A 72089-nucleotide genomic window follows, 5' to 3' on the forward strand; every position below is an offset into this window, starting at 1 on the left:
CTGACTTGTCATGTGACATTACAGTTAATAAACTATCTGAGTCTGACTCATGATGTGACATTACAGTTAATAAACTATCTATCTGACTCATGATGTGACATTACAGTTAATAAACTATCTGTCTGACTCATGATGTGACATTACAGTTAATAAACTATCTGAGTCTGACTTGTCATGTGACATTACAGTTAATAAATTATCTGTCTGACTCATGATGTGACATTACAGTTAATAAACTATCTGAGTCTGACTTGTCATGTGACATTACAGTTAATAAACTATCTATCTGACTCATGATGTGACATTACAGTTAATAAACTATCTGAGTCTGACTTGTCATGTGACATTACAGTTAATAAACTATCTGAGTCTGACTCATGATGTGACATTACAGTTAATAAACTATCTATCTGACTCATGATGTGACATTACAGTTAATAAACTATCTATCTGACTCATGATGTGACATTACAGTTAATAAACTATCTGAGTCTGACTCATCATGTGACATTACAGTTAATAAACTATCTGAGTCTGACTTGTCATGTGACATTACAGTTAATAAACTATCTGAGTCTGACTCATGATGTGACATTACAGTTAATAAACTATCTATCTGACTCATGATGTGACATTACAGTTAATAAACTGTCTGAGTCTGACTTGGCATGTGACATTACAGTTAATAAACTATCTGAGTCTGACTTGTCATGTGACATTACAGTTAATAAACTGTCTATCTGACTTGTCATGTGACATTACAGTTAATAAACTATCTATCTGACTCATGATGTGACATTACAGTTAATAAACTATCTATCTGACTCATGATGTGACATTACAGTTAATAAACTATCTGAGTCTGACTCATGATGTGACATTACAGTTAATAAACTATCTGAGTCTGACTTGTCATGTGACATTACAGTTAATAAACTATCTGAGTCTGACTCATGATGTGACATTACAGTTAATAAACTATCTATCTGACTCATGATGTGACATTACAGTTAATAAACTGTCTGAGTCTGACTTGTCATGTGACATTACAGTTAATAATCTATCTGAGTCTGACTTGTCATGTGACATTACAGTTAATAAACTGTCTATCTGACTTGTCATGTGACATTACAGTTAATAAACTATCTATCTGACTCATGATGTGACATTACAGTTAATAAATTATCTCTATGACTCATCATGTGACATTACAGTTAATAAACTATCTGAGTCTGACTCATGATGTGACATTACAGTTAATAAACTATCTGAGTCTGACTCATGATGTGACATTACAGTTAATAAACTATCTGAGTCTGACTCATGATGTGACATTACAGTTAATAAACTATCTGTCTGACTCATGATGTGACATTACAGTTAATAAACTATCTGAGTCTGACTTGTCATGTGACATTACAGTTAATAAACTATCTATCTGACTCATGATGTGACATTACAGTTAATAAACTATCTATCTGACTCATGATGTGACATTACAGTTAATAAACTATCTATCTGACTCATGATGTGACATTACAGTTAATAAACTATCTGAGTCTGACTCATCATGTGACATTACAGTTAATAAACTATCTGAGTCTGACTTGTCATGTGACATTACAGTTAATAAACTATCTGAGTCTGACTCATGATGTGACATTACAGTTAATAAACTATCTGAGTCTGACTCATGATGTGACATTACAGTTAATAAACTATCTGAGTCTGACTTGTCATGTGACATTACAGTTAATAAACTATCTGAGTCTGACTTGTCATGTGACATTACAGTTAATAAACTATCTATCTGACTCATGATGTGACATTACAGTTAATAAACTATCTATCTGACTCATGATGTGACATTACAGTTAATAAACTATCTGAGTCTGACTCATGATGTGACATTACAGTTAATAAACTGTCTGAGTCTGACTCATGATGTGACATTACAGTTAATAAACTATCTGAGTCTGACTTGTCATGTGACATTACAGTTAATAAACTATCTGAGTCTGACTTGTCATGTGACATTACAGTTAATAAATTATCTGTCTGACTCATGATGTGACATTACAGTTAATAAATTATCTCTATGACTCATCATGTGACATTACAGTTAATAAACTATCTGAGTCTGACTCATGATGTGACATTACAGTTAATAAACTATCTGAGTCTGACTCATGATGTGACATTACAGTTAATAAACTATCTGAGTCTGACTCATGATGTGACATTACAGTTAATAAACTGTCTGAGTCTGACTCATCATGTGACATTACAGTTAATAAACTGTCTATCTGACTTGTCATGTGACATTTCCTCAACAGGTTGATAGTTATACTGTGATTTACTAGCCAATAATATAACAAGTTTCCAACTTCATTATGTTCCATTTTGATACGGAACGACACCAAAACCTCCTTCGTGTAGAAAATAATGAACAGGAGGGTTCTATAGATACGTGATAAAACGTGTGTTTGACATGAGGTCTCTGAAACACACAAAGGAAGTTTTCACCACAGTACAGATACAGTGGCGTTCAAGACAGTCAAGGCCACGCTGTAAGGACGCATGGCGTCACAGCTGGAGCCAGGTGGTAGAGACAGGATAGGGTCTAGAGAGATGTTTTGTTAAATTCTCTTCATACAGTTTAGTGTGAGTTTAGCGTCAGTGATTTCCTAATGGCAGAGAGAGGTTGGAAGAGGAGAGACCCGAGTGACGAAAGATCAGCTCAGACAATCAAGGAAGGTGCAAGATGAGACTTGGTTATGCATCCCAAATGGCACCCCATTCCCTATTTAGTGCACTGCTTTACTTATAGTAGTACACAATATTCGGGAATAGGGTGCCATTTGGGACGCGGTTGGGGATGACAGAGAGAGGAGCCTGTCTGTTACACCCTGTCCTACCGTTTGTCTGAGTGACTGAGAAAAGAGTTGCCTGTTTGATAACATCACAGATGTGCTTACGCTCCAACAGAACTCATACAGGCCTATAGAGGCTGGGAATCTTAATTAGCTCATTTGTTCGTGTTTATTGTAGAGGCTTAGTCCTGCATAAATAGAAAACACAGAACGAAATACTCTTACACTATAGCTAGTCTGGCTACAGCTTTAGCTCATATTGAGAATGAGAACTGACTACAGCAACACCAGGCAGTTGGATGTGTGCCAGACAGCCTTAATCTGTGTCCAAAATGGCACCCAACTTCCAATATAGTGCACTACTGTTGACTAGAGCCCTATGGGGGACGGTCAAAAGTATTACACTATATAGGGAATAGAGCGCTATTTCAGACACAGGCATGGTCTTGTTGGTGTTTGTTGGTGTTTGTAGAGCACATACTCCCTTTGGTGGTGCAGAGGTCTAAGGCACTGCATCTCAATGCAAGAGGCGTCACTGTAGTCCCTGGTTCGAATCCAGGCTGCATTGGGAGTCCCATAGGGTGGCACACAATTGGCCCAGCGTCGTCCGGGTTTGGCCGGGGTAGGCCATCACTGTAAATAATAATTTCTTCTTAACTGACTTGCCTAGTTAAACAAAGGTTAAATTAAAAAAATATATAAAAAAATACTCAACATTGAGCTGTGGCATCAGCATACATTCCTACCATCATACAGCCCCACCAGCCCTACCAGCCCCTAGTACATGGTGTAACAGCCCTAGAACATGGTGTTACAGCCCTAGAACATGGTGTTCCAGCCCTACCAGCCCCTAGTACATGGTGTAACAGCCCTAGAACATGGTGTTACAGCCCTAGAACATGGTGTTCCAGCCCTACCAGCCCCTAGTACATGGTGTTATAGCCCTAGAACATGGTGTTACAGCCCTAGAACATGGTGTTACAGCCCTACTACATGGTGTTCCAGCCCTAGAACATGGTGTTCCAGCCCTACCAGCCCCTAACACATGGTGTTCCAGCCCTAGAACATGGTGTTCCAGCCCTACCAGCTCTAGTACATGGTGTTCCAGCCCTAGAACATGGTGTTCCAGCCCAAGCACATGGTGTTCCAGCCCTAGAACATGGTGTTCCAGCCCTAGAACATGGTGTTACAGCCCTACCAGCGCCTAGCACATGGTTTTACAGCCCTATCAGCCCCTAGTACAATAGTGTTACAGCCCTATCAGCCCCTAGAACATTGTGTTACAGCCCTACCAACCCCTAGCACATGGTGTTACAGCCCTACCAGCCCCTAGTACATGGTGTTACAGCCCTACCTGCCCCTAGTACATGGTGTTCCAGCCCTATCAGCCCCTAGTACATGGTGTTACAGCCCTAGAACATGGTGTTACAGCCCTACCAGCCCCTAGTACATGGTGTTACAGCCCTACCAGCCCCTAGTACATGGTATTACAGCCCTATCAGCCCCTAGTACATGGTGTTACAGCCCTAGAACATGGTGTTACAGCCCTACCAGGCCCTAGTACATGGTGTTACAGCCCTACCAGCCCCTAGTACATGGTGATACAGCCCTACCAGCCCCTAGTACATGGTGTTACAGCCCTACCAGCCCCTAGTACATGGTGTTACAGCCCTACCAGCCCCTAGTACATGGCGTTCCAGCCCTAGAACATGGTGTTACAGCCCTACCAGCCCCTAGCACATGGTGTTACAGCACTAGAACATGGTGTTCCAGCCCTATCAGCCCCTAGAACGTGGTGTTACAGCCCTAGAACATGGTGTTACAGCCCTACCAGCCCCTAGTACATGGTGTTACAGCCCTAGAACATGGTGTTACAGCCCTACCAGCCCCTAGTACATGGTGTTACAGCCCTATAACATGGTGTTACAGCCCTACCAGCCCCTAGTACATGGTATTACAGCCCTATCAGCCCCTAACACATGGTTTTACAGCCCTAGAACATGGTGTTACAGCCCTACCAGACCCTAGTACATGGTGTTACAGCCCTAGAACATGGTGTTACAGCCCTACCAGCCCCTAGAACATTGTGTTACAGCCCTACCAACCCCTAGCACATGGTGTTACAGCCCTACCAGCCCCTAGTACATGGTGTTACAGCCTACCAGCCCCTAGCACATGGTGTTACAGCACTACCAGCCCCTAGTACATGGTGTTACAGCCCTACCAGCCCCTAGCACATGGGGTTACAGCCCCACCAGCCCTACCAGCCCCTAGTACATGGTGTTCCAGCCCTATCAGCCCCTAGTACATGGTGTTACAGCCCTAGAACATGGTGTTACAGCCCTACCAGCCCCTAGTACATGGTGTTACAGCCCTACCAGCCCCTAGTACATGGTATTACAGCCCTATCAGCCCCTAGTACATGGTGTTACAGCCCTAGAACATGGTGTTACAGCCCTACCAGGCCCTAGTACATGGTGTTACAGCCCTACCTGCCCCTAGTACATGGTGTTCCAGCCCTATCAGCCCCTAGTACATGGTGTTACAGCCCTAGAACATGGTGTTACAGCCCTACCAGCCCCTAGTACATGGTGTTACAGCCCTACCAGCCCCTAGTACATGGTATTACAGCCCTATCAGCCCCTAGTACATGGTGTTACAGCCCTAGAACATGGTGTTACAGCCCTACCAGGCCCTAGTACATGGTGTTACAGCCCTACCAGCCCCTAGTACATGGTGATACAGCCCTACCAGCCCCTAGTACATGGTGTTACAGCCCTACCAGCCCCTAGTACATGGTGTTACAGCCCTACCAGCCCCTAGTACATGGCGTTCCAGCCCTAGAACATGGTGTTACAGCCCTACCAGCCCCTAGCACATGGTGTTACAGCACTAGAACATGGTGTTCCAGCCCTATCAGCCCCTAGAACGTGGTGTTACAGCCCTAGAACATGGTGTTACAGCCCTACCAGCCCCTAGTACATGGTGTTACAGCCCTAGAACATGGTGTTACAGCCCTACCAGCCCCTAGTACATGGTGTTACAGCCCTAGAACATGGTGTTACAGCCCTACCAGCCCCTAGTACATGGTATTACAGCCCTATCAGCCCCTAGCACATGGTGTTACAGCCCTAGAACATGGTGTTACAGCCCTACCAGACCCTAGTACATGGTGTTACAGCCCTAGAACATGGTGTTACAGCCCTACCAGCCCCTAGAACATTGTGTTACAGCCCTACCAGCCCCTAGCACATGGTGTTACAGCCCTACCAGCCCCTAGTACATGGTGTTACAGCCTACCAGCCCCTAGCACATGGTGTTACAGCACTACCAGCCCCTAGTACATGGTGTTACAGCCCTACCAGCCCCTAGCACATGGGGTTACAGCCCCACCAGCCCTACCAGCCCCTAGTACATGGTGTTCCAGCCCTATCAGCCCCTAGTACATGGTGTTACAGCCCTAGAACATGGTGTTACAGCCCTACCAGCCCCTAGTACATGGTGTTACAGCCCTACCAGCCCCTAGTACATGGTATTACAGCCCTATCAGCCCCTAGTACATGGTGTTACAGCCCTAGAACATGGTGTTACAGCCCTACCAGGCCCTAGTACATGGTGTTACAGCCCTACCAGCCCCTAGTACATGGTGTTACAGCCCTACCAGCCCCTAGTACATGGTGTTACAGCCCTACCAGCCCCTAGTACATGGTGTTACAGCCCTACCAGCCCCTAGTACATGGCGTTCCAGCCCTAGAACATGGTGTTACAGCCCTACCAGCCCCTAGCACATGGTGTTACAGCCCTAGAACATGGTGTTACAGCCCTATCAGCCCCTAGAACATGGTGTTACAGCCCTAGAACATGGTGTTACAGCCCTACCAGCCCCTAGTACATGGTGTTACAGCCCTAGAACATGGTGTTACAGCCCTACCAGCCCCTAGAACATGGTGTTACAGCCCTACCAGCCCCTAGTACATGGTATTTCAGCCCTATCAGCCCCTAGTACATGGTTTTACAGCCCTAGAACATGGTGTTACAGCCCTACCAGCCCCTAGTACATGGTGTTCCAGCCCTACCAGCCCCTAGTACATGGTGTTACAGCCCTAGCACATGGTGTTATAGCCCTACCAGCCCCTAGTACATGGTGTTACAGCCCTAGAACATGGTGTTACAGCCCTACCAGCCCCTAGTACATGGTGTTACAGCCCTAGAACATGGTGTTACAGCCCTACCAGCCCCTAGAACATGGTGTTACAGCCCTACCAGCCCCTAGTACATGGTATTTCAGCCCTATCAGCCCCTAGTACATGGTTTTACAGCCCTAGAACATGGTGTTACAGCCCTACCAGCCCCTAGTACATGGTGTTCCAGCCCTACCAGCCCCTAGTACATGGTGTTACAGCCCTAGCACATGGTGTTATAGCCCTACCAGCCCCTAGTACATGGTGTTACAGCCCTAGAACATGGTGTTACAGCCCTACCAGCCCCTAGTACATGCTGTTACAGCCCTACCAGCCCCTAGTACATGGTGTTACAGCCCTACCAGCCCCTAGCACATGGTGTTCCAGCCCAAGCACATGGTGTTTCAGCCCTAGAACATGATGTTCCAGCCCTAGCACATGGTGTTACAGCCCTACCAGCACTAATACATGGTGTTCCAGCCCTACCAACCCTAATAAATGGTGTTCCAGCCCTAGAACATGGTGTTCCAGCCCTAACACATGGTGTTCCAGCCCTACCAGCCCAAGAACATGGTATTCCAGCCCTACCAGCCCAAGAACATGGTGTTCCAGCCCTACCAGCCCTAGAACATGGTGTTACAGCTCCACCAGCCCTGGAACATGGTGTTACAGCCCTACCAGCCCCTAGAACATGGTGTTACAGCCCTACCAACCCCTAGTACATGGTGTTACAGCCCTACCAGCCCCTAGAACATGGTGTTACAGCCCTACCAGCCCTAGTACATGGTGTTCCAGCCCTACCAGCCACTAGTACATGGTGTTCCAGCCCTACCAACCCTAGTACATGGCGTTCCAGCCCTACCAACCCTAGTACATGGTATTACAGCCCTAGTACATGGTATTACAGCCCTAGAACATGGTGTTACAGCCCTACCAGCCACTAGTACATGGTGTTCCAGCCCTACCAGCCCTAGAACATGGTGTTCCAGCCCTACCAGCCACTAGTACATGGTGTTCCAGCCCTACCAACCCTAGTACATGGTGTTACAGCCCTACCAGCCCTAGAACATGGTGTTTCAGCCTAAACCAGCCCTAGAACATGGTGTTACAGCCCTAGAACATGGTGTTACAACCCTACCAGCCACTAGAACATGGTGTTTCAGCTTAAACCAGCCCTAGAACATGGTGTTACAGCCCTAGAACATGGTGTTACAACCCTACCAGCCCCTAGAACATGGTGTTTCAGCCTAAACCAGCCCTAGAACATGGTGTTCCAGCTCTACCAACCCTACCAGCCCCTAACACATGGTTTTACAGCCCTACCAGCCCTACCAGCCCTAGTACATGGTGTTCCAGCCCTACCAGCCCTAGTACATGGTGTTCCAGCCCTACCAGCCCTAGTACATGGTATTACAGCCCTACCAGCCCCTAGTACATGGTGTTACAGCCCTACCAGCCCCTAGTACATGGTGTTACAGCCCTACCAGCCCTACCAGCCCCTAGTACATGGTGTTACAGCCCTAGAACATGGTGTTACAGCCCTACCAGCCCCTAACACATGGTGTTACAGCCCTAGAACATGGTGTTACAGCCCTACCAGCCCCTAGTACATGGTGTTACAGCCCTACCAGCCCTACCAGCCCCTAGTACAGAGTTAGAGTTGTCAGAGTTATTTTCTGTCCCACCAGCCTTGTCATCATGCTGTCTCAGGGTTAATAGCTGTCCCACCAGCCCTGTCACTATGCTGTCTCAGGGTTATTAGCTGTCCCACCAGCCCTGTCACCATGCTGTCTCAGGGTCAATAGCTGTCCCGCTAACCCTGTCACCATGCTGTCTCAGGGTTATTAGCTGTCCCACCAGCCTTGTCATCATGCTGTCTCATGGTTATTAGCTGTCCCGCTAACCCTGTCACTATGCTGTCTCAGGGTGATTAGCTGTCCCACCAGCCTTGTCATCATGCTGTCTCATGGTTATTAGCTGTCCCACCAGCCCTGTCACCATGCTGTCTCAGGGTTATTAGCTGTCCCGCCAACCCTGTCACTATGCTGTCTCAGGGTTAATAGCTGTCCCGCTAACCCTGTCACTATGCTGTCTCAGGGTTATTAGCTGTCCCGCTAACCCTGTTACTATGCTGTCTCAGGGTTATTAGCTGTCCCGCTAACCCTGTCACTATGCTGTCTCAGGGTTATTAGCTGTCCCACCAAAATACATTTAAATCAGCGAGTGTGTGGAGGTTGGTGCATGTTGCATACATCCAATGGCTGATTGCAAGAAAGAGCGTAATACATCCGCAAAATATTAACCTGGACAGAAGGTAGAACTTTACAATCATATGCCTATCTGGGATAAACTTTGTCAATGCATATAGTTCACATGAAATTCAGGCTATATAACTGACTAATAAGCATAGGCTGACTGACAAGGCAAAGGCTATAACGACTAGGTATAGGTTACGTGACTGACAAGACATAGGCTATATGACTGACTAGATATAGGCTATGTGATTGACTAGGTATAGGCTATATGACAGACTAGATATAGGCTATATAACAGACTAGATATAGGCTATATGACTGACTAGGCACAGGCTATATGACAGACTAGGCACTACTATAAAGCACAACTATAGTGTTATAGCACCTGAAAATAACACTGAAAGAAATTGAAAAGGTCACTTCAACATTTCATTTCAAACAACTTGTGCAAGACACTGTCCTGCTGGACTTAGCCTTCAACATTGTCTACACAGGGAGGTGAGGCCATGCCGTGGTGTTCACAGAGAGGTGAGGCCATGCCGTGGTGTTCACAGAGAGGTGAGGCTATGCCGTGGTGTTCACAGAGAGGTGAGGCCATGCCGTGGTGTTCACAGAGAGGTGAGGCCATGCCGTGGTGTTCACAGAGAGGTGAGGCCATGCCATGGTGTTCACAGGGAGGTGAGGCCATGCCGTGGTGTTCACAGAGAGGTGAGGCTATGCCGTGGTGTTCACAGAGAGGTGAGGCCATGCCATGGTGTTCACAGAGAGGTGAGGCCATGCCGTGGTGTTCACAGAGAGGTGAGGCTATGCCGTGGTGTTCACAGAGAGGTGAGGCGATGCCATGGTGTTCACAGAGGTGAGGCCATGCCGTGGTGTTCACAGAGAGGTGAGGCCATGCCGTGGTGTTCACAGGGAGGTGAGGCCATGCCGTGGTGTTCACAGAGAGGTGAGGCCATGCCGTGGTGTTCACAGAGAGGTGAGGCTATGCCGTGGTGTTCACAGGGAGGTGAGGCCATGCCGTGGTGTTCACAGGGAGGTGAGGCCATGCCATGGTGTTCACAGAGAGGTGAGGCCATGCCGTGGTGTTCACAGAGAGGTGAGGCTATGCCGTGGTGTTCACAGAGAGGTGAGGCCATGCCGTGGTGTTCACAGGGAGGTGAGGCCATGCCGTGGTGTTCACAGAGAGGTGAGGCCATGCCGTGGTGTTCACAGAGAGGTGAGGCCATGCCGTGGTGTTCACAGAGAGGTGAGGCCATGCCGTGGTGTTCACAGAGAGGTGAGGCCATGCCGTGGTGTTCACAGAGAGGTGAGGCCATGCCGTGGTGTTCACAGAGGTGAGGCCATGCCGTGGTGTTCACAGGGAGGTGAGGAAATAAAGACAACATCTCCATCTTGTGGAGAGAAGCAGATCAACAGTACTGTAGAATAAGCTGGCCCACAGGCAAGTCCACTACTATAGGCTAGAAAGCCAGTGTAGGCATTCAGTGTTGTCTTCAAAATACAGTGCCTCAGGCTAGCAACAAATTAAGCCTATCCCATGGGTTTAGCTGCAATGCTAAATGCTTGTTTTGGAACTTGGATGGCATACTAGTGGATGGCAGTTTTTGCTGATATGTGTGTCTACTTGCTGAAGGTATCACAAAATCTGGCAACCACTGCATTTTCTCTATATTGGGGACAGGCTATGGACTAGATTTGTTCACAAAAGCCTGTATCACAATTTGTTAATCTAAAAATTAAAGACCAATTTCCTGATTGTAGGTATCAAGTGAGTGATTAAATTGATTACCAAAACTAATACATCAGGTAAGTATGCTTCTGACTGTGGGAAGATCTCACTTGCATACTCCTCGCATACTCCTCGCGTCCTCTTTTCTCTCTCCTCGCTTCCTTCTCAAACTCCATTGGATGAGAGAGCCAGAGGTTCCGCCCAATTTGACCTTCTCCTCCAATGGGGTTTGAGAAGGAGGAGATAGATATTGAGATTTTATCATTTGCATTTGAGCCTCCTTTATTTCTATAGGAAATTGGTCTTTAATCTCCTTTATTTCTATAAAGGAGGCGCAAACACAAATAGGAAAATCTCAATATCTGCTCCTCGCGAAGTCTGTCACGAGCCTCGGGAGTGATTTGATAAACACGGAAGTGAGGCTATTTACCGCTCGGTAACGCAGTCATTCTCGATTCGTTTTAGCTGTGCACGGTGTTACTTTATGCGCTTTCTGTTGTTATCTTGAATTAACCGTAATTACTTCTAGTTCAGTTGTAGATTAGTTGAGCACAATGAAAAATTGTATTGTTAATGTGATAATGCTATGCATTGTAATACAGGTGAATTGCGCTTTGGCTTTCGAGAAAACGCGCACAGCATATTCTGCGAAGGTGAGTGAAGTATCTTTACTTTTATTCAAATGTTGTTCATTAACCTACTCTTATCAATTCATTATGTTTAGTACAGTAACATAGACTATTCAATATTCTTGCACAGATCTTTGGGTTCTCATGGGAGAACTGTGGTAAGCCAGACGACCCAGCGGTTCTGAAGACCCTAACCGTGTCCCCGGACCCCATCACAGTTCCAGGGGACCTAAAGGCCAGTGCGTCCGGGAAAACGACGGTCGAGCTGGCCGCTCCCCTCGCTGTGAGTACTAAGCATGCACCAAGAGTCTCCTCCTCAAATGCTAAAATGAGATATTGAATTGCTATTTGATTACTTATAAAGTATACTTATTTGTTAAGGTTTGTTAAAGTTTTTGTAATTAACCAACCATTAGTTTTCTAGCTAGGCATAAGGTATTGGCTGTCTTTAATATGTATATACATATCCACAGGAAGTGAGTGTGCTGCAGAACCCCCTGAAAAATCAGAATAATAACCAAAAAATATTTGAACAAATATATCAATGTTTTTCGAATTTTTATTTTATCTTTTCTTTTTTTTTTTTACAAGTGCAGTGCACTGGGCCTTTACTAGTCCTGTATAAGCTGACATATAGACATCTGTAGTGCTGGACAAAAAAGATAGTTATATAATTAAGAACACCCCACCCCCAAACTACTTCCTGCGGCTATACAGTACATATTTATAAAAATAAAAGTCATTTAGCAGACTAGGCTATAGTTCACAAGAGAAGGGATGGCATTGGCAGTGGTGATGGTAATGTTCTGATCAAGAATGCACTAATGTAATATTGTTGCGTTTCGAAAGTTTTTGCAGATTTCACGTACTGGACATTCTGTTGTTCCCGACTTGTATTGGTTTAGTTGATGCAATGCAGAGAAGACTGACTGACTTGACTGTTCTTCCTGGAAATCAATCACGTAGATCAGTGTCAGATTCTTCCTATCTTTCCTACCCATATTTCTCTCTAACATCGGTGACATCATTGCAAGGGAGGAATAGAACAGTTTCTGCTTTGCTGTAAACAACTTGGGTGCAATGTCCAAGTCAAGAATTGCCTGACATTCGTGTTTTAAAACACCCCGTACTGATCCTATTTTCTCCTCTTAGGTAACTTGACCAAGCCTGGCGGTACGTCTGTAAAATAGTTTTATTGACATATACTTCGTTTTTCATAACATCCCAGTTAACGTGGTATATGGTCTGATATACCACGGCTGTCAGCCAATCAGCATTTAGGGCTCGAACCAACCAGGTTATAACAGCATTTTTGTCCATAGGTAAACGTAACATTGTGATGGTCTACCTTGTGGATAGGCGTACTGTTACTGTAGCCTACTGTGTTGATCCAGACATCCCAGTTAACTGGTCCTGCTAACAGTCAAAATTTTGGACACGCTGACTCATTCAAGGGTTTTTCTTTATTTTTTACTATTTCTACATTGTAGAATAATAGTGAAGACATCAAAACTATGAAATAACACATGGAATCATTTAGTAACCAAAAAAAGTGTTAAACAAATCAAAATATATTTGAGATTCTTCAAAGTAGCCACCCTTTGCGTGGATGAGAGCTTTGCACACTCTTGGAATTCTCTCAACCAGCTTCATGTGGTAGTCACCTGGAAAGCTTTTCCAACAGTCTTGGAGTTCCCACATATGCTGAGTACTTGTTAGCTGCTTTTCCTTCATCCTAAGGTCTAGCTCATCCCAAACCACCTGAATTGGGTTGAGGTCAGGTGATTGTGGAGGCCAAGTCATCTGATGCAGTACTCCATCACTCTCCTTCTTGATCAAATAGCCCTTACACAGCCTGGAAGTGTGTTTTGGGTCATTGCCCTGTTGAAAAACAAATTATAGTCCCACTAAGCACAAACCAGATGGGATGGCGTATCGCTGCAGAATGCTGGTTAAGTGTGCCTTGAATTCTAAATAAATCACTGACCGTGTCACCAGCAAAGCACCCCCACACCATCACACCTCCATGCTTCACAGTGGGAACCACACACCTACTCTGCGTCTCACAAAGCCACGGCGGTTGGAGCCAAAAAATTCACATTTGGACTCATCAGACGAAAGGACAGATTTCCACTGGTCTAATGTCGATTGCTCGTGTTTCTTGACCCATCAAGTCTCTTCTTATTGGTGTCCTTTAGTAGTAGTTTCTTTGCAGCAATTCAACCATGAAGGCCTGATTCACGCCATCTCCTCTGGCTGCAATCTGAGGTGCAGTTAATTGCTGATTTCTGAGGCTGGTAACTAATGAGCTTATCCTCTGCAGCAGAGGTAACTCTGGGTCTTCCTTTCCTGTGGCGATCCTCATGAGAGCCAGTTTCATCATAGCGCTTGATGGTTTTTGCGACTGCACTTGATGAAGCATTCAAAGTTCTTGAGATGTTCCATATTGACTGATCTTCATGTCTTAAGTAATGATGGACTGTCATTTCTCTTTGCTTATTTGAGCTGTTCTTGACATAATATGGACTTGGTCTTTTACCAAATAGGCCTATCTTCTGTATACCACCCCAACCTTGTCACAACACAACTGATTGGCTCAAATGCATTAAGATGGAAAGACATTCCACAAATTAACTTTTAACAAGGCACACCTGTTAATTGAAATGCATTCCAGGTGACTACCTCATGAAGCTGGTTGAGAGAATGCCAAAAGTATGCAAAGCTGTCATCAAGGCAAAGGGAGGCTACTTGGAAGAATCTCAAATATAAAATATATTTTGATTTGTTTAACACTTTTTTGGTTACTCGATGACTCCATATGTTTTATTTCATAGTTGTGATGTCTTCACTATTATTCTATTCCCTTGAATGAGTAGGTGTGTCTAAACTTTTGACTGGTACTGTATTTCTCTCTTAGGTGAACGTGACACTGGAGAAGGAGGTGGCAGGGTTCTGGGTCAAGGTGCCGTGTGTGGAAGAGATCGGGAGCTGCCACTATGCAGACGGCTGTGACCTGCTCAACCAGCTGATACCGCCAGGACAGGACTGTCCTGAACCTCTACACACCTACGGCATCCCCTGCCACTGTCCCTTTAAAGCTGTGAGTCTATACTGTAGTTCATCCCCTGCCACTGTCCCTTTAAAGCTGTGAGTCTATACTGTAGTTCATCCCCTGCCACTGTCCCTTTAAAGCTGTGAGTCTATACTGTAGTTCATCCCCTGCCACTGTCCCTTTAAAGCTGTGAGTCTATACTGTAGTTCATCCCCTGCCACTGTCCCTTTAAAGCTGTGAGTCTATACTGTAGTTCATCCCCTGCCACTGTCCCTTTAAAGCTGTGAGTCTATACTGTAGTTCATCCCCTGCCACTGACCCTTTAAAGCTGTGAGTCTATACTGTAGTTCATCCCCTGCCACTGTCCCTTTAAAGCTGTGAGTCTATACTGTAGTTCATCCCCTGCCACTGTCCCTTTAAAGCTGTGAGTCTATACTGTAGTTCATCCCCTGCCACTGTCCCTTTAAAGCTGTGAGACTATACTGTAGTTCATCCCCTGCCACTGTCCCTTTAAAGCTGTGAGTCTATACTGTAGTTCATCCCCTGCCACTGACCCTTTAAAGCTGTGAGTCTATACTGTAGTTCATCCCCTGCCACTGACCCTTTAAAGCTGTGAGACTATAGTTTATGGTCGTGTTCATTAGGGCACAATCATTTGAAACTGTTTTGCAATGACAAATGATCATGGCCGTTTCTTATTGGACAAGTCCTGTTAGTCCCTCTATTAGCCTGTCTGTCCATTTTCTTCCGTTTGTTGCCTTTTGAACCCACCCCCTAGAAAGAACCTGTTCCTCCAGTGGTTAATGGCTACTTCCCTCTTTCATATTCTGTTCAGTGCAATGTAGTGAATGTCCGTTGATAGCACTGAATGATTGGTAACAGAGTGATGTTTGTTGAACAGCAGCTAGCCAAACAACAAAGTGTAAAAAATAAAAACGTTCTCTGAATGTTTTGAACATGTGCACTTAACATTCTGTTGCTCAGTACTCGTTCTGTTTTTCTCAAAGATAATTTTTTCTGTTTACTCAATTCATGTCTATTGGGCTCAAATGACCTATTTTCTGTCTCCTAAGGGTGCATACCTTTTCTATACAGTAAAACATGCTTCACTCAAAGGCTGTGTCCCAAATAACACCCTATCCCTAAATATACAGTACTTTGACCAAGGTGCACTACCCTTGAAAAGAGCCCTATGGGCCTTGGTCATAAGTAGTGCACTATCTAGGGAATAGGATGCCATTCGGGACATAGTGAAAGTGTATTGGTTAAAACCTCTATTTCCTGTCTGTTCTAAGGGGATGTACACGCTACCAGAGTCAGACTTCTACCTCCCTGACATTGAGCTGCCCTATTGGCTGACCAACGGACACTACAGAGTACAGGGAGAGCTGGGAGCTATGGGAAAAGAACTGGGCTGCCTCAAAATCACCTTTGCTGTCCACTCTAATAACTAAACAAAGGATAAAACACCTTCTCTTTCCACTCTAATAACTAAACAATGAATAAATCACCTTCTCTTTCCACTCTAATTAAATGGTGGATACAGGGAACATAATGTGCCATTCAGTGAGCTGCAGTACTGAACCTTTTGCCTTCTTTATTCTGAAGGGAACTTCTGCTCTTATCTCTTCTCATCTCATCAAACTGCCAAATGAGAACGGGGCCTGTATAGACAAAGTCTCTCGGAGTAGGAGTACTGATCAGTTTTACCTTTACAATCGTAATGAATAGGAGGGTGGACCTGATCCTAGATCAGCACTCTGAGATACTTTGCGGATACTGGCCCTGTACCAAACAAGCAGTAACTGAGCTGCTACTGTAGTTTAGGACACGATTCAGTCGAATTTTCAGGTCAAACAGTGATTTGCATGGCTACGTACTGGCTTCCTACTGTACTGCTATGAACCTGTTTTGATTCTTTTTCAGAATGTTTTACACTGTCTTTTTTTATACAGAATGAATTTTAGTAGATTCCTTGTCAAGGGTGAATGGCCGTGGGTAGGCTTCTATTGCTCATTGGCTTCTACCCTAGGTAAGGTGCTGGTCACATGACTAGGAGTTTTTATTGTGCCATAGTCATTTCTGGCTGACTCTTACTGTGTCATTCGTTTTTGGTTCTATGGATCGTAATGCTACTTCCTGTTGCTAGTGGTGACTTGTGATTTTTAGAACCCCAGGGAATATGTTGTTCTTCCTGTTGATTTGTGTATTGATCAGTTTTTTTCTGAAGGTGTTTTATTGTTGACATATTCAAAGTGCCTAAGTAGACCTGCTGGAATTGAGGTCTACGAATCAAGTGCGACTGTGTGATGTTTGAAAGGGAAATGGGATTAATACAGGCAATCAATCAACCTCCTTATAATACCAATAGCCTAATCCTATTCTATAACCAGTTAAAGTGTTTTTAAATCAAAATTCAAATGAAATGGTAATCAAGTATCAAAGTTTTTAGGAATCAACATGAAAAATTGTACCTTGATTATTTCGAAATAACATGCTTACTATAACAAATCAGCATTGCTGGCCAATATTTCACTGTAAAACCCTTTTTAAAATAAAAGAATATCCCATGTGTTGGTAAGTCGTTGTTTTCTGAAATGCATGACTGTATTGTGATTGAACTTCTGCAGTTGCACAGGATGGACACAGGATGGAACTAGTGGTTAAATGTTGATAACATCACATTGAGACTTATTCCTGGCTTCAGTCTACCAACTTCTTTGGTAGTTTCTTGAAAAGATGCCATGCAAATGATGTGAAGTACTGTAATTTGATTACTTACTTTAACATTGTGGTGCAAGTTTGGGCTCCCGAGTGGCACAGCGGTCTAAGGCACTGCATCTCCGTGCTAGAGGCGTCACTACAGACCCTGGTTCGATTCCAGGCTGTATCACAACCGGACGTGATTGGGAGTCCCATAGGGCGACGCACAACTGGCCCAGCGTTGTTAGGGTTTGGCCGGGGTAGGCTGTCATTGTAAATAAGAATTTGTTCTTAACTGACTTGCCTAGTTAAATAAAGGTTCAATTAAAATGAATGGAGGGGGGATGTTATGGATATCTTAGTACTAATCTGTCTGATGTGTCGACGAGCTGGTCTGCAGATGGATACACTGTCCTCCTAGTACAATGCTGCTCGTCCAGAGTCCAGATTACTCTTCTTCTCAAATTGACAACATTCTCCTCATTCCTGATTGTCCAAGGTGTACTTCAATTCACTTTACACTAACAGATGTCCAGGTGCTCTGTAGTGTCCTTCTCTCAGCCCGGCTAATCTCAGTAGGGCTTGTTATATCCACTAGGCCTCAGCCCGGCTAATCTCAGTAGGGCTTGTTATATCCACTCACTCCTTTAGGCCTCAGCCAGGCTATTCAACAGGGCTTGTTATATCCACTCACTCCTTTAGGCCTCAGCCAGGCTATATCAACAGGGCTTGTTATATCCACTCACTCCTTTAGGCCTCAGCCAGGCTATCTCAACAGGGCTTGTTATATCCACTCACTCCTTTAGGCCTCAGCCAGGCTATATCAACAGGGCTTGTTATATCCACTCACTCCTTTAGGCCTCAGCCAGGCTATCTCAACAGGGCTTGCTGTAGCTCTAAGTGGTCCTGGAGAGATACTGGCTGTGTAGGCTTTGGTTACAGCGCCGAAATCACACATCTGATTCAACTAAAGATCTAGACTGAAGATCATGATCAGTTGATTATGTGATAGCTGTGTTAGTGATGGGCAGGAACAAACGCCTGCACACCCCAGTAACTCTCCTCCAGGACTGGAGCTAGCTGGGGAACCCTGGAACACCCTGTCATATAGCCTGAAAGTGTGTTCTCTACTCTCTCTGCTCTCAACCCTCCTGCTGCAGATTGATCCAGGGCCAAGATACAGTAGAGTACAATCATTTACCCCCCTAGCTAACAATCAGATTTTACAGGCCTGTTATTGAACTGTAAAACAGTGTGTCTCTCAATCACCTCTACCTGGTGCTGGAAGATAAAGGTTGTTATGTAAATGCAGCGGTGGATAGATTGCTGGTGTTGGTGTTACATTTCTGAGGTGGGACATGGCAAGTGGAGGTGATGTATTGTGTCTGATGTTGAGGGAGACAGACTGAGTCTCTCTCTCTCTGCATCCCTCTTTCTCTCTCCCTTTCTCCACCCCACCCCACACTCTATCTCGCTATCTCTGTACTTCTCTCACTCTCTCTGTTCCTCTCTTTCTCAAAACATGTCTCAGAGTAGATGTCTCAGTTAAGAAGCCCAGTCTGTCTTGTATAGCTAGCAACTGATGACAGTAATAATACTAATGATTCCTGTTTGGACTGAAGTAGTGTTTCACCTTATAACTCAGATAGGAAATAGAAAGCAAGATTTGACACCTTCTGTTTGCTTCTGCAAACTGTTTGTTAGTGTTGTGTATTCTTAGACATTTAACAGGTTTATGATTTCCTGTCAGCCCTGCATGTATATTCTCTTTACTGTATGTACCCTCCCCTCATGTCTATAAACTTCCTGTATGTACCGGAGATATAAGGCACTGTGTACAGTATGTTACTATCCTCTGTTGTGGCTACAGGAAATATAAAGCACTGTGTACAGTATCCTACTGTCCTCTGTTGTGGCTACAGGGAAATATAAAGCACTGTGTACAGTATGTTACTGTCCTCTGTTGTGGCTACAGGGAGATACAAAGCACTGTGTACAGTATGTTACTGTCCTCTGTTGTGGCTACAGGGAAATATAAAGCACTGTGTACAGTATCCTACTGTCCTCTGTTGTGGCTACAGGGAAATATAAAGCACTGTGTACAGTATGCTACTGTCCTCTGTTGTGGCTACAGGGAAATATAAAGCACTGTGTACAGTATGTTAATGTCCTCTGTTGTGGCTACAGGGAAATATAAAGCACTGTGTACAGTATGTTACTGTCCTCTGTTGTGGCTACAGGGAAATATAAAGCACTGTGTACAGTATGTTACTGTCCTCTGTTGTGGCTACAGGGAAATATAAAGCACTGTGTTACCCTTCCAGAGAGTTCTCACTCAGTCTCAGAGGACAATGGGTGCGTCCCAAATGGCACCCTATTCCCCAATAGCCCCTGGTCAAAAGTAGTGCACTATTTAGGGAATAGGGTGCCATTTGGGACGCAATGTTGTTGAGAATGTTATCTGTTGGCCAGCAGGGTGGACAGCTACCCTCCTGATGTATGGTCCTCTTACCCTGCTGATGTATGGTCCTCCTACCCTGCTGATATCTGGTCCTCCTACCCTGCTGATGTCTGGTCCTCCTACCCTCCTGATGTCTGGTCCTCCTACCCTGCTGATGTCTGGTCCTCCTACACTGCTGATGTCTGTTCTACCTACCCCGCTAATGTCTGGTCTTCCTGATGTCTGGTCCTCCTACCCTCCTGATGTCTGGTCCTCCTACCCTCCTGATGTCTGGTCTACCTACCCTGTTGCCCTGCGTCCCGTGCCTCAGCTTTATGAGGGTTTATTATATCCAAGACCTTAATGCCTTGACAATCACACTCTGTTTATTCTAGGGCTGGGGCATGCTTTTCCCTTTATGTCCCGACAATCACACTCTGTTTATTCTAGGGCTGGGGCATGCTTTTCCCTTTATGTCCCGACAATCACACTCTGTTTATTCTAGGGATGGGGCATGCTTTTCCCTTTATGTCCCGACAATCACACTCTGTTTATTCTAGGGCTGGGGCATGCTTTTCCCTTTATGTCCTGACAATCACACTCTGTTTATTCTAGGGCTGGGGCATGCTTTTCCCTTTATGTCCTGACAATCACACTCTGTTTATTCCAGGGCTGGGGCATGCTTTTCCCTTTATGTCCCGACAATCACACTGTTTATTCCAGGGCTGGGGCATGCTTTTCCCTTTATGTCCCGACAATCACACTCTGTTTATTCTAGGGCTGGGGCATGCTTTTCCCTTTATGTCCTGACAATCACACTCTGTTTATTCTAGGGCTGGGGCATGCTTTTCCCTTTATGTCCCGACAATCACACTCTGTTTACTCCTGGGCTGGGGCATGCTTTTCCCTTTATGTCCCGACAATCACACTCTGTTTATTCTAGGGCTGGGGCATGCTTTTCCCTTTAAGTCCCGACAATCACACTCTGTTTATTCTAGGGCTGGGGCATGCTTTTCCCTTTATGTCCCGACAATCACACTGTTTATTCCAGGGCTGGGGCATGCTTTTCCCTTTATGTCCCGACAATCACACTCTGTTTATTCTAGGGCTGGGGCATGCTTTTCCCTTTATGTCCCGACAATCACACTGTTTATTCCAGGGCTGGGGCATGCTTTTCCCTTTATGTCCCGACAATCACACTCTGTTTATTCTAGGGCTGGGGCATGCTTTTCCCTTTATGTCCCGACAATCACACTCTGTTTATTCTAGGGCTGGGGCATGCTTTTCCCTTTATGTCCCGACAATCACACTCTGTTTATTCTAGGGCTGGGGCATGCTTTTCCAAATACCAAGTCCTATAATCATACTCTATACTGCTGATCACTTTGAAGAGAATGTCTATTAGTCTACAGTAGACTACTTCAAAAAGACTACTTCAAAAATCAAAATATTAGAATTTTAAACCCTAATAACTGTTCATACATGGTGGATAATGGAGTTTCACATATCAAATCAAACTTTATTAGTCACATGCGCTGAATACAACAAGTGTAGACGTTACCGTGAAATGCTTACTTATAAGCCCTTAACCAACAGTGCAGTTCAAGTGTATCATATAAACTCTTACACAAAGGAGAAAATGTATTTTGTGAGTCGGTGTGAAACTTAAGTATACAGCATGCATAAACCGTTATTGGCTCTTCCGTTCAAAACCCTGTTCACACATACTATGGACTAGATCGTCTTAGTCTACTGTTCATTCGATAATTGGTAGTCTAGCCCATAATACACATCGTCTTCAAAGTGATCAGCACTGTAGCATAGGATTATAGGATTGCTTTTAAAAATTGCATGACCCTATAATCTTATCTTTCCTTTCCACCATCACTTTGAGAGAGTCAAAATGTCCTATCCTAGTGACTAGTAACGAAAAGGAAGGATGTGGTCTCCCTCTTTCCAGTGTTCCAGTGTACATCGAGGCCCTCTTTCTCAGATGAATAATTAGGCCTACCAACGACAATGACCCTTCCAGATTATCCCTGTGTTTAGTCAGATTGTGTTGAATAAATGTTAGAATGACAATGACATATTGTTTATCCTGTAGAAAGCATTGCAAACTGGACATTGCATCCGACAGCTTGTCACTCTGATTACAACCAACTGAATTACATGGCCCTGTACACACTTACGTTGTGCAACTGATCTGCAACACATTTGGCACAATGGTTGTGATAAAACAGAGTTTTTTTTCTGCACTAAAATAATCACACAAGCACTGTGGAGACACCACACAATGGTTGTGTAAACGTTTTTAGGTAGACAAACTCTCTGTTGTATCACAAAAAATATCAGCTGTGTCACAACCATTGTTACAAATGTGTTGCAGATCAGTTGTATAACCGGAGTGTGCACTGGGCCTATAGGTCCAGTGGTAACTGAGACACTGCAGCTGCTACTGCTATGGAAAGTTTCACTGTTCACACACAGTTCTCAATGAACAACTACTCGATATTTTCATGTGGGATTAGAGCTCACTAACCTATATATAAATAGACAGGGTTTTGACCCCCAAAAAATGAAAGTGTTTGGGATTCCACGGATGATCTGACCTTTAGTACTGTAGAGGTACCACATCTATGGTCTGGCCTTTAGTACTGTAGAGGTACCACATCTATGGTCTGGTCTTTAGTACTGTAGAGGTACCACATCTATGGTCTTTAGTACTGTAGAGGTACCACATCTATGGTCTGGACTTTAGTACTGTAGAGGTGACACATCTATGGCCTTTAGTACTGTAGAGGTACCACATCTATGGTCTGGTCTTTAGTACTGTAGAGGTACCACATCTATGGTCTGGCCTTTAGTACTGTAGAGGTACCACATCTATGGCCTTTAGTACTGTAGAGGAACCACATCTATGGCCTTTAGTACTGTAGAGGTGACACATCTATGGCCTTTAGTACTGTAGAGGTACCACATCTATGGCCTTTAGTACTGTAGAGGTACCACATCTATGGTCTGGTCTTTAGTACTGTAGAGGTACCACATCTATGGCCTTTAGTACTGTAGAGGTACCACATCTATGGTCTGGTCTTTAGTACTGTAGAGGTACCACATCTATGGCCTTTAGTACTGTAGAGGTACCACATCTATGGCCTTTAGTACTGTAGAGGTACCACATCTATGATCTGGCCTTTAGTACTGTAGAGGTACCACATCTATGGTCTGGCCTTTAGTACTGTAGAGGTACCACATCTATGGCCTTTAGTACTGTAGAGGTACCACATCTATGGCCTTTAGTACTGTAGAGGTACCACATCTATGGCCTTTAGTACTGTAGAGGTACCACATCTATGGTCTGGCCTTTAGTACTGTAGAGGTACCACATCTATGGCCTTTAGTACTGTAGAGGTGACACATCTATGGTCTGGCCTTTAGTACTGTAGAGGTGACACATCTATGGCCTTTAGTACTGTAGAGGTACCACATCTATGGCCTTTAGTATTGTAGAGGTGACACATCTATGGTCTGGCCTTTAGTACTGTAGAGGTGACACATCTATGGCCTTTAGTACTGTAGAGGTGACACATCTATGGTCTTTAGTACTGTAGAGGTGACACATCTATGGCCTTTAGTACTGTAGAGGTGACACATCTATGGCCTTTAGTACTGTAGAGGTGACACATCTATGGCCTTTAGTACTGTAGAGGTACCACATCTATGGTCTTTAGTACTGTAGAGGTACCACATCTATGGTCTGGCCTTTAGTACTGTAGAGGTACCACATCTATGGCCTTTAGTACTGTAGAGGTACCACATCTATGGCCTTTAGTACTGTAGAGGTACCACATCTATGGCCTTTAGTACTGTAGAGGTGACACATCTATGGTCTGGCCTTTAGTACTGTAGAGGTACCACATCTATGGCCTTTAGTACTGTAGAGGTACCACATCTATGGCCTTTAGTACTGTAGAGGTACCACATCTATGGCCTTTAGTACTGTAGAGGTGACACATCTATGGTCTGGCCTTTAGTACTGTAGAGGTACCACATCTATGGCCTTTAGTACTGTAGAGGTACCACATCTATGGTCTTTAGTACTGTAGAGGTACCACATCTATGGCCTTTAGTACTGTAGAGGTACCACATCTATGGCCTTTAGTACTGTAGAGGTACCACATCTATGGCCTTTAGTACTGTAGAGGTACCACATCTATGGCCTTTAGTACTGTAGAGGTACCACATCTATGGTCTGGCCTTTAGTACTGTAGAGGTACACACTATGGCCTTTAGTACTGTAGAGGTGACACATCTATGGTCTGGCCTTTAGTACTGTAGAGGTACCACATCTATGGCCTTTAGTACTGTAGAGGTACCACATCTATGATCTGGCCTTTAGTACTGTAGAGGTACCACATCTATGGCCTTTAGTACTGTAGAGGTACCACATCTATGGCCTTTAGTACTGTAGAGGTACCACATCTATGGTCTTAGTAAGGCACATCTATGGCCTTTAGTACTGTAGAGGTACCACATCTATGGTCTGGCCTTTAGTACTGTAGAGGTACCACATCTATGGTCTTTAGTACTGTAGAGGTACCACATCTATGGTCTTTAGTACTGTAGAGGTGACACATCTATGGCCTTTAGTACTGTAGAGGTACCACATCTATGATCTGGCCTTTAGTACTGTAGAGGTACCACATCTATGGCCTTTAGTACTGTAGAGGTACCACATCTATGGCCTTTAGTACTGTAGAGGTACCACATCTATGGCCTTTAGTACTGTAGAGGTACCACATCTATGGCCTTTAGTACTGTAGAGGTTACACATCTATGGCCTTTAGTACTGTAGAGGTGACACATCTATGGGCTTTAGTACTGTAGAGGTACCACATCTATGGTCTGGTCTTTAGTACTGTAGAGGTTACACATCTATGGCCTTTAGTACTGTAGAGGTACAACATCTATGGTCTTTAGTACTGTAGAGGTACCACATCTATGGCCTTTAGTACTGTAGAGGTACCACATCTATGGCCTTTAGTACTGTAGAGGTACCACATCTATGGTCTGGCCTTTAGTACTGTAGAGGTACCACATCTATGGCCTTTAGTACTGTAGAGGTGACACATCTATGGTCTGGCCTTTAGTACTGTAGAGGTACCACATCTATGGCCTTTAGTACTGTAGAGGTACCACATCTATGGTCTGGTCTTTAGTACTGTAGAGGTACCACATCTATGGTCTGGCCTTTAGTACTGTAGAGGTACCACATCTATGGCCTTTAGTACTGTAGAGGTACCACATCTATGGCCTTTAGTACTGTAGAGGTACCACATCTATGGCCTTTAGTACTGTAGAGGAACCACATCTATGGCCTTTAGTACTGTAGAGGTGACACATCTATGGCCTTTAGTACTGTAGAGGTACCACATCTATGGCCTTTAGTACTGTAGAGGTACCACATCTATGGTCTGGTCTTTAGTACTGTAGAGGTACCACATCTATGGCCTTTAGTACTGTAGAGGTACCACATCTATGGTCTGGTCTTTAGTACTGTAGAGGTACCACATCTATGGCCTTTAGTACTGTAGAGGTACCACATCTATGGCCTTTAGTACTGTAGAGGTACCACATCTATGGTCTTTAGTACTGTAGAGGTACCACATCTATGGTCTGGCCTTTAGTACTGTAGAGGTACCACATCTATGGCCTTTAGTACTGTAGAGGTGACACATCTATGGTCTGGCCTTTAGTACTGTAGAGGTGACACATCTATGGCCTTTAGTACTGTAGAGGTACCACATCTATGGCCTTTAGTATTGTAGAGGTGACACATCTATGGTCTGGCCTTTAGTACTGTAGAGGTGACACATCTATGGCCTTTAGTACTGTAGAGGTGACACATCTATGGTCTTTAGTACTGTAGAGGTGACACATCTATGGCCTTTAGTACTGTAGAGGTGACACATCTATGGCCTTTAGTACTGTAGAGGTGACACATCTATGGCCTTTAGTACTGTAGAGGTACCACATCTATGGTCTTTAGTACTGTAGAGGTACCACATCTATGGTCTGGCCTTTAGTACTGTAGAGGTACCACATCTATGGCCTTTAGTACTGTAGAGGTACCACATCTATGGCCTTTAGTACTGTAGAGGTACCACATCTATGGCCTTTAGTACTGTAGAGGTGACACATCTATGGTCTGGCCTTTAGTACTGTAGAGGTACCACATCTATGGCCTTTAGTACTGTAGAGGTACCACATCTATGGCCTTTAGTACTGTAGAGGTACCACATCTATGGCCTTTAGTACTGTAGAGGTGACACATCTATGGTCTGGCCTTTAGTACTGTAGAGGTACCACATCTATGGCCTTTAGTACTGTAGAGGTACCACATCTATGGTCTTTAGTACTGTAGAGGTACCACATCTATGGCCTTTAGTACTGTAGAGGTACCACATCTATGGCCTTTAGTACTGTAGAGGTACCACATCTATGGCCTTTAGTACTGTAGAGGTACCACATCTATGGTCTTTAGTACTGTAGAGGTACCACATCTATGGTCTGGCCTTTAGTACTGTAGAGGTACCACATCTATGGCCTTTAGTACTGTAGAGGTGACACATCTATGGTCTGGCCTTTAGTACTGTAGAGGTACCACATCTATGGCCTTTAGTACTGTAGAGGTACCACATCTATGATCTGGCCTTTAGTACTGTAGAGGTACCACATCTATGGCCTTTAGTACTGTAGAGGTACCACATCTATGGCCTTTAGTACTGTAGAGGTACCACATCTATGGTCTTTAGTACTGTAGAGGTGACACATCTATGGCCTTTAGTACTGTAGAGGTGACACATCTATGGTCTGGCCTTTAGTACTGTAGAGGTACCACATCTATGGTCTTTAGTACTGTAGAGGTACCACATCTATGGTCTTTAGTACTGTAGAGGTGACACATCTATGGCCTTTAGTACTGTAGAGGTACCACATCTATGATCTGGCCTTTAGTACTGTAGAGGTACCACATCTATGGCCTTTAGTACTGTAGAGGTACCACATCTATGGCCTTTAGTACTGTAGAGGTACCACATCTATGGCCTTTAGTACTGTAGAGGTACCACATCTATGGCCTTTAGTACTGTAGAGGTTACACATCTATGGCCTTTAGTACTGTAGAGGTGACACATCTATGGGCTTTAGTACTGTAGAGGTACCACATCTATGGTCTGGTCTTTAGTACTGTAGAGGTTACACATCTATGGCCTTTAGTACTGTAGAGGTACCACATCTATGGTCTTTAGTACTGTAGAGGTACCACATCTATGGCCTTTAGTACTGTAGAGGTACCACATCTATGGCCTTTAGTACTGTAGAGGTACCACATCTATGGCCTTTAGTACTGTAGAGGAACCACATCTATGGCCTTTAGTACTGTAGAGGTGACACATCTATGGCCTTTAGTACTGTAGAGGTACCACATCTATGGCCTTTAGTACTGTAGAGGTACCACATCTATGGTCTGGTCTTTAGTACTGTAGAGGTACCACATCTATGGCCTTTAGTACTGTAGAGGTACCACATCTATGGTCTTTAGTACTGTAGAGGTGACACATCTATGGTCTGGCCTTTAGTACTGTAGAGGTGACACATCTATGGTCTGGCCTTTAGTACTGTAGAGGTACCACATCTATGGTCTTTAGTACTGTAGAGGTACCACATCTATGGTCTTTAGTACTGTAGAGGTGACACATCTATGGCCTTTAGTACTGTAGAGGTACCACATCTATGATCTGGCCTTTAGTACTGTAGAGGTACCACATCTATGGCCTTTAGTACTGTAGAGGTACCACATCTATGGCCTTTAGTACTGTAGAGGTACCACATCTATGGCCTTTAGTACTGTAGAGGTACCACATCTATGGCCTTTAGTACTGTAGAGGTTACACATCTATGGCCTTTAGTACTGTAGAGGTGACACATCTATGGGCTTTAGTACTGTAGAGGTACCACATCTATGGTCTGGTCTTTAGTACTGTAGAGGTTACACATCTATGGCCTTTAGTACTGTAGAGGTACCACATCTATGGTCTTTAGTACTGTAGAGGTACCACATCTATGGCCTTTAGTACTGTAGAGGTACCACATCTATGGCCTTTAGTACTGTAGAGGAACCACATCTATGGCCTTTAGTACTGTAGAGGTGACACATCTATGGCCTTTAGTACTGTAGAGGTACCACATCTATGGCCTTTAGTACTGTAGAGGTACCACATCTATGGTCTGGTCTTTAGTACTGTAGAGGTACCACATCTATGGCCTTTAGTACTGTAGAGGTACCACATCTATGGCCTTTAGTACTGTAGAGGTACCACATCTATGGCCTTTAGTACTGTAGAGGTGACACATCTATGGTCTTTAGTACTGTAGAGGTGACACATCTATGGCCTTTAGTACTGTAGAGGTGACACATCTATGGCCTTTAGTACTGTAGAGGTACCACATCTATGGTCTGGCCTTTAGTACTGTAGAGGTGACACATCTATGGCCTTTAGTACTGTAGAGGTACCACATCTATGGCCTTTAGTACTGTAGAGGTGACACATCTATGGTCTGGTCTTTAGTACTGTAGAGGTGACACATCTATGGCCTTTAGTACTGTAGAGGTACCACATCTATGGCCTTTAGTACTGTAGAGGTACCACATCTATGGCCTTTAGTACTGTAGAGGTGACACATCTATGGTCTTTAGTACTGTAGAGGTGACACATCTATGGCCTTTAGTACTGTAGAGGTGACACATCTATGGCCTTTAGTACTGTAGAGGTGACACATCTATGGCCTTTAGTACTGTAGAGGTACCACATCTATGGTCTTTAGTACTGTAGAGGTACCACATCTATGGTCTGGCCTTTAGTACTGTAGAGGTACCACATCTATGGCCTTTAGTACTGTAGAGGTACCACATCTATGGCCTTTAGTACTGTAGAGGTGACACATCTATGGTCTGGCCTTTAGTACTGTAGAGGTACCACATCTATGGCCTTTAGTACTGTAGAGGTACCACATCTATGGCCTTTAGTACTGTAGAGGTGACACATCTATGGTCTGGCCTTTAGTACTGTAGAGGTACCACATCTATGGCCTTTAGTACTGTAGAGGTACCACATCTATGGCCTTTAGTACTGTAGAGGTACCACATCTATGGCCTTTAGTACTGTAGAGGTACCACATCTATGGCCTTTAGTACTGTAGAGGTGACACATCTATGGTCTGGCCTTTAGTACTGTAGAGGTACCACATCTATGGCCTTTAGTACTGTAGAGGTACCACATCTATGGCCTTTAGTACTGTAGAGGTGACACATCTATGGTCTGGCCTTTAGTACTGTAGAGGTACCACATCTATGGCCTTTAGTACTGTAGAGGTACCACATCTATGGTCTTTAGTACTGTAGAGGTACCACATCTATGGCCTTTAGTACTGTAGAGGAACCACATCTATGGCCTTTAGTACTGTAGAGGTACCACATCTATGGCCTTTAGTACTGTAGAGGTACCACATCTATGATCTGGCCTTTAGTACTGTAGAGGTACCACATCTATGGCCTTTAGTACTGTAGAGGTACCACATCTATGGCCTTTAGTACTGTAGAGGTACCACATCTATGGTCTTTAGTACTGTAGAGGTGACACATCTATGGCCTTTAGTACTGTAGAGGTGACACATCTATGGCCTTTAGTACTGTAGAGGTACCACATCTATGGCCTTTAGTACTGTAGAGGTACCACATCTATGGCCTTTAGTACTGTAGAGGTGACACATCTATGGTCTGGCCTTTAGTACTGTAGAGGTGACACATCTATGGCCTTTAGTACTGTAGAGGTACCACATCTATGGCCTTTAGTACTGTAGAGGTGACATATCTATGGCCTTTAGTACTGTAGAGGTACCACATCTATGGTCTGGCCTTTAGTACTGTAGAGGTACCACATCTATGGCCTTTAGTACTGTAGAGGTACCACATCTATGGCCTTTAGTACTGTAGAGGTGACACATCTATGGTCTGGCCTTTAGTACTGTAGAGGTACCACATCTATGGCCTTTAGTACTGTAGAGGTACCACATCTATGGTCTGGCCTTTAGTACTGTAGAGGTACCACATCTATGGCCTTTAGTACTGTAGAGGTACCACATCTATGGCCTTTAGTACTGTAGAGGTGCCACATCTATGGTCTGGCCTTTAGTACTGTAGAGGTACCACATCTATGGTCTTTAGTACTGTAGAGGTACCACATCTATGGCCTTTAGTACTGTAGAGGTACCACATCTATGGCCTTTAGTACTGTAGAGGTGACACATCTATGGTCTGGCCTTTAGTACTGTAGAGGTACCACATCTATGGTCTTTAGTACTGTAGAGGTACCACATCTATGGTCTGGCCTTTAGTACTGTAGAGGTGACACATCTATGCTTAGTATAAACTTAACAGAGACCAAGGCCAAAAATAGACTCAGTGTTTCAGTGAACTCATTGCCTGGTTGTGAAGAAGACAGCTGGTGTGTCAGAGTAAAGAACGACACTGAAATACATTGTTCTGTAGTCTTTCGTTTTTATGTTTTTTGTCTTCTATTTTGCAAGAGACTTTCTGTCTCTATTGTTCAAAGTTGAAATAATGTAATTGTTGATTGAGATAATATAGGTATTTTGTCAGGGGGGCAACTTTCAGAGTCGTGTCTTGAGTCATATCAATGAGATAAAATCTCTTTGTTCACTGTTGAAATTATTGAATGTTAATTGCAGGGAAAGTTATTTTTGTAAGAGGGCCAACTTTCAGAGTCATATCTGTTTTAACCTCTTGTAGTTTTGCATTTTAACCGATGTCATCTTTGGGAAATGTGATTGTAAACTAACAGCCACTAAAGTTTTTGTCTCATCACATACGCTGCTTCTATTGTTTATTATCTGTCACTTTATTCCTAGTTATATGTACATATCTAGCTCCATTTCCTCATACCCCTGCACATCCACTCTGTACTGGTGCCCCGTGTATTTAGCCAAGTTATCATTACTCATTGTGTATTTATTATTACTTTTATTGTTACATGTTTTACTTTTCTATTATTTCTCTATTTTCTTTCTCTCTGCGTTGTTGGAAATTTAAGCAAGCATTGCACTGTTAGTCCTCACCAAATCATGTGACAAATACCATTTGTTGTGATTTGATTTGTAAGTCATGAGGGCAACAATAATTCTTAACTATGGGACAGGATGAAATGTTGTAGGTTAGTAAGTTATCCCAGAGGGCTATGTGCAGCCTACAGGGGCAAGGCTTTGATATGGAGTCTTTACAGCTGGCTACCCCTCCCTTTAAGATCAACATGACCTCCTCTTCAGAGAAGGAATTAGTCTGTAAAATAAAAACATGAAGGTCCATGGCCCATGCCCTTCTGACAGCCCTCCCTCCCTGGATGGATGGATGGATGGATCTACTCTGTGTCTATTACATTTCCATGGACTTGTTTGTGTGTTTTTCACATGGACTGTTCCCCGACATGTATTATAAACAAAATTACAGATTCATATCAATCCGTACAATTCTTTATTTTTGTCTTATTACAGTGAGAATTCAATATTCCGGGGCATATTATAGGCCTGCTATGATTAAATAGCTTAGGCAAAAGGAAACATTTTCCATGGATGAAAGGCATGATTAGGTAACTTATTATTTGCGTTGTAAATCATTGTATTGTCTGATGGGTCGTGTCTTCGGTGTATTACGGTAAACTTTCAAATCAATAGACTTGAAACACCCACGAACCTAAATTGTGCGCAACAGGATGCGCAATCCACTGACCTTTACACTGTTCCCCCTGCTTGAACGTGGGTATTTAGGTTCGTCCAGATTGTTTTAAAATCAGTGTTTGTGGTTTTGAAAAATAACCGCCCATCTGGTAGACTTGAGTGAGTTGTTGTGAGTGAGCTGCACAGAAGTCTTGAGAGACCCGACCACATCCCGGCGTTCAGAAGAGTTGGTAACTCTAGGAAAGGACTGGTAGGGTTGACGAGTGGACCCGGGGCAGGCATGGGTTGCAGCCACAGCAAGGTGTGTGGCGGAATTTGCAAAAAAAAAATTTTGTATTTATTCATATTTGTTGTGAAATCATCTAGGAAGTTAATTAGCGAACCAAGTGGTATTTTGTTATTGTAGCTGCGGTTGTCGCACCGATTCCTGGCACAACACAGCCGTGTTTTAAAAAAAATAGATCACGCAAAACTGTTTGTTAGTTTAGCCTAATTTCCCACGTGCATTAATCTCGTGGTTTTTACAACCGAGATAACACATTCATTAACATCAATGTTTTGAAACGCGTGATTTCGGCTATCAGTCAATTTGTGCAAAGTGTTCTACGTTTTGAAACAACTGAAAATAACTTAAGATATGTAGTCGATTCTCTGATACTGACTATCCCACGAGTTTGAAAACTACTTGTCTATTGTAGCGGTGCAGGGAACTCATCTGATGTAATTCTTCCGAATTACTTATAAGAAATTGCAGTTTGGCCAGACATTGACAGTCAGTGATGACACTGAAGGATGAGATCATTGATACACTGTGTGATTGTATCATCATCACCAGTAAATTGTACATTGTATTTATTGACACCCTGTAGCCTGTGTAGTCATTGGATTACATCTGTCAAAGTTTCTACTTTCTGGTCATATGAGTTGTTGGGTTTTTCTACATGGTTCACATAATCAGTTCATGTTTTCTATGACGTCTACCAATGACTAGAAACTGCACTGTTTGATAGAACGGAAGTGACTTGAGGATATAGCAATTGTAATATTTAATATGCAACTAAATGTAGTTTTTAGGCTACAGTTAATTCATGTACTAGTACTGCCTCTTTGACATTTACAGCCAGTGGCACAGGTTTATATTACATCCAGATATGATAACCCAGATTTGTACCGTCCAGATATGATAACCCAGATTTGTACCGTCCAGATATGATAACCCAGATTTGTACCGTCCAGATATGATAACCCAGATTTGTACCGTCCAGATATGATAACCCAGATTTGTACCGTCCAGATATGATAACCCAGATTTGTACCACTTCCCGGAGGCATAGAGTAGGTAGACTAGATAAATTGTTGAGTTGAAAGGGATATCATTTCAATGTGTCTGTTTGCCAGATAAGTGAGACCACTTGCACAGTTTAAAAGCAGAGGGAATGATTTGATTGTTTAGCCAGTTTTCTATGTGAGTGGATTCCTTCATTTATCAATGGTACCTGGTGGTGCTTGATATGAACACTCCTAACTCTCCTTGAGATTGCAAATATTTTTCTTCTACAAAAAGTAAGCAAGGACTTAGAGGCAGTGCAAGCCACTGGCAAAGCTGTAAGGCAGCTTCTGCAGGGCAGATCACAAAACCATCTGTTTGGCTGGTTGACGTAAGCAACTGGAGACGTGTGAAGTTCTGCTAGAGAGACCACACACACACACACACACACACACACACAGCAATATGGCTCCATATGGACCATGATGAAAATGCCACATGAAGAGACTCAGCCAAGTGTTAATGAAATCTCAAGGAACATTTGTTTCTCTGCTAGACCCAACCACAGTCTAAATTAAATATCCCTTAACTAAGTCTGAATGTCCTTTGTTGTATTGAAGATGTGGTTTTAGTTTTCTGAATTTCCTTTTGAGTTTAGGGGCTGTTTTTCTAGTTCTATCAGCCTGGGGTACATGTCTGTCTCCTATGTATGGCCCTTTGAGAGGACACGTCTTTATTCTACACTCTTCTTGGAAAGTTTCTTTCAACTCTTGTGAGCTGAACTAGATGTTTCTCACAAAACATTCAATCTTAACCTTGTACTCTTGGGGCCAGGAAGAACTTGTAAACATTAGGAGTCCGGTGTAGGCTACAGTTTGCCATGGGGCTAGGATGTTCCCTGTGAGTTTAGTCAGTGAAGACATGCCTCCACGTTGCAGTTTCTCCTATGTTTAAAAAGACTGTGGAGATGGGCCCTCTGTCCCAAATGGTACCCTATTCCCTCTGTAGTGCACTACTTTGGGCACTGGTCTATGGGCCTTGGTCAAAAGTAGTGCACTGAATAGGGTGCGGTTTGGGATGTGCATACTGAGAAGGAAGTGAAGATGTGATTTATGGTGGTGTTAAAGAGAGCCTTTCCAGCCCCTCTTCAACATATGCTCCTGGACTTGTGTGTTTAACATCCTTTACTGGGACTTAAAGAAGGTAATAAAACAAACCTCATGCTGTACTGTTCTCTACATTGTCTTCCTGGAGTCACTTGTCTTATTGGAATGTTAGATATTATAGTATTTATTGGAAAATTTGATTTTTTTTATTTATTGGAATGTTACATATTATGGTATTTATTGGGCTAGTGTCCAAAATGACACACTCTTCCCTTTGTAGTGAACTCCCTATGAGACCAGGGTCCATAGGGCTCTGGTCAAAAGTAGTGCACTATATAGGGTGTCATAGGGCTCTGGTCAAAAGTAGTGCACTATATAGGAAATAGGGTGCCATTTGGGGGACATGCTCTGTTTTCCAGGCACAAATAAAACTGGTACACCATGTTGTTTGGTGTGTTTCTATGTGTTTATACAGCGTTAGTGGTGGTGGTGGAATAATGTTGTGTTATGTCAGGAGGTGGCTGGCCTCCATGGACCGCCATACTATATTGTGGCAGGTAGCCTAGCGGTTAGAACGTTGGGCCAGTAACCGAAAAGTCGCTGGTTTAAATGCCTGAGCCGTCAAAGTGAAAAATCTTTCTGTGCCTTTAACTCTAATTTGCTCCAGCGCACCTATCATACTACTATGGCTGACCCTGTAAAACAACACCTATCATACTACTATGGCTGACCTTGTAAAACAACACCTATCATACTACTATGGCTGACCTTGTAAAACAACACCTACCATACTACTATGGCTGACCCTGTAAAACAACACCTATCATACTACTATGGCTGACCCTGTAAAACAACACCTATCATACTACTATGGCTGACCTTGTAAAACAACACCTACCATACTACTATGGCTGACCTTGTAAAACAACACCTACCATACTACTATGGCTGACCTTGTAAAACAACACCTATCATACTACTATGGCTGACCTTGTAAAACAACACCTATCATACTACTATGGCTGACCCTGTACAACAACACATTTCACTACACCTATCTGCTGTTTGACAATACAACTTAATTATTTTTATTTTTTTACAGTCTACACAGTGAGGACAGGACATAATGCGATCTGGTATCCTAGTTATGTCAGGAACCTTGGTATTGTTTGACCGTTTTAGCAATAGCTTGGTATAGAGTTGTGACCTATGCTAGAATTGCCCTATTACAAAAGCACTTATGATTGACCTCACTGTAACTCCTTAGTGTACTAGTCTATGCTCACCTAGTATAGGTTATTCTACAACAACGTAATGTATCTAATGCAGAAATGTTTATTAAGACTCCGTAAGTACTGGTATGATTCGTTTTGAACTAAATCAGTGTATCACATTGTACAAATAGTATGAACACTAGCATGGACATGTTATATAACTTTGAACAAACAAATGATTCATTTCCAGTCATGTGGGTACTAATCAATCCCTGTGAGAGAGCAATATGGGTCAAGCAGCAATCAGAAGCTTTACATAAGCTCCTACCCTGCTTTAGTTTACTAAGTTATGATTTCCCTGGTAACTTCAAAACGTCTCAAATAGTGTTGAGGTATTCTCAGTACTTTGGTATATCTGTAATATGTTGAGATATAGTCATAATGTATTCCTACATCAGACCACACACTCTTTTCTTCTTGTAGAGGAAAAACAAAGTGAAATAGGGTGAGAACTGTCTTTAGGTATTTTGTGTACCATAATCTCCTCTAATTTACCCAGATATGGTTAAATAAGACAATGTTTAATATTGTGTGAACTAGACCAGAGTTGATAAATGACAACATTGTCTTTTCTCTATATTTTTAGAGGAAAAACAAAGCGAAGGAGGAGGAGAAAACGGTGAAGGAAGTCAACAACCATCAAGATGGAGGAGGTGAGTGGTGGGGTTTCCTGTAGTGGTGTAGAAGGAAGGTCAACAACCATCAAGATGGAGGAGGTGAGTGGTGGGGTTTCCTGTAGTGGTGTAGAAGGAAGGTCAACAACCATCAAGATGGAGGAGGTGAGTGGTGGGGTTTCCTGTAGTGGTGTAGAAGGAAGGTCAACAACCATCAAGATGGAGGAGGTGAGTAGTGTTTCCTGTAGTGGTGTAGAAGGAAGGTCAACAACCATCAAGATGGAGGAGGTGAGTGGTGGGGTTTCCTGTAGTGGTGTAGAAGGAAGGTCAACAACTATCAAGATGGAGGAGGTGAGTAGTGTTTCCTGTAGTGGTGTAGAAGGAAGGTCAACAACCATCAAGATGGAGGAGGTGAGTGGTGGGGTTTCCTGTAGTGGTGTAGAAGGAAGGTCAACAACCATCAAGATGGAGGAGGTGAGTGGTGGGGTTTCCTGTAGTGGTGTAGAAGGAAGGTCAACAACCATCAAGATGGAGGTGAGTGGTGGGGTTTCCTGTAGTGGTGTAGACTGTAGTGTTGCAGACTCCTCTCCTGCTGCTTATCAGGTTTTCTTTATTACATCTCTGAGGGTTTTACACATCAATCTGCCTCTTTTGAAGCATTATAAAAGCTAGGCGCCCATACTGACATGTGTCCTCTTTATTATTGGGCCCACTAATAACCACTACATAATAACTGTCCTTTCTGACTACATAACAACGGTCCTCCTGTATAGCTCAGTTGGCAGTGGCATAGTGCTTGCAACTCCAGGATTGTGGGTTTGATTCGTATTTGGGGACTCTATTAGATTGTTTTGTTCAATTCAGTCTGGTATGAAAACGGTATTCACAGTCTGCGGAAAACTGAGTATCTTGGCTATTGAGCTGTGCCTTAAAATCTTTGTGATTTGTTAATGTATATGAGCATACGAATGTATAACGGCAGGCTGAGCCGACGACCTTTTTCAAGATGGCTGCTACCTACATTCCGGCTAGCATTGTGAAGCATAAACTAAATAAACATGGAATACGTCGATACACATCGAAATCCGGGACTCCACAGATCATGAGGATGTCTTATTTATCTGTCTGTGACCTACCGTTATTGATCACCAGCCCCGAGAGTCAAAATGTTTATTTTACACAACGTTTTCACCAAACATCTTCCAAGTTAAGCTTCGATTGGGTCTGTGTTTGAGCTATAGCCATATGTGGGGGGTATGAAGTTAATCCTTAGGTTGGTAGGAACAGATCCAGTGTATTGTTTAATGTTATCTGATGATGTATGTCTTAATGGCAACGTCAAATGTCCTCCAAGTGACCATATCTTTGCGCATCAAAAATATGACGTTGCCTGGTTACGCCCCGTAGGCATCCATTACACACGGGATTGGCTACTATGGCACCTTGACAATCTTGTAGCCAATGAGAAGATTTTCAGGGATATGCAGTTGACCTGGGTGGAATAAAGCAAGGCTTAGTTCGCATTACGTGTAAAAAGGTTATATTGTTACCTGGCTCAGACACGACGCACCAATCACGCTCCATTACATTGTAAACCTATTTCATCGCTTTAACATAAAAGATTGCTTCTCAAGGGGGGGAAATGGTAAGAACTTAGAATATTAAACAGGAAGCTAAAAAGAAAGTCGCTATGAGTAAGTATACCGACATAGAAACTTTGAATAAAATACTGGACGGACTCAGATCAGGGGAGCGATTTGGACAACAAGGATTTCGACTCGGCCGACAAAGATTGCTTTCTGGAAGGATTGGATCCACTTTTAGATCTGTAAGTAAATTATTTTCATGACTTGATATAGCTTATTTACTATATGTATTTGTTTTTTATAAGTTGTCTGCTGTTTGGATTTAGTGTACATAGGCCTATGTAACAAGTCATTTCAATGTTAAATAATTCCAAAGTAGTTATTGTCTATGTTTCATATTAGTTTGCTGTTCTAATTTTCATCCTTGTAACTTTGGAGAGCCCTCTAAACTCTCATGGCCATTGTTTATTTGTGGTTCTCACCTCTGGCTTTGTCTCCAAAGTGTTAGAGTGTTAGAGTGTGTGTGTGTGTGTGTGTGTGTGTGTGTGTGTTTCACACCTATGTGAGTCACTGTACAAATGGTGTTTTTACTTTACAGTAATGTTTTTTGTAAATTTAGTCAACTGTAATTCTGTTTGTCTTCCAACAATATATATCTTTTTATTTTATTAATCACAGGAGGAAGCAGAGGATTTTGTTTGGGAGCCACCCCTCCCCAACAAGCGTCCCCGCTGGTCAAGGTCTTCACCCCCCCACTGCTATCTCAATCATCCCGTCTGATGGCTCTGCATCCACTTATCACAGACCTCTTGAAAAATAAAAAGGAATGCCTCTAGGGAAGTCAGAAATGGCAGTTCACTTTTTGTTTCCTGGTCAGAGAGGGACTGCTTCGAAGACTATCACGACATGCACAAGCTACGGTGAAGGTGAAATCGACTCGTCTACACATGGGATGTAAAACGAATGCCATTTGTAAGTTGTTCAGTTTATTTATGTTTTTGCACATTTTTTTTGTGATGGACACGTGTGTAACCAGGTTTGTGTTTGATAAGACCTTTTTTTTTTATATGTTTTTTTTTTGTTTTGTTTATCTGTTGCTTTTTATATTGTTTTTGTGAACAGTTAATTTGTGTGTGGGACCAATACATTAGATATGCCTAGGCTAAATGTTCAGGCACTTTGGAGAGTGCCCCTGAAACCACCACGATGTTTGAGAGAGGTTGGTGTTGTAGAAATTTAGTTTTTATAGTGAAAAATAGTAGTTAGTTACTTTTAGGCACATCCAGTGTGCAAAAACAGTGCAGTTACCAGATACTTTGGAGAGTTTGAAAGAACACTTGAATATACCATGGATTAACACCACCACAATGTTGGAGTGAGGTTCATATGGTAGAAACTGTGTTTTTATACTGAACAAATAGCATTTAGGAATTGCAAATATGTAATGGCACTGGAATGATCTCATTTATGTGCCACTTTGGAGCGGTTTAGGGACACTTGGAAACATCCCGTGACCACACTTGACACCAGTCACTAAAACATCTGCCCATTTTGATTTGTTAGGTCTGTCAATCCCATGTTTTTTCTGATATTGATCACATGTTGTGGAAGCCGTCTGTGTTTCCAGCTCTGGGCATCAATAACTCACTTATAGCTTGTCAATGAGAGATGACTTTCAAAATAAAAAAATAAAAAAATAGTGGTTATTTTGTGTGTGCTTGATCTTGTGTATTCTGAACTATGTAACTCCTATCTGCTGATTTATTTCCTCATAATCTCCCAGATGTCGTCTTTCCAAATACACCACGTTTTGGCATGTCACAATCGTGTAATTACACAAGAATAGCAGTTACTTTTGGGTATGTTTATTTAGGCGGAAATCTACATTTTGCCTTTACATTTAAACGGTTAACTGATACACACTTTGTCATGATCCCGGTGGTTGAAATGATGTCACTACACCCAGAAACTGGTTGGAATTACTCATTAAAGTGACATCACAATTACCTAATTTCAACCAGTCAGTTTTGGATACTGAGATGTAAACACTGATGTGTCAACACAGCGCTGTCTGCATAAGAATACTCAACAAGTACTGTCTTGTGTACTCTGTTGTACTCAAAGTGTTCTTTGTTGCCATGTAATTATGGGTCTCAGGATCATGCCTAAGAAAACAAGCCTGTGTTAGCCTAGCCTGCTGAGCTAAAACCTAGGCATTAGCTAGTGGAGCTTGCTCAAGTCTCCATGTCTTAGGAAGGTCAATCATCACTCGGAACGTGGTTCACCAAACTAGTTCATTACATGACTTCCTCAGAAGTTGGACCGGCGCTTTTCCCCCCCTACAAATATCAGGGTAGTTAGGAGTATTTTATTTATAGGCGACAGATTGTATATTCTACTGGTGTTGTACTGAGTCTAGTCAGACCAGTAAATGTTGCAGCCAGGTCTGGTTTGGTTCAAACCCTCTGCCCACTGTGTGGAACATACTGAACAAGATACATCTATTATGTAGACATGTAGGATAAGAAATCATATCCGCTCTATTCACAACATTTCTATCTGAGCATTCCAGCAAAGTTTTGCCTTGATAACCACAGCACTGGGTCATATTCAGCTACATTGTAATGTAGCAAATGTAGGATTTTGCCATGTAAAACAAGCATTTGTTATTGGACATGTCCAGGTAGTCCCTCCCTGTTTCTGTTTGTTACCTACTGAATACAACCCTGGTTCCCCCTCTTCCAGGTAGTCCTCCCTGTTTCTGTTTGTTACCTACTGAATACAACCCTGGTTTCTCCTCCAGGTAAAGTCCCTCTGGAGGAGCTGAACGTGGGTCTAGAAACGGAGAAGCAGCTGGGTCAGTATGAGTGGCAGCTGAAGATCCTACGGGAGGTGCTGTCTGCCTCTGGGACCCAGGAGAGGGAGGAGCTACTAAAAGACCCAACCCAAGGAGAGCTCTGTGCCCTGGTCCACAACATCACTGAGAAGGTAGATAACCCCATAGAGCTCTGTGCCCTGGTCCACAACATCACTGAGAAGGTAGATAACCCCATAGAGAGCTCTGTGCCCTGGTCCACAACATCACTGAGAAGGTAGATAACCCCATAGAGAGCTCTGTTCCCTGGTCCACAACATCACTGAGAAGGTAGATAACCCCATAGAGAGCTCTGTGCCCTGGTCCACAACATCACTGAGAAGGTAGATAACCCCATAGAGAGCTCTGTGCCCTGGTCCACAACATCATTGAGAAGGTAGATAACCCCATAGAGAGCTCTGTGCCCTGGTCCACAACATCACTGAGAAGGTAGATAACCCCATAGAGAGCTCTGTGCCCTGGTCCACAACATCACTGAGAAGGTAGATAACCCCATAGAGAGCTCTGTGCCCTGGTCCACAACATCACTGAGAAGGTAGATAACCCCATAGAGAGCTCTGTGCCCTGGTCCACAACATCACTGAGAAGGTAGATAACCCCATAGAGAGCTCTGTGCCCTGGTCCACAACATCACTGAGAAGGTAGATAACCCCATAGAGAGCTCTGTGCCCTGGTCCACAACATCACTGAGAAGGTAGATAACCCCATAGAGAGCTCTGTTTCCTGGTCCACAACATCACTGAGAAGGTAGATAACCCCATAGAGAGCTCTGTGCCCTGGTCCACAACATCACTGAGAAGGTAGATAACCCCATAGAGAGCTCTGTTTCCTGGTCCACAACATCATTGAGAAGGTAGATAACCCCATAGAGAGCTCTGTGCCCTGGTCCACAACATCACTGAGAAGGTAGATAACCCCATAGAGAGCTCTGTGCCCTGGTCCACAACATCACTGAGAAGGTAGATAACCCCATAGAGAGCTCTGTGCCCTGGTCCACAACATCACTGAGAAGGTAGATAACCCCATAGAGAGCTCTGTTTCCTGGTCCACAACATCACTGAGAAGGTAGATAACCCCATAGAGAGCTCTGTTTCCTGGTCCACAACATCACTGAGAAGGTAGATAACCCCATAGAGAGCTCTGTTTCCTGGTCCACAACATCACTGAGAAGGTAGATAACCCCATAGAGAGCTCTGTTTCCTGGTCCACAACATCACTGAGAAGGTAGATAACCCCATAGAGAGCTCTGTTTCCTGGTCCACAACATCATTGAGAAGGTAAAGTGCCTTCGGAAAGTTTTCAGACGCCTTGACTTTTTCCACATTGTTACGTTACAGCATTATTCTATAATGGATTAAATAAATAAAAAAATCCTCAGCAATCTACACACACTACTCCATAATGACAACGTGAAAACGGGTGTATTAAAAATAAAAATCAGATACCTTATTTACAAAGGTATTCAGACCCTTTGCTATGAGACACGAAATTGAGGTAATGTGCATCCTGTTTCCATTGTTCATCCTTGAGATGTTTCTACAACTTGACTGGAGAACACCTGTGGTAAATTCAATTGATTGGACATGATTTGGAAAGGTCCCACAGTTGACAGTGCATGTCAGAGAAAAAACCAACCCATGAGGTCGAAGGAATTGTCCGTAAAGCTCAGAGAAAGGATTGTGTCGAGGCACAGATCTGGGGGAAGGGTACCAAAACATTTCTACAGCATTGAACACAGTGGCCTCCCATCATTCTTAAATGGAAGAAGTTTGGAACCACCAAGACTCTTCCTAGACCTGGCCGCCCGGCCAAACTGAGCAATTGGGGGTGAAGGGCCTTGGTCAGGGAGGTGACCAAGAACCCGATGGTCACTCTGACAGAGCTCTAGACTTCCTCTGTGGAGATGGGAGAACCTTCCAGAAGGACAACCATCTCTGCAGCTCTCCACCAATCAGGCCTTAATGGTAGAGTGGCCAGATGAAAGCCACTCTTCAGTAAAAGGCACATAACAGCCTGCTTGGAGTTGGCCAAAAGGCACCTAAAGACTCTCAGACCATGAGAAACAAGATTCTCTGTTCTGCTGTGGGGCTGTTTTTCAGCGGCGAGTGGCTTCGGGACAAGTCTCAATGTCCTTGAGTGGCCCAGCCAGAGCCCGGACTTGAACCCGATTTGAACAACTCTGGAGAGACCTGAAAATAGCTGTGAAGCAACGCTCCCCATCCAACCTGACAGAGCTTGAGAGGATCTACAGACGAGAATGGGAGAAACTACCCAAATACAGGTGTGCCAAGCTTGTAGCGTCATACCCAAAAAGACTCAAGGCTGTAGTCACTGCCAAAGATGCTTCAACAAAGTACTGAGTAAAGGGTCTGAATACTTCAGAAATATGATATTTCTGTTTTTATTTGTAATACATTTCTAAAAACCTGTTTTTTTGCTTTGTAATTATGGGGTATTGTGTGTTGATTGATGAGGGGGGGAAAAAAACTATTTAACCAATTTTAGAGTAAGGCTGTAACCTAACAAAATCTGAATCCTTTCCGAAGGCACTGTAGGTGAACCAGGGAATTGAGCTCATAACATTAGACAGTTTAGTCATTTTAACAGATGCTCTTGTCCAGAGCGACATAGAGGAGCATTTAGGGTGAAGTGCCTTGCTCAAGGGCACAATGGCAGATTTTTCACCTAGTCAGCTCGGGGATTCGAACCAGCAACCTTTCTGTTACTGGCCCAAAAGTCAGAAAATACTGCCCTCGTCAATCTGCTGCCACAAGCGGCTGCCTAATCCTGCCTAATGAGCCGTCCGGCTGTGCTTCTCCGTGATGCTGTGGTTCAGAGCACACATAATGTAGTAGTGGATTTATGGTCTATAAAAAGTGGCTTAAAGGGTTACCTATCCATCCTGGTTACCACATCATATCTATCTATTTGGTTAGAACAGAAATGCATCATCTGTGGTCTAAGGCTCGCCCCATTGTCATGATCAGAGCTTTCAAGTTTGTATCCATACATTTTTGACAAGCTGATCATAGTGAAAAAGAAAATACTTCTGCGTTTCCTGCTGTGTAAACACATTGCAAATAGGCTCACGATAACTCCTGATAAAGTTGGGTAGCTGCTATTCAGAGCTTAAATAGCCAAATTGATTGGTCACAGGAATCAAGACTAATAAAGCCAATGCAATGCCTGTTTTACAAATGGTAGGCCTACCACATTATAAAATTCAGTTTCAGGCAACACTGTAGGCTACACCTTGGTAAGCACAGACCCAAGCTGATGCCTTTCAATCGCTTTTTTAAATTTTTTTGGTGCAGTCCGGACCGGCCTTGATTTCTATATCCACAGACATTGGTTTTGGCCCGGTCCAGACATAATCTGAACCAATCATAGACATCCATGTTCGGTTCAGATTTGGTGCGGTCCAGACTGGCCTTGATTTCAATGTCCACGGACGTAGATTTCTGCTCCGGGCCACACCAAATCTGAACCAATCATAGACATCTGATTTCAACATCGGGAAAATACGTATTTTCAACATCGGTAAAATTAGCATTTTTTACTTTTATTCAGAACCAGAAATGAACCTGATTTCAACATCCAGAAAAGACACCTTTTCAACATCCTGAAAAAAATGTATTTAAAACGTACAGAAAATGTATTTTTCACCTTTCATTCAGAACCTAAATTGAACCTAACTTCAACGTCTGGAAAATGTTTTTCACCTGTCTTTCAACGTCATTTTGCTTACTGGGACTATTCTAGTTTTGTGGCAGAACGGCAAGGACCGGCCCTGCTGAGAAGGTAGGTAGTAACGGCTAGCACCCTTCCCTAACCCCAACCCCTCACCCTACCTCTAACCGTCAGCTCACTAGTGTTTCCCAAGCCTCTTCTCCAGCTGGAGTTTTACCTCCAGCCCTTCATATACCCTTTACCTTATACCTATACCCTGTACCATTTTACATTCACCATATACCGTTTATCATATACTGAACTCAGCAAAAAAAGAAATGTCCTCTCACTTTCAGCTAAGTTTATTTTCAGCAAACTTAACATGTGTAAATATTTGTATGAACATAACAAGATTCAACAACTGAGACATGAATTGAACAAGTTCCACAGACATGTGACTAACAGAAATGGAATAATGTGTCCCTGAACAAAACGGGGGGGTCAAAATCAAAAGTAACAGTCAGTATCTGGTGTGGTAGCTGCATTAAGTACTGCAGTACATCTCCTCCTCTTGGACTGCACCAGATTTGCCAGTTCTTGCAGTGCGATGTTACCCCACTCTTCCACCAAGGCACCTGCAAGATATCTGACATTTCTGGGGGGAATGGCCCTAGCCTCCACCCTTCGATCCAACAGGTCCCAGTCGTGCTCAATGGGATTGCGATCTGGGCTCTTCGCTGACCATGGCAGAACACTGACATTCCTGTCTTGCAGGAAATCATGCACAGAATGAGCAGTATGGCTGGTGGCATTGTCATGTCAGGATGAGCCTGCAGGAAGGGTACCACATGAGGGAGGAGGATGTCTTCCCTGTAACGCACAGCGTTGAGATTGCCTGCAATGACAACAAGCTCAGTCCGATGATGCTGTGACACACCGCCCCAGACCATAACGGACCCTCCACCTCCAAATCGATTCCGCTCCAGAGTACAGGCCTCGGTGTAACGCTCATTCCTTCGACGATAAACGTGAATCCAACCATCACCCCTGGTGAGAGAAAACCGCGACTCGTCAGTGAAGAGCACTTTTTGCCAGTCCTGTCTGGTCCAGCGACGGTGGGTTTGTGCCCATAGGCGACGTTGTTGCCAGTGATGTCTGGTGAGGACCTGCCTTACAACAGGGCTACAAGCCCTCAGTCCAGCCTCTCTCAGCCTATTCCAGACAGTCTGAGCACTGATGGAGGGATTGTGCATTCCTGGTGTAACTCGGGCAGTTGTTGTTGCCATCCTGTACCTGCAGGTGTGATGTTCGAATGTACCGATCCTGTGCAGGTGTTGTTACACGTGGTCTGCCACTGTGAGGATGATCAGCTGTCCGTCCTGTCTCCCTGTAGCGCTGTCTTAGGCATCTCATAGTATGGACATTGCATTTTATTGCAGTCCTCATGCCTCCTTACAGCATGCCTACAGCACCTTACAGCATCTTTCTATTGGTGTTTTTCAGAGTCAGTAGAAAGGCCTCTTTAGTATCCTAAGTTTTCATAACTGTGACCTTAAATGCCTACCGTCTGTAAGCTGTTAGTGTCTTAACGACCGTTCCACAGGTGCATGTTCATTAACTGTTTATGGTTCATTGAACAAGCATGGGAAACCCTGTTTAAACCCTTTACAATGAAGATCTGTGAAGTTATTTGGATTTTTATGAATTATCTTTGAAAGACAGGGTCCTGAAAAAGGGACGTTTTCTTTTTTGCTGAGTTTATATACCTGTACTATTTACACTGAACTAAAATATAAACGCAACATGCAACAATTTCTAAGATTTTACTGAGTTACAGTTCATGTAAGGAAATCTGTCAATTTTAAATTAATTGATTAGGCCCTAATACATGGATTTCACATAACTGGAATACAGATATGCATCTGTCACAGACACCTTTAAAAAAAATTAGGGGCGCGGATCAGAAAACCAGTCAGTATCTGGTGTGACCACCATTTCTCTCATGTAGCACGACATCTCCTTCGCATACAGTTGATCAGGCTGTTGATTGTGGCCTGTGGAATGTTGTCCCACTCCTCTTCAATGGTTGTGCAAAGTTTCTGGATATTGGAGGGAACTGGAAGACGCTGTCATACACATCGAGCCAGAGCATCCCAAACATGCACAATGGGTGACATGTCTGGTGAGTATGCAGGCCATGGAAGAACTGGGACATTTTTAGCTTCCAGGAATTGTGTCCAGATCCTTGAGACATGGGGCCGTGCATCATGCTGAAACATGAGGTGATGGCGGCGGATTAATGGCACGACAATTGGCCTCAGGATCTCATCACGGTATTTCTGTACATTCAAATTGCCATTGATAAAATGTAATTGTGTTCATTGTCCGTAGCTTATGCATGTCCATACCCCCACCCCACCATGGGACACTCTGTTCACAACGTTGACATCAGCAAACCACTCACCCACATGATGCCATACACGTGGTCTGCAGTTGTGAGGCCGGCTAGACGTACTACAAAATTCTCTAAAACAACGTTGGAGGCGGCTTATGGTAGAGAAATGAACATTAAGTTCTCTGGCAACAGCTCTGGTGGACGTTCCTGTAGTCGGCATGCCAATTGTGTGCCCCCTCAACTTGAGACATCTGTGGCGTTGTATTGTGACAAAACTGCACATTTTAGTGGCCTTTTTATTGTCCCTGGCACAAGGTGCACCTGTGTAATGATCATGCTGTTTAATCAGCTTCTTGATATGCCACACCTGTCAGGTGGATGGATTATCTTGGCAAAGGAGAAATGCTCACTAACTGGGATGTAAACAAATTTCTGCACAATTTGAGAGAAATAAGCTTTTTGTGGGTATGGAAAATGTCTGGGATCTTTTATTTCGGCTCATGAAACATGGGACCAACACTTTACATGTTGCGTTTTTATATTTTTGTTCAGTGTACATTCACCATGTACCCTTCCCACACTACTTTTTTGAGCAGAGCCTAGCCAACTGTACTGGCCTGGTTATACAGTATATCCTCTATAGTTGCTGGAACCGTGTTGGAGAGGACGATGTGAAAAGGAAATATCCGGGACCAACACAGTACAGTTGGAACAATAGTATGAAAAGGGCATTAGTATTAATTAGTGTGAACCACAAAGCCACTACTAAAGTATATGTGGACATTATTATTACTAAGCAGATCAGAAAAAGTCATTTTGCTCTTCCTGCAGGATTTTTAAAAAGTAATTCTGCTCTTCCTGCAGGGTGAAAAAAAAACGTCCTTCTGCTCTTCCTGCAGGATTGCATTGTGATTTGCATTTTAATTACACAAAGTATCTTTTTGAATTGAGGTCTCATAGTGGCTGTGTCCAAAATGGCACCCTATTCCCTATATAGTCCCTATGGGCTCTGGTAAAAGTAGTGCACTACATAAGGAATAGGGTGCCATTTGGGATACTACCTATGATTCCAGGATGTGCAGCTTCAAATCAGCGCAAGCTGAAGGCATAATAACCAGAGCAGCACAGTAACTTGATGTCAAGTCATATATTTTACAGCTGTCGGAGATAATAAACACATGCTTTTCCATTACACAATCTTTGCCTATTTGGTATGTGTGTATTGTGACTGCCTACAGCGGGTGCGTGATGCCTGTGCGACTGCCTGCATAGTTCTCTGGCCATGGACTTGTAAACCTCCTGTCAACAGAGCAAGAGGGTGCCATTGCGGACACAACATATCATAGGGCTCTGCTCAAAAGTAGCGCTCTAAGTAGGGAATAGGGTTCAGTTTGGGTTGTAGCCTAGACCTGTTTGGCTGCTTTGGGATCACAATGCCTTTCCAGAAGGGGGGGGGGGGCAGTGATTTGTGCAAACATAGTTGACAAAGTAAGAACGAGAAGTGAGAAGTCTTAAAGGTTTATGGTGTATTGAGTGATTGGTTGGTAGCAGCCAGTTGGATTGTTAAATGTTGTCTGTCCTCATATTGGCATGGCCTGGTTGAGCAGTGAGTTATGGCTGAGTCATCTGGTATTATACACCTGGTACAACAGTGAGTTATGGCTGGCTCATCTGGTATTAGGCTGGGTTTCTGTACAGCACTTTGAGATATCAGCTGATGTACGAAGGGCTATATAAAAATAAATGTGATTGATTTGAAATTTGATATTATACACCTGGTACAACAGTGAGTTATGGCTGGCTCATCTGGTATTATACACCTGGTACAACAGTGAGTTATGGCTGAGTCTTCTGGTATTATACACCTGGTACAACAGTGGGTTATGGCTGGCTCATCTGGTATTATATACTTGTTTATATAACAAAGATCTCACTGTTTGTTTATATTTGATATTCACTTTGTCTATCTCATTTGACAAGTGTGGCTGTACATGGCTTCAACCCTGTCCTTGTGGTGTTGATCATCTCCAGGTGAAAACAGAGACGGCTGCTGAACTGACTGTTCTCTGTGAGGAGAAGAGCCAGAGGACTGCAGAGCAGCACGAGAGACAGCTGGAAGGCAAGACGAGACCATGTGAAATAACTTCTGTAGATCTTATAACCATATTGATTATTTTGTTTTGGAACTGCATTTTGTTTTCTGTTGGTTCTAGAATGAGTAATCATTGACTGTTTTTCTGTTGGTTCTAGAATGAGTAATCATTGACTGTTTTTCTGTTGGTTCTAGAATGAGTAATCATTGACTGTTTTTCTGTTGGTTCTAGAATGAGTAATCATTGACTGTTTTTCTGTTGGTTCTAGAATGAGTAATCATTGACTGTTTTTCTGTTGGTTCTAGAATGAGTAATCATTGACTGTTTTTCTGTTGGTTCTAGAATGAGTAATCATTGACTGTTTTTCTGTTGGTTCTAGAATGAGTAATCATTGACTGTTTTTCTGTTGGTTCTAGAATGAGTAATCATTGACTGTTTTTCTGTTGGTTCTAGAATGAGTAATCATTGACTGTTTTTCTGTTGGTTCTAGAATGAGTAATCATTGACTGTTTTTCTGTTGGTTCTAGAATGAGTAATCATTGACTGTTTTTCTGTTGGTTCTAGAATGAGTAATCATTGACTGTTTTTCTGTTGGTTCTAGAATGAGTAATCATTGACTGTTTTTCTGTTGGTTCTAGAATGAGTAATCATTGACTGTTTTTCTGTTGGTTCTAGAATGAGTAATCATTGACTGTTTTTCTGTTGGTTCTAGAATGAGTAATCATTGACTGTTTTTCTGTTGGTTCTAGAATGAGTAATCATTGACTGTTTTTCTGTTGGTTCTAGAATGAGTAATCATTGACTGTTTTTCTGTTGGTTCTAGAATGAGTAATCATTGACTGTTTTTCTGTTGGTTCTAGAATGAGTAATCATTGACTGTTTTTCTGTTGGTTCTAGAATGAGTAATCATTGACTGTTTTTCTGTTGGTTCTAGAATGAGTAATCATTGACTGTTTTTCTGTTGGTTCTAGAATGAGTAATCATTGACTGTTTTTCTGTTGGTTCTAGAATGAGTAATCATTGACTGATGTTATTCCGGCCCGTGTAATTAGATATAGAATCCCTATTATCCCTTACAGAACGGCAGAGGATACAGAGTGAAGAGACAAAACGACTAACAGAGACCCACCAGACAGCTGAGAAAACGTTGAAGGTGTGTGTTTAGTTGTCTCTTTAACTTGATCAGTTTGTATCACCTGTTTTGATGTACTGTGGTCTACAGATCCCGTACCTTCTAACTGTGTAATAGGAAGTACAGTACTGACCAGTAGGTTTTCTTTTCAAGGAGGAGGTAGAGGATAGACTGTGGTCTATACAGCATCCCGTACCTTCTAACTGTGTAATAGGAAGTACAGAACTGACCAGTAGGTTTTCTTTTCAAGGAGGAGGTAGAGGAGCTGACTACAGAGCTCCACGTGTACAATCAGTTAAAGAAGAGAGTTGACGAGTCTACCTTCAAGAAGGACCTGCAGCGGAACATTCAGGTGTGTGTGTGTGTGTGTGTGTGTGTGTGTGTACACGTGTCTGCACAGTGTGTTTTGTTTCTGCGTGGTGTGTGCATAATCCCGTAACCAGTTCACTTAGTTGGACTGTTGCTTTAGACATCTGGTCTCCAGGTTTCGTTAGTATGCTGTTAATTTTATACTCCTCCTCTCCTCCTTCTCTCTCATTCTCTTTCCCCTCCCTTTCTCGCTCCCTCTTTCCCCTCCCTTTCTCGCTCCCTCTTTCCCCTCCCTTTCTCGCTCCCTCTTTCCCCTCCCTTTCTCGCTCCCTCTTTCCCCTCCCTTTCTCTCCTTCTGTCTTTCCCCTCTCCTTCTCTCTCCTTCTGTCTTTCCCCTCTCCTTCTCTCTCCTTCTGTCTTTCCCCTCTCCTTCTCTCTCCTTCTGTCTTTCCCCTCTCCTTCTCTCTCCTTCTGTCTTTCCCCTCTCCTTCTCTCTCCTTCTGTCTTTCCCCTCTCCTTCTCTCTCCTTCTGTCTTTCCCCTCTCCTTCTGTCTTTCCCCTCTCCTTCTCTCTCCTTCTGTCTTTCCCCTCTCCTTCTCTCTCCTTCTGTCTTTCCCCTCTCCTTCTCTCTCCTTCTGTCTTTCCCCTCTCCTTCTCTCTCCTTCTGTCTTTCCCCTCTCCTTCTCTCTCCTTCTGTCTTTCCCCTCTCCTTCTCTCTCCTTCTGTCTTTCCCCTCTCCTTCTCTCTCCTTCTGTCTTTCCCCTCTCCTTCTCTCTCCTTCTGTCTTTCCCCTCTCCTTCTCTCTCCTTCTGTCTTTCTCCAGGCCCACGGCAGTCCTGGGCCATTCTGGGAGCGGGAGCAGGAGAGTCTGCTGTTTGTCATTGAGATGAAGAGTGAACGTATTCAGACGCAGGGGAACAAACTGCTACAGATGCAGGTTCTGGTAGGGAACAGAGACTGGGACTTGGACTGGGGACTGGCTGACAGACTAGTCCAGGCATCTGACTCTTTGAGATTTCTGCTATAGTCTAATTCAACTCATTCTTTATTTAAACTGCATCATCGAAGTCTCAATACACTTTACAGAGGAAATCAAACAGAAACAAGAAATCTGAGGTGCTCTGCATTGTCAAAAAATACTCTGGGTTATAGTTTCAAAGTCTGTGAATGTCAACATGTTGTCTTCACCACCCTGATTGCTGATTGGGTCCTTACTTTTTTATTTCTACCCTGTCAGGTGGAGAAGAATCTGTCTCTAGAAGACCAGGTCATAAATGTTCTACAGAACAATGAGGACCTGAGGGTTCGGATCGACAACCATCAAAGCCTTCTACAGTAAGACCATATGATATCCACACCGTCTCTGTCTCTCTGTTGGAACAGTCGGTTACCCTGGGGTTGTTGGGAAGAGTCGGTTACCCTGGAGTTGTTGGGAAGAGTCGGTTACCCTGGAGTTGTTGGGAAGAGTCGGTTACCCTGGGGTTGTTGGGAAGAGTCGGTTACCCTGGGGTTGTTGGGAAGAGTCGGTTACCCTGGAGTTGTTGGGAAGAGTCGGTTACCCTGGAGTTGCTGGGAAGAGTCGGTTACCCTGGGGTTGCTGGGAAGAGTCGGTTACCCTGGGGTTGCTGGGAAGAGTCGGTTACCCTGGGGTTGCTGGGAAGAGTCGGTTACCCTGGGGTTGCTGGGAAGAGTCGGTTACCCTGGGGTTGCTGGGAAGAGTCGGTTACCCTGGGGTTGCTGGGAAGAGTCGGTTACCCTGGGTTTGCTGGGAAGAGTCGGTTACCCTGGGGTTGCTGGGAAGAGTCGGTTACCCTGGGGTTGCTGGGAAGAGTCGGTTACCCTGGGGTTGCTGGGAAGAGTCGGTTACCCTGGGGTTGCTGGGAGGGGTCGGTTACCCTGGGGTTGCTGGGAAGAGTCGGTTACCCTGGGTTTGCTGGGAAGAGTCGGTTACATTTACATTTAAGTCATTTAGCAGACGCTCTTATCCAGAGCGACTTACAAATTGGTGCATTCACCTTATAATATCCAGTGGAACAACCACTTTACAATAGTGCATCTAAATCTTTTAAGGGGGGGTTAGAAGGATTACTTTATCCTATCCCAGGTATTCCTTAAAGAGGTGGGGTTTCAGGTGTCTCCGGAAGGTGGTGATTGACTCCTCTGTCCTGGCGTCGTGAGGGAGCTTGTTCCACCATTGGGGTGCCAGAGCAGCGAACAGTTTTGACTGGGCTGAGCGGGAACTGTGCTTCCTCAGAGGTAGGGAGGCGAGCAGGCCAGAGGTGGATGAACGGAGTGCCCTTGTTTGGGTGTAGGGCCTGATCAGAGCCTGAAGGTACGGAGGTGCCGTTCCCCTCACAGCTCCGTAGGCAAGCACCATGGTCTTGTAGCGGATGCGAGCTTCGACTGGAAGCCAGTGGAGAGAGCGGAGGAGCGGGGTGACGTGAGAGAACTTGGGAAGGTTGAACACCAGACGGGCTGCGGCGTTCTGGATGAGTTGTAGGGGTTTAATGGCACAGGCAGGGAGCCCAGCCAACAGCGAGTTGCAATAATCCAGACGGGAGATGACAAGTGCCTGGATTAGGACCTGCGCCACTTCCTGTGTGAGGCAGGGTCGTACTCTGCGAATGTTGTAGAGCATGAACCTACAGGATCGGGTCACCGCCTTGATGTTGGTGGAGAACGACAGGGTGTTGTCCAGGGTCACGCCAAGGCTCTTAGCACTCTGGGAGGAGGACACAAGGGAGTTGTCAACCGTGATGGCGAGATCATGGAACGGGCAGTCCTTCCCCGGGAGGAAGAGCAGCTCCGTCTTGCCGAGGTTCAGCTTGAGGTGGTGATCCGTCATCCACACTGATATGTCTGCCAGACATGCAGAGATGCGATTCGCCACCTGGTTGTCAGAAGGGGGAAAGGAGAAGATTAATTGTGTGTCATCTGCATAGCAATGATATGAGAGACCATGTGAGGATATGACAGAGCCAAGTGACTTGGTGTATAGCGAGAATAGGAGTGGGCCAAGAACAGAGCCCTGGGGGACACCAGTGGTGAGAGCACGTGGTGCGGAGACAGATTCTCGCCACGCCACCTGGTAGGAGCGACCTGTCAGGTAGGACGCAATCCAAGCGTGGGCGGCGCCGGAGATGCCCAGCTCGGAGAGGGTGGAGAGGAGGATCTGATGGTTCACGGTATCAAAGGCAGCAGATAGGTCTAGAAGGATGAGAGCAGAGGAGAGAGAGTTAGCTTTAGCAGTGCGGAGAGCCTCCGTGACACAGAGAAGAGCAGTCTCAGTTGAATGCCCAGTCTTGAAACCTGACTGATTAGGATCAAGAAGGTCATTCTGAGAGAGATAGCAAGAGAGCTGGCCAAGGACGGCGCGTTCAAGAGTTTTGGAGAGAAAGGAAAGAAGGGATACTGGTCTGTAGTTGTTGACATCGGAGGGATCGAGTGTAGGTTTTTTCAGAAGGGGTGCAACTCTCGCTCTCTTGAAGACGGAAGGGACGTAGCCAGCGGTCAAGGATGAGTTGATGAGCGAGGTGAGGTAGGGGAGAAGGTCTCCGGAAATGGTCTGGAGAAGAGATGAGGGGATAGGGTCAAGTGGGCAGGTTGTTGGGCGGCCGGCCGTCACAAGACGCAAGATTTCATCTGGAGAGAGAGGGGAGAAAGAGGTCAAAGCACAGGGTAGGGCAGTGTGAGCAGGACCAGCAGTGTCGTTTGACTTAGCAAACGAGGATCGGATGTCGTCAACCTTCTTTTCAAAATGGTTGACGAAGTCATCCGCAGAGAGGGAGGAGGGGGGGAGGGGAGGAGGATTCAGGAGGGAGGAGAAGGTAGCAAAGAGCTTCCTAGGGTTAGAGGCAGATGCTTGGAGTTTAGAGTGGTAGAAAGTGGCTTTAGCAGCAGAGACAGAAGAGGAAAATGTAGAGAGGAGGGAGTGAAAGGATGCCAGGTCCGCAGGGAGGCGAGTTTTCCTCCATTTCCGCTCAGCTGCCCGGACCCTGTTCTGTGAGCTCGCAGTGAGTCGTCGAGCCACGGAGCAGGAGGGGAGGACCGAGCCGGCCTGGAGGATAGGGGACAGAGGAAATCAAAGGATGCAGAGAGGGAGGAGAGGAGGGTTGAGGAGGCAGAATCAGGAGATGGGTTGGAGAAGGTTTGAGCAGAGGGAAGAGATGATAGGATGGAAGAGGAGAGAGTAGCGGGAGAGAGAGAGCGAAGGTTGGGACGGCGCAATACCATCCGAGTAGGGGCAGAGTGAGAAGTGTTGGATGAGAGCGAGAGGGAAAAGGATACAAGGTAGTGGTCGGAGACTTGGAGGGGAGTTGCAATGAGATTAGTGGAAGAACAGCATCTAGTAAAGATGAGGTCAAGCGTATTGCCTGCCTTGTGAGTAGGTGGGAAAGGTGAGAGGGTGAGGTCGAAAGAGGAGAGGAGTGGAAAGAAGGAGGCAGAGAGGAATGAGTCAAAGGTAGACGTGGGGAGGTTAAAGTCACCCAGAACTGTGAGAGGTGAGCCATCCTCAGGAAAGGAACTTATCAAGGCGTCAAGCTCATTGATGAACTCTCCAAGGGAACCTGGAGGGCGATAAATGATAAGGATGTTAAGCTTGAAAGGGCTGGTAACTGTGACAGCATGGAATTCAAATGAGGAGATAGACAGATGGGTCAGGGGAGAAAGAGAGAATGTCCACTTGGGAGAGATGAGGATTCCAGTGCCACCACCCCGCTGGCTCGATGCTCTAGGGGTATGCGAGAACACGTAGTCAGACGAGGAGAGAGCAGTAGGAGTAGCAGTGTTATCTGTGGTAATCCATGTTTCCGTCAGCGCCAGGAAGTCTAGGGACTGGAGGGTAGCATAGGCTGAGATGAACTCAGCCTTGTTTGCCGCAGACCGGAGACCTGGAACTCCACGTGGGTCGTGCGCGCCGGGACCACCAGGTTAGAGTGGCAGCGGCCACGCGGTGTGGAGCGTTTGTATGGCCTGTGCAGAGGAGAGAGAACAGGGATAGACAGACACATAGTAGACAAGCTACAGAAGAGGCTACGCTAATGCAAAGGAGATTGGAATGACAAGTGGACTACACGTCTCGAATGTTCAGGAAGTTAAGCTTACGTTGCAAAAATCTTATTGACTAAAATGATACAGTACTGCTGGCTGGTGGAGTAGGCTAGCTAGCAGTGGCTGCGTTGTTGACTTTGAACGTGTAGCTGGCTAGGTAACCTCGGTAGTTTCAGTACTACACCTTGTCATGATACAAAGCAACTTTGTAGCTAGCTAGCTAACATAACACTAATCAAGACGTTCCTTGTAGTGTATTTAGTTTCAACAATGCTGCTCGTCGGTAATAGTTGGCTGGGTTAGGAAAAATGGCGTCGCGGGGGACGGAAATAGCTGGCTAGCTAACCTCGATGGCTGGCTAGCTAACAATTATCAAGCTATGACAAAGACAACTAAGTAGCTAGCTAGGTAACACTGCACTAGTCAAATCGTTCCGTTGTAAAGTATTAGTATCTACAGCGCTGCTAGTCGGTAACGGTTGGCTAGCTGGCAGTGGGTTAATGATGACTAGGTGTGATGAGTAAGTCTGGCGCCGCGGCTGGCTGGCTCACCTCGATAATACTCAAACTCAAACTACACAATTATCTTAGATACAGAGACAGCAAAGACAACTATGTAGCTGGCTAACTAACACTAACACCACACTAATCAAGTCGTTACGATGTAATAGTTTCTGCAGTGCTGCTAGTCGGTAGAAGTTGGCTAGCTAGCAGTGATGACTAGCTAGCTAGCAGCTAGCAGTGTTGACTACGTTAGGAGGACGAAGATAGCTAGCCTCGATAATTACTCAGTTACTCTAAACTACACAATTATCTTTGATACAAAGATGGCTATGTAGCTAGCTAAGACGGCTATGTAGCTAGCTAAGCAACCCTGGGGTTGCTGGGAAGAGTCGGTTACCCTGGGGTTGCTGGGAAGAGTCGGTTACCCTGGGGTTGCTGGGAAGAGTCGGTTACCCTGGGGTTGCTGGGAAGAGTCGGTTACCCTGGGGTTGCTGGGAAGAGTCGGTTACCCTGGGGTTGCTGGGAAGAGTCGGTTACCCTGGGGTTGCTGGGAAGAGTCGGTTACCCTGGGGTGGCTGGGAAGAGTCGGTTACCCTGGGGTTGCTGGGAAGAGTCGGTTACCCTGGAGTTGCTGGGAGGAGTCGGTTACCCTGGAGTTAATGTTGTTACCAGGAAGTCACATTGTAGAAGAATACATGGCAACAAGGTTGTAAATAGATTAACAACTTAACAAGTTCTGTTCAAGCAAACTCAAATATAGGAAACGGCTATGCATTTACATGAGATGTGAATGTGGCGCCACTTGGTGGAGGAAGTGGAGGGATATTTCTTAGTGGAAGCAAGTTATGGCAGTTTACAGTACTTAAGTGTAAAAGTTACATTTCACCATCCAAACTTGTGTAGTTTATATAGATGCTGGATGAGTTTTTAGTGCTACTTCTACTTATGACAATGCATGTAGGATTTTGATGAAGAATAGTAATTTGAGGTCAGCAAAAGATTGATTATAAAGTACTTTGCTACAGATTAGTTTTTTTTAGGTCATTATCAATGTCTTTCTGTCCTAAACTATCAATGTTGATAAATGTGTTCTCTTCTGATATATCTCCTTCCTGTGCTCCTGTCTGTAGGCAGCTCTCCAAGGAGCACCTGGACCTTCAGGGAGTGTTAGACAGGCAGACCGGTCTCTGTCAGAGGCTCACCCAAGAGAAAGAGCAACTCATGTTTAAACTGAAGCACAGAGACTCCTGTCCTACCTTCCCATCCTTCCCCATAGTGTCTGAGATCTCCCCCAGCTGATCCGAACAGGACAGTCCGGGTTACCTCGGTCTTAATCCTGTCTAGGGTTGTAAGCATGGATCCTGAATCCGGGAAACATTCCCCTACTTCTGAAAGTATATATATTTTTTTTCTTCAGAAATCCCTGCTTGGAGGATTCTAAGAATCATGAAGGAATACATAATGAGTGATTCCTCCAACCTGAAATTCTTCAAGTGGGATTTCTGAAAAAGCGGGGGCTTTTGGGAATGTTTCGGGACTTTTTGCAACCCTAACCTTACTTTGACAACCAAAGTCCAGGTACCTTTACATAAGGCTATAGTCACATGTTTGATGAAACCTCATGCCAAATAATGTTTTTAGTCCAGTTTTGTACCTGCTGTGCCTTACAGTACATCATGTTTTTCTATAGCAGTATGGTGTTCATACAAAAGGACTGTTTTTTTCTCTTCCTGCTGTTCAACTGAGATTATCATTCAACTGACATTCTCATAGTTGTGTTACTGTTCAACTGAGAATATTCTAGGTGAATGTGACAGTGTTCACTTTGATGGTTTGACTTGCGGTTGTAGACAGATGTTCACTCATGTAGTACAAACTTAGTAGCTAAAAAAAAAAATGTTTTATCTAGCTTCCTATCGAGACACTATTACGTCTATCAAAATGCAGTGTCAAGGTTTTACATCACTCAGTATGGAATAGACGTTACAGAATATAATGCAATGTATACCATTTAAACAGTTACTTTAGACAACTGCCTTTGTATTGGGATATGTTTATACTTTTTTATAGAATATGGAAAATAGATTGCCATGTTGGCAGTTTGATTTTGTTATTTTTTTCTGCAGATGAGGACAATGGATATTTTTTTGACTTTTTTAAGTAACAAAGAAACAGAAGCATTTCTGTGTTTAAAAATATATATTTTTCTTCTGATGCACTAGCACTTTTAATTAGTATTTTACTAGTACTAAATGTGAGAGGTAGTTCATGTAATTTTGTTATTCTTGCATTTACTTCTGTGTTTTACATTTTGTTGGTTTTACATTTGAATCATTTAGCTGATGCTCCTCTCTTCGAAGGTAGCGGATAGATCTAGAAGGAGAGAGGAGAGAGGAGGTCACAATAAACAGCTGCATCTGAACTGCAAGTGTTTGTGTGAAATGTGTCATTGTCTCCACTAGGGGGCAGGTTGTGTGAAATGTAAATAGTTTTCATTCGTTTGTTTAACTAGGCAAGTCAGTTAAGAACAAGTTCTTATTTACAATGACGGCCTACACCAGCCAAACCCGGATTACGCTGGGACAATTGTCCTATGGGACTCCCAATCACACCTCTAACACTGAGATGCAGTGCCTTAGACCGCTGCGCCACACGAGAGTAATAAGCTAGTGTTAATTATTTTTTAACTTTTTATATTCCATCAGACAAATGGGAAGTCATATTCTCTTGCTGTATTATTTAGTGTTTATTCTCTTCCTATTTATACCAAAAGGCTCTTCTCAGATATATGTTAAAAAACTGCTTTTAGTGGCAAGTAGCACGTGGTTGTTTTTCCATACTGTGTGTAATTCACCGTGATAAACGCTAGGGGGCAGAACAGGACAGTTGGGTGGAAAGAGTTGATGAGTATTGCTTTGGCTGTGTCCTTTTCCGTTTTATCTTCTCTACTGTCACCTTATTTGATTTCACTGGTATGTTTTCGCTGAAAGAAAAAGGCCGTCATAATGAACATTTATGAACATTATATATTCGTCTAATCAATGTGAAGATGTGAATGTGCAACAAAGATGCTGACTATGTTTAAGGTATACTTCATAATGTTGAAAAAGGTTTATAAGTAGTTTAGAAACTGTTAAAGTATTAATTTAGTTCATAACTTCTACACTAATTTACCCTGCAGTCATGACCTCATCCACTCCCACTGAGTGTTAGATGTGACCAACAACCACTAAGGGAAGCTGATTGACACATTCATTGGTGGCTTTTGCACCCTGGGGCTTGATTCCCCCATCCCTTCCTGGTGCTTTGCTCAGGGCAGATGGGGAGCAGAGGAGGTGAACGTGGGACCACTCTCATCCCTTTCACCCGTTCTCTGTCTTGTTGCGGCCGGCAGCGGAACCCTTCGCTCAGCGGATGTAAAAAGGATCAATATGTCAGTGGATGTTTGACAAGCCAGGACAATACCTGGTGGGGCTCCATGCTAACTGCAGGTCAAACCCCTGGCTGTGGTGTCACCCAGTTCCCAGGGCATATCACAGGACTGGAGGAACACCTTTTCTGTGTTTACATCTCCAATGACACACACTGCAGCATCCTATTACAACTCCCAGTCACAATGAGGAGCATGTCAACCCCACCTGCACACAGACAGACACATGCAGCCTGGCTAGCATAACAACTAACCGTAGACCGGAGGCTGAACCTGTGAATGCTGAAATGGTGACCTGTCCTTTGTTACTTCCTCCTCATTTTAATTTTTTAATTTTTAATTTTTACTATTATATTTTTCCTATAAATTGTCTTTGTTTATTGTTAGAGGTTAACAACATTAAAGTTATCACCAAGCCAAACACCCACAATGCTTCCTGGTGAAACGGAGTCTCGACAGGGAAGTACAACTGTTCTACCGTTAATCTTTCCTGGGAGGTGGAGTACAAAGAGAGACGAGGAGCAGTGTCTGGTGTCATGACCGTGTTTTGAACACACCTGAATTGTCTTGGTCCCTCTGTGCATCATTAGCTGTGTGAATTTAGTGCCATACCTGTCCCTGTCTCATCATTATTTCCTAATTGCTCAGAAATAAAAGCATATCCCCATATTCATTAACAGACCACTGAAAATAATGTTGCCATTACCTCTGCTCTGTGTCTTGGTGTCTGATTAATAACGTGTGAAATACACTGCTTCTTGTGCCTTTATTTATTAGAATTTCCTTTATTTTATTACAGGCAACGATAACCCCTTAAATTACCAAGTGGGGAATTAAAAACCTCATGCACATTTCTGTAGGTTATTGCCAACTGCTATTTGTGGCAACTGAGGTGTTTTTCATCGCATTTGCTTAGAACAAAAAAGGTGAAAATTGCACCCTAGGGAAAACAGCTTTGAGGAAAAGAAGGTGTAGTCACCCCACCATCTCTTTCACTGTATTCTGCCTGTTCTCGACCCGCCTAGGGTTTTAGTCGATTTTGGTGACATCCTAACAATTATTTTACCTTATTTGTTTTAAATTCAGACAAAAATCGCCAAGTCATTTTCTCCATTCTCTCCAGTGTGTTTCATTTCAGGAATTGATGGCCAATACAGACGGTGAAAAACACATCACAAATTCATTAAAAGCTAATGATATACATTTGACTTGTTTATGTTACACTGTATATCCAGATAAACATCTGTGAGAAAAATACTGAAATGAGGCAAGAAAAACCCTGTCCAGTCATGACCAGCCATTAACCAGCACCAACCCTGTTCATACATGACCAGCCATTAACCAGCACCAACCCTGTTCATACATGACCAGCCATTAACCAGCACCAACCCTGTTCATACATGACCAGCCATTAACCAGCACCAACCCTGTTCATACATGACCAGCCATTAACCAGCACCAACCCTGTTCATACATAACCAGCCATTAACCAGCACCAACCCTGTTCATACATGACCAGCTAATAACCAGCACCAACCCTGTTCATACATGACCAGCCATTAACCAGCACCAACCCTGTTCAGACATGACCAGCCATTAACCAGCACCAACCCTGTTCAGACATGACCAGCCATTAACCAGCACCAACCCTGTTCATACATGACCATCCATTAACCAGCACCAACCCTGTTCAGACATGACCAGCCATTAACCAGCACCAACCCTGTTCATACATAACCAGCCATTAACCACCACCAACCCTGTTCATACATGACCATCCATTAACCAGCACCAACCCTGTTCATACATAACCAGCCATTAACCAGCACCAACCCTGTTCATACATAACCAGCCATTAACCATTACCAACCCTGTTCATACATGACCATCCATTAACCAGCACCAACCCTGTTCATACATAACCAGCCATTAACCAGCACCAACCCTGTTCATACATAACCAGCCATTAACCAGCACCAACCCTGTTCATACATAACCAGCCATTAACCAGCACCAACCCTGTTCATACATAACCAGCCATTAACCAGCACCAACCCTGTTCATACATAACCAGCCATTAACCAGCACCAACCCTGTTCAGACATGACCATCCATTCAGCACTAGCAGGTCCTACTATACCACCTCACCCAGAGCCAAATGGTCTTGTAGGCAGGGCTCCATGTACAGATGGTCTGCCTCGCACCCTCCTGTCCAACCCCATCTTCTGCTTTCTACATTTACAAATGACTCAAACGTAAATGTCCACAAGGCTTTGAACATACGGGCCATTTAGATTTGACATCTCACATATTTTTTTTCTCCTTTTAGTTCTGTATACTTTGTTCAATATATTCATGTTCATATGAATTGTATACAATGTGTATAATTAATATTTGTTCATATACGTACAGTATTTGTATATACCGGTATGTACTGTTTGTCCTTGCAACATGAGTTCAAGAGAGTTCCTGAGATAAAACACTAGAGGTCTCAGTGTAGTTCCGGAGCGTATTCCAACTGGAGTCTCGTCTTGTGGTCGTAGTTAGCTTCCATCAGCTAAAGACACCGTGGTGTTGTTTGTTCAGCCGTCCCATCAAATAAGGCAGATTAATGGCTTAAACAAGTCAGTTACACTGTATAAATCAACAGGCTTGGAGGCAGCGCTGCCTGCCTTCCAATGAAACCCAATCGCGCTCTGTCCCAGATGCATGTCGTTCCAGTCTGTATCTGTACATCAGTCCTATGACTGATCCGGCCCAGCAGATGATGTAACACTGATGAAGAGGATTTGGGGTTTGGATTTATGGATATGTCACGTTATTAAGATGTTATATGAATTAATCACAACAAGAAAACTTGCATAGAAAAACAGATATAGACATTCAAAATGTAATATTTGTTTTATCCCAGTTTTATACAGAAATACACATACAAATAGGTAGTTATAGGGATACAAATCAGATTTTAACCTTGATATTAGGGCCATGCTAATGTGGAATTAGTTTACAGCTTTTGACGTGATAATGTATTTTATTACATGGCTAAAATCAATCTCATAGACGAAAAGAAATACTTCAAACCTTCTATTATTTATTACTGTAAAATCCCTCAAACTGGAGACAACAATGATGAATTAATTATATTTACTCTCTCATTTGTCTGCCAGAATAACCAGCCAACACTTCTACTGTTCTGCCAGTCACTGGATATGCCATGACACAATTAATGACATATTCATTACGCACACAGATTAACAGTGTAGATTAGATCCTGAACGTGAGCTATTTGTTTCTGTTTCTTGTAGGGGTAAACCTATCAGTCTCCCTGATCTGACAAACTGCCTCATCTCTGGTATAACGTCATGTCTTTGCTTTAAACCCTGGGAAACAGTGAGTTATGACATTTTTGGCATAGCTCTCATACAGGTGTAAACATGTCAGAGAAACAGAGTTTAGCTAATGGTACTACACCTCCTGGAGAAATGTGTCCTCGACAACAACAAGTGTTAAGTAGGCCTCACTAAGAGGCACTTGGCTAATTTCAGTTGGTTGGGGTCTGGAACAAAAATATACCGTCTGTGAGATGTCGTCAATGAATGGACCCCATACTCAAAATATAGACTTTTCGCCACCAAAACGATCTGCATTGTCAATGATAACCCTGCGGTTCCTATTCCTACAGGTAGACGATAAACTAAAAGTTACATTGAATAAGACGTAAAGTATCTGATGTAATCTAATGTGACGTATAACTTGCGTCACTATAATGACATACTATAGTTAAATGGCAACTTCTGACATTACTAGATCTATTCTGGAAACATATTTCTCTGTCTAGAATCCTTCTGGTTCATGGTGAAGGATGTGGTGAATCTATAGCGTTCTCCATGACATCCCCAACGACGATAGGCTACAACTTGGCCAATGATAGGGGCTAATTATTATGGAAACAGGAAGTCTGTGAGCCCATCATGACTGTTCCAGCAGAGATCTTCCTCCTCATGGTCTTTATGGACTATGAGCTCTTATAGAGCACCATATACTTCTACAATAGGATGAAGAAGACAATACACAACAATGCACTGTGTGGTCTTGTCCGGTTTGATTGTTTATGTCCTGTATTGTCCTATTTTGTTCACAACACTACAAGCAGAATCTCCCCAAAGGGATAATAAAGTGATTCTAATCAAATCTAATCTACTCAGCAGGAGTGTCTGAGATGACTTATGTCACACACACAATGCTGAAGAGAACCCTCCTCTGCCTCTAACACCATAGTGACTGAAGAGAACCCTCCTCTGCCTCTAACACCATAGTAACTGAAGAGAACCCTCCTCTGCCTCTAACAACATAGTAACTGAAGAGAACCCTCCTCTGCCTCTAACACCATAGTGACTGAAGAGAACCCTCTGCCTCTAACACCATAGTGACTGAAGAGAACCCTCTGCCTCTAACACCATAGTGACTGAAGAGAACCCTCCTCTGCCTCTAACACCATAGTAACTGAAGAGAACCCTCCTCTGCCTCTAACACCATAGTAACTGAAGAGAACCCTCCTCTGCCTCTAACACCATAGTGACTGAAGAGAACCCTCCTCTGCCTCTAACACCATAGTAACTGAAGAGAACCCTCCTCTGCCTCTAACAACATAGTAACTGAAGAGAACCCTCCTCTGCCTCTAACACCATAGTGACTGAAGAGAACCCTCCTCTTCCTCTAACACCATAGTGACTGAAGAGAACCCTCCTCTTCCTCTAACACCATAGTGACTGAAGAGAACCCTCCTCTGCCTCTAACACCATAGTGACTGAAGAGAACTCCTCTGCCTCTAACACCATAGTTACTGAAGAGAACCCTCCTCTGCCTCTAACACCATAGTGACTGAAGAGAACCCTCCTCTGCCTCTAACACCATAGTGACTGAAGAGAACCCTCCTCTTCCTCTAACACCATAGTGACTGAAGAGAACCCTCCTCTGCCTCTAACACCATAGTGACTGAAGAGAACCCTCCTCTGCCTCTAACACCATAGTGACTGAAGAGAACCCTCCTCTGCCTCTAACACCATAGTGACTGAAGAGAACCCTCCTCTTCCTCTAACACCATAGTGACTGAAGAGAACCCTCCTCTTCCTCTAACACCATAGTGACTGAAGAGAACCCCCTCTGCCTCTAACACCATAGTGACTGAAGAGAACCCTCCTCTGCCTCTAACACCATAGTGACTGAAGAGAACCCTCCTCTTCCTCTAACACCATAGTGACTGAAGAGAACCCTCCTCTTCCTCTAACACCATAGTGACTGAAGAGAACCCTCCTCTGCCTCTAACACCATAGTGACTGAAGAGAACCCTCCTCTGCCTCTAACACCATAGTAACTGAAGAGAACCCTCCTCTGCCTCTAACACCATAGTAACTGAAGAGAACCCTCCTCTTCCTCTAACACCATAGTGACTGAAGAGAACCCTCCTCTTCCTCTAACACCATAGTGACTGAAGAGAACCCTCCTCTGCCTCTAACACCATATTGACTGAAGAGAACCCTCCTCTGCCTCTAACACCATAGTGACTGAAGAGAACCCTCCTCTTCCTCTAACACCATAGTGACTGAAGAGAACCCTCCTCTTCCTCTAACACCATAGTGACTGAAGAGAACCCTCTGCCTCTAACACCATAGTGACTGAAGAGAACCCTCCTCTGCCTCTAACACCATAGTGACTGAAGAGAACCCTCCTCTTCCTCTAACACCATAGTGACTGAAGAGAACCCTCCTCTGCCTCTAACACCATAGTAACTGAAGAGAACCCTCCTCTGCCTCTAACACCATAGTGACTGAAGAGAACCCTCCTCTTCCTCTAACACCATAGTGACTGAAGAGAACCCTCCTCTGCCTCTAACACCATAGTGACTGAAGAGAACCCTCCTCTTCCTCTAACACCATAGTGACTGAAGAGAACCCTCCTCTGCCTCTAACACCATATTGACTGAAGAGAACCCTCCTCTTCCTCTAACACCATAGTGACTGAAGAGAACCCCTCTTCCTCTAACACCATAGTGACTGAAGAGAACCCTCCTCTTCCTCTAACACCATAGTGACTGAAGAGAACCCCTCTGCCTCTAACACCATAGTGACTGAAGAGAACCCTCCTCTGCCTCTAACACCATAGTGACTGAAGAGAACCCTCCTCTTCCTCTAACACCATAGTGACTGAAGAGAACCCTCTGCCTCTAACACCATAGTAACTGAAGAGAACCCTCTGCCTCTAACACCATAGTGACTGAAGAGAACCCTCCTCTTCCTCTAACACCATAGTGACTGAAGAGAACCCTCCTCTTCCTCTAACACCATAGTGACTGAAGAGAACCCTCCTCTGCCTCTAACACCATAGTGACTGAAGAGAACACTCCTCTGCCTCTAACACCATAGTGACTGAAGAGAACCCTCCTCTGCCTCTAACACCATAGTGACTGAAGAGAACCCTCCTCTTCCTCTAACACCATAGTGACTGAAGAGAACCCTCCTCTTCCTCTAACACCATAGTGACTGAAGAGAACCCTCCTCTTCCTCTAACACCATAGTGACTGAAGAGAACCCTCTGCCTCTAACACCATAGTAACTGCAGTCAGATAGTTGAGAGGACAGTGGTGTGGTGCATGGTGTGACCTTCCACATTGATTCCCAACATTATCTAAACCATCTCACAACATATGTCCCATCACTCACTCACACGTAGACAGAGGTTTCCTCCCCACTATCACAGATGTAGGTACTGATACTCAAAGTCATTTTGAAAATGAAAAGCTGTCATCAGAAGGGACTGGCCTGCCTGCGGCCTTGTGGGTAAATCAGTGTATATAAGTGGCACTTTCCTCAGAACAGTGACAGACCAGGCCTGACCACATTCTGTCCGTGCACAACATCACAGAGACACGTCTTTTACCTCATCATTCCGTGTGCACAACATCACAGAGAGACTCATCATTCATTTGAGTTCACTCACTCTGTCAGTCAGACAGACATCTCCCAGGCATTAGGATCAGTTTGGAGGTAAAACGTCATTCCGTCAAGGAGAAATGTACCGTGTTTCTTTTCTGTGACAATTGATATGAACACCTGTACAGGATTACGTTATGGGTTATTAGATCATGACAATTGCATTTAGTGATGTGATATAATATGACGTTATGCTAAACATTTGACATTACGAGAAATTGCAATTATATTTTGTAATGCCAATTACAAGATATACAACTTTATTAAACATAATGACAAAAGAAGAAAAGATAACTAAGCCTGATGTGTTTTTAAGCGTTTATGTTTTTCTAATTCATCGAACAAAAGAAATTTCCTTCCTTCAAATACAACGGCGTTAAACAAGCGAGAGGACAGACAGACAAACAAGTCATCAACATAAAGACCAGCTGCAAAACAAACAGAGCAGAAGCACTGAGGTGTTTAAGGCTTAATGTTGTTCCCCGGGGACCCGTTTGGGCTGGTTAAAGCCCCATAACCTCCTGGGAGAGAACTGGAAACATACGCCACCACAGGAACACCCTAGGGCCTTCAGGAGGTGGAGGAGGAGGAGATGCATCCTTCCCTCCTTCACGCCTTCCCTCTGGCTGGGGGAAGACAAAGGGAGAGGCGGTTTTCTGGGCCCTGACGGCCCTGACACCTGTCAACACATTAGGTGTCAAATAAACAGCCTTTCAACCTGGGCCAGCAGGTAAACCCAGTAGATAAAAGGGCACGGCTCCTGACTGGCTGGGCTAGGTGTGTGTCTGGCAGATCACGCTAAAAGACCAGGTTGTAGAACGATGATCTGGCCTAGAGAGCATGCCAGAGAGACAGAGAAGAGCTGTGATAAGGTGTGTTCTGTTCAGATTCAGTCTCTGACGAGAGAGCCCAGGAGACTGGTAGTAAGAGACAGGCCCATAGAGAATGGTAGTAAGAGACAGACCCATAGAGACTGGTAGTAGGAGACAGACCCATAGAGACTGGTAGTAAGAGACAGGCCCATAGAGACAGGTAGTAGGAGACAGGCCCATAGAGACTGGTAGTAGGAGACAGGCCCATAGAGACTGGTAGTAAGAGACAGGCCCATAGAGACTGGTAGTAAGAGACAGACCCATAGAGAATGGTAGTAAGAGACAGGCCCATAGAGACAGGTAGTAGGAGACAGGCCCATAGAGACTGGTAGTAGGAGACAGGCCCATAGAGACTGGTAGTAGGAGACAGGCCCATAGAGACTGGTAGTAAGAGACAGGTCCATAGAGAATGGTAGTAAGAGACAGACCCATAGAGACTGGTAGTAGGAGACAGACCCATAGAGACTGGTAGTAAGAGACAGACCCATAGAGACTGGTAGTAGGAGACAGGCCCATAGAGACTGGTAATAGGAGACAGGTCCATAGAGACTGGTAGTAGGAGACAGGCCCATAGAGACTGGTAGTAGGAGACAGGCCCATAGAGACTGGTAGTAAGAGACAGGTCCATAGAGAATGGTAGTAAGAGACAGACCCATAGAGACTGGTAGTAGGAGACAGACCCATAGAGAATGGTAGTAAGAGACAGGTCCATAGAGACTGGTAGTAAGAGACAGACCCATAGAGACAGGTAGTAGGAGACAGGCCCATAGAGACTGGTAGTAAGAGACAGGCCCATAGAGACTGGTAGTAGGGGACAGGCCCATAGAGACTGGTAGTAAGAGACAGACCCATAGAGACAGGTAGTAGGAGACAGGCCCATAGAGACTGGTAGTAGGAGACAGGTCCATAGAGACTGGTAGTAAGAGACAGGCCCATGGAGACTGGTAGTAAGAGACAGACCCATAGAGACTGGTAGTAGGAGACAGGCCCATGGAGACTTGTAGTAGGAGACAGGCCCATAGAGACTGGTAGTAGGAGACAGGCCCATAGAGACTGGTAGTAGGAGACAGGCCCATAGAGACTGGTAGTAGGAGACAGGCCCATAGAGACTGGTAGTAAGAGACAGGCCCATAGAGACTGGTAGTAAGAGACAGACCCATAGAGAATGGTAGTAAGAGACAGGCCCATAGAGACAGGTAGTAGGAGACAGGCCCATAGAGACTGGTAGTAGGAGACAGGCCCATAGAGACTGGTAGTAGGAGACAGGCCCATAGAGACTGGTAGTAGGAGACAGGTCCATAGAGACTGGTAGTAGGAGACAGGCCCATAGAGACTGGTAGTAAGAGACAGACCCATAGAGACTGGTAGTAGGAGACAGACCCATAGAGACTGGTAGAAGGAGACAGACCCATAGAGACTGGTAGTAGGAGACAGACCCATAGAGACTGGTAGTAGGAGACAGACCCATAGAGACTGGTAGTAAGAGACAGACCCATAGAGACTGGTAGTAGGAGACAGACCCATAGAGACAGGTAGTAAGAGACAGGCCCATAGAGACAGGTAGTAAGAGACAGGCCCATAGAGACTGGTAGTAGGAGACAGGCCCATAGAGAATGGTAGTAAGAGACAGACCCATAGAGACTGGTAGTAGGAGACAGACCCATAGAGACTGGTAGTAAGAGACAGGCCCATAGAGAATGGTAGTAAGAGACAGACCCATAGAGACTGGTAGTAGGAGACAGACCCATAGAGACTGGTAGTAGGAGACAGGCCCATAGAGACTGGTAGTAAGAGACAGACCCATAGAGACTGGTAGTAAGAGACAGACCCATAGAGACTGGTAGTAAGAGACAGGCCCATAGAGACTGGTAGTAAGAGACAGGTCCATAGAGAATGGTAGTAAGAGACAGGTCCATAGAGACTGGTAGTAAGAGACAGACCCATAGAGACTGGTAGTAGGAGACAGACCCATAGAGACAGGTAGTAAGAGACAGGCCCATAGAGACTGGTAGTAGGAGACAGGTCCATAGAGACTGGTAGTAGGAGACAGGCCCATAGAGACTGGTAGTAAGAGACAGGCCCGTAGAGAATGGTAGTAAGAGACAGGCCCATAGAGACTGGTAGTAGGAGACAGGCCCATAGAGAATGAATAGTAGAACACAGCAGGTTTGATTTACTCCAAATACCTGTTTTTTAGTCAGAATCGTTATGAGACTATCTTAAAACAACGCTCATGGCAAGTGTTATAATGCATTATAATAATGTTTTAATAATTATAATAAATTATTTATTTAACTTATATAACACTTTCATTACGGACAAAATCTCAAAGCGCTTGTTAAGCAAAATAAACAACAAAAAGTATTTAAAAAATAAATGTAGGCTACAAAAGTATCCAGATCAGCTAGATCAAGTCTGTTTGAGTGCTTCTAGATCAAGTCTGTTTGATTGCTTCTAGATCAAGTCTGTTTGATTGCTTCTAGATCAAGTCTGTTTGATTGCTTCTAGATCAAGTCTGTTTGAGTGCTTCTAGATCAAGTCTGTTTGATTGCTTCTAGATCAAGTCTGTTTGAGTGCTTCTAGATCAAGTCTGTTTGAGTGCTTCTAGATCAAGTCTGTTTGAGTGCTTCTAGATCAAGTCTGTTTGATTGCTTCTAGATCAAGTCTGTTTGATTGCTTCTAGATCAAGTCTGTTTGAGTGCTTCTAGATCAAGTCTGTTTGAGTGCTTCTAGATCAAGTCTGTTTGATTGCTTCTAGATCAAGTCTGTTTGAGTGCTTCTAGATCAAGTCTGTTTGATTGCTTCTAGATCAAGTCTGTTTGATTGCTTCTAGATCAAGTCTGTTTGAGTGCTTCTAGATCAAGTCTGTTTGAGTGCTTCTAGATCAAGTCTGTTTGAGTGCTTCTAGATCAAGTCTGTTTGAGTGCTTCTAGATCAAGTCAGTTTGAGTGCTTCCACCCTGTGCAATTGGGTCTTGGACTTTCTGGCGGGCCGCCCCCAAGTGGTGAAGGTAGGAAACAACATCTCCACTTCGCTGACCTTCAACACTGTGGCCCCACAGGGGCTCAGCCCTCTCCTGTGATCCCTGTTCACCCACGACTGCGTGGCCATGCACGCCTCCAACTCAATCATCAAGTTTGCAGAAGACACAACAGTAGTGGGCTTGATCACCAACAACAACGAGACAGCCTACAGGGAGGAGGTGAGGGCACTCAGAGTGTGGTGTCAGGAAAATAACCTCTCACTCAACGTCAAGAAAACAAAAGAGATGGTTGTGGACTTCAGGAAACAACAGAGGGAGCACCCCCCCCATCCACATTGAAAGGACAGCAGTGGAGAAGGTGGAAAGTTCCTCTGCGTACACATCATGGACAAACTGAAATGGTCCACCCACACAGACAGTGTGGTGAAGAAGGTGCAACAGCACCTCTTCGACCTCAGTTTAGGCTGAAGAAATTTGGCTTGTCACCCAAAACCCTGACAAACTTTTACAGATGCACAATCAAGAGCATCGTGTTGGGCTGCATCACCACCTGGTACGGCAACTGCACCGCCCACAACCGCAAAACTCTCCAGAGGGTAGTGAGGTCTGCACAACGTATCACCGGGGGCAAACTACCTGCCCTCCAGGACATCTACAGCACCCGATGTCGCAGGAAGGCCAAAAAGATCATCAAAGACAACAACCACCCGAGCCACTGCCTGTTCACACCGCTATCATCCAGAAGGCGAGGTCAGTACAGTACAGGTGCGTCAAAGCTGGGACCGAGAGATCTCAAGACCATCAGACTGCTAAACAGCAATCACTAACTCAGAGAGGCTGCTTCCTACATTGAGACCCAATCACTGGCCACCTTAATAAATGGATCACTAGTCACTTTAAACAATACCACTTTAATAATGTTTACATATCTTACATTACTCATATCACATGTATATACTGTATTTTATATTGCACCTTGCCTATGCCGCTCGGCCATCACTCATCCATATACTTATATGAAAATAATCATGGCCTCTAAACCTTCAAGCTGCATACTGGACCCTATTCCAACTAAACTACTGAAAGAGCTGCTTTCTGTGCTTGGCCCTCCTATGTTGAACATAATAAACGGCTCTCTATCCACCGGATGTGTACCAAACTCACTAAAAGTGGCAGTAATAAAGCCTCTCTTGAAAAAGCCAAATCTTGACCCAGAAGTTATAAAAAACTATCGGCCTATATCGAATCTTCCATTCCTCTCAAATCTTTTTGAAAAAGCTGTTGCACAGCAACTCACTGCCTTCCTGAAGACAAACAATGTACACAAAACGCTTCAGTCTAGTTTTAGACCCCATCATAGCACTGAGACTGCACTTGTGAAGGTGGTAAATGACCTTTTAATGACGTCAGACCGAGGTTCTGCGTCTGTCCTCGTGCTCCTAGATCTTAGTGCTGCTTTTGATACCATCGATCACCACATTCTTTTGGAGAGATTGGAAACCCAAATTGGTCTACATGGACAAGTTCTGGCCTGGTTTAGATCTTATCTGTCGGAAAGATATCAGTTTGTCTCTGTGAATGGTTTGTCCTCTGACAAATCAATTGTAAATTTCGGTGTTCCTCAAGGTTCCGTTTTAGGACCACTATTGTTTTCACTATATATTTTACCTCTTGGGGATGTCATTCGAAAACATAATGTTAAATTTCACTGCTATGCGGACGACACACAGCTGTACATTTCAATGAAACATGGTGAAGCCCCAAAATTGCCCTCGCTAGAAGCCTGTGTCTCAGACATAAGGAAGTGGATGGCTGCAAACTTTCTACTCTTAAACTCGGACAAAACAGAGATGCTTGTTCTAGGTCCCAAGAAACAAAGAGATCTTCTGTTGAATCTGACAATTAATCTGGATGGTTGTACAGTCGTCTCAAATAAAACTGTGAAGGACCTCGGCGTTACTCTGGACCCTGATCTCTCTTTTGAAGAACATATCAAGACTGTTTCAAGGACAGCTTTTTTCCATCTACGTAACATTGCAAAAATCAGAAACTTTCTGTCCAAAAATGACGCAGAAAAATTAATCCATGCCTTTGTTACTTCTAGGTTGGACTACTGCAATGCTCTACTTTCCGGCGACCCGGATAAAGCACTAAATAAACTTCAGTTAGTGCTAAATACGGCTGCTAGAATCCTGACTAGAACCAAAATATTTTATCATATTACTCCAGTGCTAGCCTCCCTACACTGGCTTCCTGTTAAGGCAAGG

At 44.1% G+C, this 72089-nt stretch overlaps 2 protein-coding genes across 3 annotated transcripts; both read left to right on the plus strand.

Moving 5' to 3' along the window:
* Window positions 1–11462: 11462 nt before the first annotated feature.
* Window positions 11463–17291, plus strand: sap3 (Ganglioside GM2 activator). Its single transcript, NM_001140356.1, is given in 4 exon segments — window positions 11463–11691; window positions 11798–11950; window positions 14585–14767; window positions 16015–17291. Coding segments are annotated over 4 exon segments (594 nt in total). The 5' UTR covers window positions 11463–11592; the 3' UTR covers window positions 16174–17291.
* Window positions 17292–31722: 14431 nt separating this feature from the next.
* LOC106604205 (coiled-coil domain-containing protein 69) lies at window positions 31723–57970 on the plus strand. Of its 2 annotated transcripts, XM_014198644.2 has the most exons (10): window positions 31723–31974; window positions 35907–35973; window positions 40324–40508; window positions 44158–44196; window positions 48491–48578; window positions 49632–49705; window positions 49935–50036; window positions 50817–50936; window positions 51231–51328; window positions 56679–57970. In XM_014198644.2, exons 1-10 carry the CDS (start codon window positions 31954–31956, stop codon window positions 56845–56847), a joined length of 963 nt encoding a protein of 320 aa, XP_014054119.1. In that variant the 5' UTR covers window positions 31723–31953; the 3' UTR covers window positions 56848–57970. The 2 variants fall into 2 exon arrangements, with proteins under 2 accessions (XP_014054119.1, XP_014054121.1); XM_014198646.2 differs by lacking the exon at window positions 44158–44196.
* The last annotated feature ends 14119 nt before the right edge of the window (window positions 57971–72089 follow it).

The sequence above is a fragment of the Salmo salar genome, chromosome ssa05 (assembly GCF_905237065.1).
Source record: "Salmo salar chromosome ssa05, Ssal_v3.1, whole genome shotgun sequence".
NCBI lineage: Eukaryota > Metazoa > Chordata > Actinopteri > Salmoniformes > Salmonidae > Salmo > Salmo salar.

Bases quoted from the DNA above. Each gene is read 5' to 3' on its own strand.
- LOC106604205 (XM_014198644.2), top strand. From the start codon at position 31,954: ATGGGTTGCAGCCACAGCAAG. The intron at 50,937-51,230 runs GTAGGGAACAGA...CTACCCTGTCAG, and splicing joins TGCTACAGATGCAGGTTCTG to GTGGAGAAGAATCTGTCTCT. The intron at 51,329-56,678 runs GTAAGACCATAT...TCCTGTCTGTAG, and splicing joins AACCATCAAAGCCTTCTACA to GCAGCTCTCCAAGGAGCACC.